This window comes from Scleropages formosus, chromosome 12 (genome assembly GCF_900964775.1).
Source record: "Scleropages formosus chromosome 12, fSclFor1.1, whole genome shotgun sequence".
Lineage (NCBI taxonomy): Eukaryota > Metazoa > Chordata > Actinopteri > Osteoglossiformes > Osteoglossidae > Scleropages > Scleropages formosus.
This window is the reverse complement of record NC_041817.1, coordinates 26,198,615-26,270,703: the sequence shown is the minus strand read 5'-3', so window position 1 is coordinate 26,270,703 and position 72,089 is coordinate 26,198,615. Positions and strand designations below refer to the sequence as shown.

At 46.2% G+C, this 72,089-nt stretch overlaps 2 long non-coding RNA genes across 2 annotated transcripts; one reads left to right on the top strand and one right to left on the bottom strand.

The window, feature by feature from the left end:
• Positions 1 to 42,297: 42,297 nt before the first annotated feature.
• On the bottom strand, positions 42,298 to 54,763 carry LOC108928013 (uncharacterized). Its single transcript, XR_001965643.2, has 3 exons — positions 54,627 to 54,763; positions 44,558 to 44,652; positions 42,298 to 43,060 (listed from the first exon to the last, which is right to left on the bottom strand). It is a non-coding gene; the product is annotated as an uncharacterized LOC108928013 (long non-coding RNA).
• Positions 54,764 to 63,336: 8,573 nt separating this feature from the next.
• LOC108929357 (uncharacterized) lies at positions 63,337 to 65,514 on the top strand. The gene is made up of 3 exons (XR_001965746.1): positions 63,337 to 63,404; positions 63,880 to 63,934; positions 65,094 to 65,514. It is a non-coding gene; the product is annotated as an uncharacterized LOC108929357 (long non-coding RNA).
• Positions 65,515 to 72,089: the final 6,575 nt, after the last annotated feature.

The window sequence follows — 72,089 nt, the reverse complement described above, 5'->3', positions numbered from 1 at the left end:
TGTGTTGCATTAAGTCACTGCAGCTCGTCGTATCCACAATATATATCATCACTCATGTCGTGGAGGAGGCCCGCGTGAGAAAACAGTTCACTTTTGTAAGCTGCTCTCCCCACTTCGTTGGTTATTTATATTCCTGTGTGACTCTGTTAGATGGGAATTGCTAAAGGTCAGCTTTTGAAGCCGGAGAGCGCGGCGCCTCCTATCTACACGCAGGCCGTGACACGAGTCCTCGCCCCTGTGCCAGTACATAACCTACAATCAGCAGGTAAGGCATGAAGGGAAATTAATGCTGCAGATAACTTATGGCAAGCCTTTAGAATGAGAATAAAGCAAAGCGACCACACTGCTCCTGTTATAATTAAGGAATAGGAAAAGTTTACGTGCATCTAACGAATTTTGGCTGAAAGAATGGCTACCGGTGAAAGGCATGATGGGAAATTAATATAATTCAATTTGTATAGGAATAATGCAAAATGTCTGAAATAATTGCTTTTGATATAATTGACTAATATAAAGTTGATACGTAATGAAATTTAGTAACCCACAACGAAATTGAGTACTATCGTTATTTAGTTATTCATCCGACACTTTTCACCAAAGCATGTTACAGTGGTTTACACATCAGGGTAATTTCAGCTGTATCAATTCCAGGTAAGTACACTGATCAAGGCTACAGCAGCAGGAGGTGGGATTTGAACCTCAGTATTTGAGTACAAGGGAGCAGAGCAACCAACCAGGGGGCCCTATTGCTTTTCTTGTTGTTATTGCTCCTTGTGTGCAGCAAAGGCTGTTGCTCTATTGTTTTATCACAAAACTGTGAAGATTCTCAGACTAACAGTTCACTCGTACCTACTCCTTCCTTTCAGGCCCAACATCTTCTCTCCTGCCGCCTGTAAATGAGTTTAACTTTTCTCTTTACTCGCCGCATTCAGACCAGTAGAGGCACAGCAGACTGTCGTGCCGCGAGACGCCGCGAGACGTAGCAGAGTCAACTCAGGCCATGTTTTGCAGTCCGTGGGCCACTTGCGGTACCGCGGGCACGGACAACCAAACAGTGTGGCGAAGGCTGGCTGGTGCCAAGCGAAGGAGACGCTGCTGCCAGCAACCTCGACGCAGAGAGAGAGGGATCCTTTTCATCCCCTGGTAAAGGATCACGTTTTGGGGAACTCTGAAAGAGAACTGCTTCTTGTGAACCACAGCTTTTCACTCTTCTTCAGTTTCATGTTCAGGCTGACATATAAATATACAAGAAGGACAGTTATCCTAAAGAATCCAGATATCTGTTTGGCAAGGTTGCTGCTGTCAGCCAAGAAAGTACCAGTGAAGAAATTGAATAGACGTGGCTCATCTCTATTATATTTACAAAATACGGTTTCCCTATTTCTTTGAGGTTCTCCTGTTATGGTTACTGTGTACGTGCGAGCACCCACCACGTCCAACTCCTAGTATCTGCAAGCACACTTGGCCACAAAATTGTGGCCTTGTTCACACACAAAGTGGGGATGAGTTTTGTGAGTTCTTGTTGTGAATTCCCATAAAATTAAAAATTTTCCATATTGTCCATTGTGAGAGGACAAGGTTGTAAGTGGTTATATATATTTACACATACATACATACACACATACATCGTAGCTCCCTGCTGGACTCATAACACAACTGCAATTTAGACCATTTGTCTCTCTTATGTACCATGCCATACAGCAGAAATTCAGGTACACCTGAATCAAGTTGCAAAAAATGTAAATACAGAGAGACGGTCACACACAAATTCTCAGTATTTTATTGTGAAGATCTCACATGCTGTTCTATACGTCACAGCTGCTTGTTTCCTCCTGTTGCCTCACTGTAAGTCACATGGCGCAGGTCACATGGCACTTTATCATGGCGAGCAAGCCAGTACTCAAGCAAACCTGACGTGAACCCTCGGCATTTGTGTTTAAATTCACAGAGTGCTCTTTGTAATATTTTGTTGGTCCCCCCAGTATGTGAGAAGTTGTTATACCGCTGTCTGTCCAGGAAGCGAAGCCATCATGTCCATGGTCTCCGACTTGGGGTCTGATCCAAGATCTGATCACACAGGGTTCTGTTTCCAAGTAAGAGGTCCAAGAACCACCATCACCTGTGTCAAGAATTGCTTTATTACCACCACAGTCATTTTATCATGTCTGGCAAACCCTGTCATAGCGAAGCTGCTCATATCATGTCCAAGCAAAAACTGGATAACTGCTCAGTGTTGCTCGGCAAGAACTTGAGCCTTGTGAGATATGCTGTCTATACTCTTTTGTTTTGTGGTTGTACAGACTCCAAAATATATGTCTTCCATCATGTCTTTTAATTGTGAGATAAGCGTGAGTTTTATAGCTCCTCATATCAAATTGTACTAAGGTTCCGGTTCGGTGGCGAGGGATGCATAAAGCTCTCATTTCTGACATGTAAACAGGCCGGAGATCTCGTTTCGTGAATGTGGAAAGGGCTGAACCCCTCCTGGGGAATTCAAATATGGCTTGGTGTCCCTAAGAAATGGAGCTGAATTTACAGTTACCCTTTGCCTTACATTTAGTGAACAAACACGGAGTTTCTGGCAAAGCGCTCTCTCTGCCACCTTTGCGGCGATGTCACTTTGGCAGTCGATAACAGGCCCCAGTGAGACCGACAAGACTCATGGTCGACAAAGGGCACAGCCAACCCCAGACAAACAACACGAAACCAGCAAAAACGGCGAGAATCCGCTATCAAGGCACCGTTCTAGGAAAGACCTCCTCCCTTTTGCTAAACATTGTCAGATGGCAAGGTTGTTTGGCTCCCAACGTAGGAGTACCCCAATCATCCTGGGCCGCTCATATGTTTTTGTTTCTTTTCTTCAAGCTGGTGGAGACATCATTCTTCGTGTCTCTGAAAAAAGAGGAAAAAAAAAAAACGTTCCAGTTTGCAGACGGTTGGCTGGAAGAAGGAGAAGTAGGCAGCAGGTCGTGGAGAGATTTGGGTTTGAGTTGGTCGAGAGAGAAAGAGAGAGAGAGCGGGGGAGACAGAGTGGCGAGTGGGGGCGGTGTAGGTGACGGGGGGCCGGGGGTGTCCGGGTGCCAGGTTCTTGACACAGCAAATCACAAGGGAACCATCTGAGGGCTCTGGCTCCGTGCTCCTGGAAAGCCGAGGCCCAGCGACGGTCAGCATTACCGCGCGCCTCCCACCTTCCTGCGCTCTGTTATAATAGATAATGTTGACACACATTCCCCGCTGCTTTGAAACATTATATGTCTGTGAAAGGTAACAATTTCTAGCTATGACAAAATGTGTTTGGCTTGGCCCGAGTTGCGCTTGCTGGATTTAGCGCGTAACGTGGGCCGTTGGGAAGGACTGAAATTCGTTCTCCCCTTCTCCATGGGAGAGAGTGGCAACCCAGGCTACTCAGCATTAAAGTAGTCATCCACACCACGAGTGTCACGGGACGCCTTGTTTAGTGTGAAAAGGACGCGGTCAGGGTCAGATTCATGACACCAATAGGGCGTCTTGTGAGCGGTCTTCCCTTGAGCCTCGGGGACGGGACCCCCTACGCCAAAGAGCAAGTTAAAACTGAGAGCAAAAAAAGGTACAAAAGAGGAAATCCTGAGGGTTGCCTCTTTAAAATCTTTTATTGCCAAACGGCAGGCAGTAAACCACAAGCTGCTGAATTGAGTAACAGTAGGACGCGGCGAACCTTTCTGCCGATTCGCTGGAGCAAATGAAACGAGCAAGCAATGTCCTCGGACGCTTTGGCGCTAGATGTGCTTTGTGAAGTCTAGGTGGAGCGCGGTGGAGGAGATGTAGGGCTCTCCTTCAGGAAAGGTAATAAGCACCGTTGAACTAAAACCAAGCATGGTTCCTGCAGAAATGATAAGAGGAATAGGTTTCCTCCACTCAAAACATTTATATCTCATGTAACCGTAGCCTAATGGCCGGGAGGACTGATGTTGAAGAAGGAATTTGAAAACCTGCCAGACCCTCTTTGTGCTGGGAACATCCACTTCAGACGGGGAGCCTGTAAATAGCTCTCGGAGTGGTAGGAAAAGGAAACTATTAGTGTTGTTTTCTTTCTAAAAGATTAAAGCAGCTGAACCAAGTGAGTTACGAATGATTCTGAGATACAAGGGCTTTTTTTTTGGGTCAGATTAAAGGACTCGTGTTAGCTGGCATACTGTAAAAATGCTTAAGAAGCTGAGCATTTCCGAAAGATCGAGTTCCTCTTTAGGATGGATCTGGGTGTGGCGAGGGATGAGTTAACGTGAGATAGAATAGCGACTTGTAAAGTTTCGGTCGGGGGGGAAGGAAAGAGAGTTTCTGCTGGATCTCTAGTCACTGTCAAAATGATGTTTGTGTCTCAGATTGAGATGTTATATAGAAAGAGTCCACATTCAGGTAGGTACAGTGTTCTTCATATGTTTTATAGGAAAAGAAGTCAAACCAAAGAAGAAACCCAGATTGTTGTTCAGTTTTGACTGAGAAAACAGACAATTCACTCAGCTTAGAGTAAGAGTCCAGTCAAGGGCGTAATTGCTCAGGACCCCCAAGCATATGAGGGCATGGTGGTACAGCAAGTAGCACTGCTATCTCACAGCACCTGGGTGGTGCAAGAGGACATGAGTTTGATCCCCACTCAGTCTGCATGGAGTTTGCATGTTCTCCCAGTGTCTGTGTGGGTTTCCTCCCACAGTGAGGACAGCTGGTAGTGTAATGGTTAAAGCTACTGTGTTCAGACCCAAAAGTTGCAGGTTTGAGCCTCACCTCTGGCTGTAGTACACTTGAGCAAGGTACTTACCCTAAATTGCTCTGGTAAAATTACCCAGCTCTATAAATGGGTGAATAATTATAACCTTGACCCTGTAAGTTGTTTTGGAGAAAAGTGTCAACTAAATGAATAAACATAAATGTAAGTCCAAAGATGTCCTCTTCAGGTTCACCAATAGTGTGTGAGTGACAGAGAAAGAGAGAGTGTGTTCCACTGAGGTGTGGAAGAGTGACCCATTGTAAGTAGTGTATCTAGCAGTGTAAGTCACCACAGTTAGTAAGGTGTGTGGGCTGATGGCACTACATAGAGTTCTTTGGAAGTTGTTTTGGAGAAAAGCATCTGCTAAGTAAATAAATGTAAATCTATGTATTAAAACAAATGCTGACAAAGACATCCTGCCTAACGCATCAGTCAAGTTACAAGAAATATAAGTGTTTTGTTCAGCCCCTGTGTGCTCTCCCATCTTTGCTTGTGCGTACAGTTTGGATTGAATCTTTTTCTCTAAAGGCCAAATGACAGACTTCCTGGTCGGCTGACTTCATCACAAGCGAATTCATCCCGAGCAGTTGGGCCGAACAAGCGCATATGGGCAACGCTCGATTACAGAACTGCACACTCTCTTCCTCTCAAGCATTTCAAATCTGGAGACATGAGAACAGCAGGTGTTGCTTCCACTCGTAGTGCCTCCAGTCGACTGGTGTCGCACTCATCCAGCGCCCACGCTCCTTGGCCGGGTTTTCCGCCGTGGGCACAGCGGGACAGCTAGGAATGATCACACCGGTCGTGGACATTCCTCAAAACGTTCTTCCCAGCTATTGCGAAAGTGCCATAACTAGCGATGTCACTATCGACTTATTGTTTCGTTATCGGACTCTTTTCTCCAATCAGGTTTGTTTATTAAGCTGCTTATAAAAATTTACCCATTTGTATTGCTGGGTAATTGCAACCGACATCCTTTGATTGCAGAGTTATCCACTGCCAAAGATCAATCCATTCGTATGCGGATGAAAACTTGTGCTTTGTACGTGCGTGGAAATAAGTAAATCATTGTAAGTTACAGCACAGAGGCCTTATACAGCATGCATGTTTCAATAGAGGACACGGGTTTTTGGACTCATCCATAGCAAATGCAAAAATTTCCCTCGAACAGAATGACCGAAATTATGGGCGAACAAAACTTACGGCAGATGAATAAAAGTGCAGACGTTCAGCACGTCTACGGTTCTTTACCGGGGTAGTAAATTCAACGCAACGTGTCTGTCATTCAGAGGATCACAGAGGAGTTACAGCAGATCCCTAAACGATGGCAGAGCTGAACAGAGCTGGGAGCAAGGAGCTCGCGGCCCAGGGCATTGCAAATATCCACGCTTTCATCAGCCAGAGCTCTCAAAGAGAGCAGAAGCCGATCGGCTGACGTTGCGGGGAGCGAAGAGCCTTTGAAATGCAGATTATAAGTGTATCGAGCGTCACCTGTTCCCTGCACTCCAGCGCAGCTCCGGAAACAATTATTTTTAGGCAGTGCTTCTGATCGGTATCGGCCCGCAAAGACCCCACAACGGTGCTGCTGTTTTTTTCCATCCTGGACAAGATCTGAAAATCGGAACAAATGCAATTTTATCCACGATTCCCGTCCCAATATCACGAGAATGGAAATACGCCGCGTATCCTTCCACATTCCGGCTCGCTTTTGCGAAACGCTCAGAATGTGTCGACTTGCACGGTGTGATGCTGATTATTTGCCGTTTGAATTCTCCAAATTGAGAATTAGGAGACTATAATGATTGCCAAATGTGAGTTTAGCGCTGCTCATTAAGGCAGCACAAACAATCATGGTTTCTCTGTTGTAACACATGGCACCTGGGCGCCGAGGAGTGTCTGCTCGCTGATTTGCAGAGCGCTGCTTCGGTGTTCTCAACATATTGAAAAAACAAAGCTGCCATCTGACTAATTTCCCCTTCCTGACGTTATCCGTCACACAAAGAAAGGTACAGAGATTTGCCGATACAAGCATAATAGGAAGTGCTCAGGGGGAATTTACTATTTGGGTAAGAGTCCCTTTTGCCCTGAAATCCTGGGAGCGGTGAGTCACGCGGGCAGGCGTTCAAGGGCACCGAAATTACACCATTCCTGAAATTGATGTAATGGGTGTTTTCGCGATTCTTTAACTGACGTGCGCTGCATTTTGGCAGGCTTTTAAAATGGCTCTCGATGTCTAACTACACCACTGACAACTGCCCCCGAGCAGTTTTTTGGAAAGGACGCGAGAATTCCGGCCAAACGGAGAACGGACTTCTGCCTTGTTGTGTGCAGGAGAAAAGGGCTGTCAGCCCAGATTAGCCGTTTAATTTTTTTTCTCTTTAAACTTCAGTTCTTAAAATTACAGTGGATCCTCACTGTCAAAGGAAATGTCATGTTTTCCTGTAGGGTGTTACAGCTCTTTTTGGGGCATTAACTGGACTCACACGGACACTGAAAACCACTCAGCCAATGACAGAGCGGCGTGAGTGGTCACATGACCACGGAATATAACTCGACCAATGATGTGGCCTCATGCGTGGTCAAAAGTCCACTGAAAATCACTGGGCCAATAATAAAAATACATAAGAGGTCACACGACCAGAAAAGACTACTCAGCCAATGACAGGCCTGTATGAGTGACCACATGGCCACTGAACACTATCCATCCAATGGCGAAGCTTCATGCGCCGTCACATGACCACTTAGTATAGCAGTCAGTGACAACAGGTAAATGTGTAAAAGCACAAAGGTTCTTGATTCTGACTCCGTTACGGTGGAACGATCCCCCCCCCCCCCCCCCCCACCGTCACTCAGAACTGCTGAGTCTCTGTCCACATTTAAAAAGGGTCTGAAAACTCACCTCTTCCAGACTCACTTCTCCCATCATCTCTTAAAGTCATGTAAGGTGTAAATGTTCATGCTCTATAACTTTAAGATCATGTCCGGATAAACCGTTACATGGCTACTCCTGTAATGTAACGCAAATGTTTATATGTATTTCCAAAAAAAAAAATTATTACTAGGAAGGTGATTGGGAATCGTCAACTTGAGCAAGGTGCTTAACCTTAATTGCTCCAGTAAAATTACTCTGCTGTATAAATGGGCAAATAATTGTAACCTTAACATTGTACGTCACTTTGGAGAAAAGCATCAGCTAAATGTAAATAAAAAAAATAGAAGTATTGCCCTGACAGGTAAGTGATGGAGATGGTCTTACATGTTACAATACAGAACAGGACACTTTTAGTTCTACGCTTTATTACATATTAAACCACGTGCATTAATGATCATATGGCTCTTAAGAAAGTTACAGGCCACTGAGAGTGTGACCGAAGATTTCAGTAACACAACAACAGGGTGCGGTCACATAGCAACTGCTTTCTTGGTTGTCAAGAAGCCCAGCCCCCCCAAACACACACACACACACACACACACACACACACACACACACACACACACACACACGCTCACTCACGCATGCACACTCGTACCGGCACACACTAAGAATAGTACTAGTTATCGCTTGAAAATTTCAACAGAATTTTTTTGCTTCTTTGTATCTGCAGCAGAAATGAATACCATTCGCCAAAGTTAAAGCTTCTTGATACAAAGGGGAAAAAACAAATAATTTTACTGTCTTCTGGTAGAAAAACAGGTTTAGAATGGATTTTTTTTTAGATACTGCAGTCATTATATTAAATAGTATAGCACACATATAACATTTATATAACAGTGATAAGGCATAATCCATGGTAAAAAAATATTCCTCAAATTTTGATTTTTCACGAATCGATTTAAGTCCATGCTAAGAGCCCCCCCCGATTTCTTTCCACTTTAAACTGAAATACTTTCTCTGATTTAGTGCTGCTTCACCTCAGCTTCCCTGTTTATGAAATCAAAATTTGGAAATTCTGGATATGATCACAGAATTCTGATGACTGTTTGCTGACATACAATGAGGGTGAAGGGAAACACATCTGCTGTGTGAGGGGGCTCTTGTTTCAGACAGCTCCACCTCCGGCCCATTAGGAATGCGCGGCCAGTGACATGTTTTATCATTCATAAAGGGCAAGCGGGGGTCAGATCGTCAGATCGCTGACCGAGACCGTGTTTCCTCGCTTGCCCTTTAATTTGGTGCCACAGTTCTTCCCTGAACACAAATTACACACATTTGAATACATGCATTTTTTGGTTTCCGCAGTCACTGCCAGATTTTTCACTTGACGCCGGTGCCAAAATTCCTCACGCTTTGTTTTCAGAGGTTGCACTTTGAACTTGTGCGCCTTTTCCAGCGCAAAGTGTCTCCAGAGCACAAGCTGTTATGTTCTGGGTCGAGGAGACGAGATGGTCAGCTGGGTTCGGTCAGAGGTAGCCACACTGCAGAGTACACAGCGAAAAATGGCTGAATGCACAAGAAAATCTGTGCATTTACATTTATTTGACACTTTCTGCTAAATTGACTCACTCTGATTTACCCATTTGTACAGCTGGTCATTTTTTACTGTGTCAGTTCAGGGTAAATACCTTGATCAAGGGTATAACAGCAGGAGGTGGGATACCAACCAAAGGCCTTCCAGTGCAAATTGGCAGCTCTAACCACGATGCCACCTGCTGGCCAAAGTACCAAAACAGCAACGTATCAGATGGACGCTTTGAGACAAACCGACAGCACCTTGTATGGCTCTCGGACAGAATCGGTTGGTATTTTTTTAAACCCTAGAGGGAAATTCACACACTAGCTTAAGACAGCCTGTAACAACAGGTTTATACAAAACGAAGTAATAACTAGCAAATAATAATGGAAACAAATCAAAAACAGGATTGACAAAGGAGCACCGCACTATACAATAAAACAACTGAACTCGCACAACGACTAAGGCACTCAGGTCTAAACTGTTCATTCAGAGGGAACTTTGGCTTTCCCATCAGCCCCCTCTCTACACTCACTCGTTGCTCAGCCCAGCTGGTGATATTGCCAATTTCCTAGCCTTGCAAGAGCAAACCAGCTGGGCAACGTTAAACCAGTCCACTTGCCTGGGCCTGGATGTTAATCGCCATAGCGATGAAAGGCCGACAAAATCCGCCCTTGGCCCTCCTTCCACCGCCCACTGGCTCGTAGCTCAAGCCAATGTGCCTATGAATAGTCTGCTGAACAGTGGGTAGTTTCTCCAGGGATATCCGTACCCTTAGATTACAACCCCCCCCTGCACACACATACACACACACACACACACACACACGCACGCACACACATGCACACACATAGAGTATGTGGTTCCCAGGTCCTGGCAGATCCCTCCATATTTCACCCGAAGAATCCCAAGGTGAGTTTGCTGGGTGCCAGACTCTTTGATTTAGCACGAGCCCCACACACGCTGTCTTACCTGGGTGTCCGGGACAGCGGCCATCTCTCTTTCCCAGCATCCCTCTCCCAGGCACAGCCTGTAACGCTCTCAGCAAACATACAGGCCTGGCGGGTCCCCTCCGCCAAGCACATTAGTTCAGCTTAAGGAATCTGAGCTAATGGGGGACATTTAGAAATAAAGAGTAGATTGTGGAGGGCATGGGGGCCACATCGGGCCCCTTCTCCAGGATCATGTTAATGCTCCCATCTTACATGTCAACAGGTGGCATAGTGGCTTTGGAACTGTATCTGTCACTGCAAGGTTGCCAGATCAAGTCTCACGACTCTCCTTTGGGTAATTAAATGACAAAAATACACTTCTTGTCATCTGCGTGGGTATGGACTATTTAAGTTGCTTTGAGTAGAAACAGCTGTTAAGCAGGTAATATTAATAACACTGTCTTTCTGTCAACATTGAGACATATTAATATACTCCTTGTAATAATTAATAATTCGGACAAGTTTGAAGGGATAGAAAGACAAGGGAAAGCGATGTGACTGGGAGGAGGGAGTGATGCATCCTGGGTAATATCTGAGCCAGAGGCTCCGGATTGAAAAGGCATTTGCAGGACCCTGTTTTCTCTGAATGCTCTGATAGTGCATGAAATGCAGACCTGAGGGATGTTTTCTGAAAATTAACTGAGGAGGTGAGAAAAAAAAAAGTTAAAGAAATTGGTTCGGACCAAAATTTGAGAGATTTCCTTCTCTTGACAGTGGAGCTCTTTGGCAAAACGGCTTCGCACAGGGGCCCGAAATGCTCATAATCACATTAATGGCAGGCTTTTACTAGAGTAATTAATCAATAACAACCTAATGTTTCATTTGCTGATTATGGACGAAGAAGTATGGATCGGACCCGTTGCCTCTAAGGAAGCTCAACTCAAAACAGCCATAAATGATCCAATTTAAAATTTGAGTCAGAGTACGGCCAGGAATCTGATTAGCCGAGACAATTTGTGAAGCTTAAAGCATTGGGGTGATTAGCGTATTGTCATACTACCTATATCAGGATAATCTGCTTTGCGGTTGAGGGCATGCCTTCTGACAGCCCCCGGAACGATCCCGCGTGTCAGCTGAATTATGATACATTGTTTTAATAATAGTGCACACCAAACTGTAGAGAAAGGTCACACATTAACAGCGACACGTCATCTTCTCATTGGCTAAAGATATTCTGAAGGTGAAGGGAACGATTTTTCCGATGAATCCTTCCAGTGCCGCGGAGTGACGAGGTTCGGACCTTTTAAAATCATTAACACGTCAAGCATTTGCACTCGGACTGAAGGCCGGAAAGGAGTGTGCTGGTCCAGGCCATGGTGGTATCTGAGCTGGGCCACTCGTATTACCCTCCTGTATGGTCTTCTGGCCTCCAACACCAGGCCTTTCTCTGTGGTCCAGAATACAACGATATGAGTAGTGTTTGACCTTCCAATCCCCTGAGAATCCTCCCTCCTCTTCTCTCTCCATCAGCTTTCTGTTGCTGACACATCCAGCTCAATGCTCTAGTTCTGGTCTTCAGGACGGTCAGAATTTCTCCTCCCTGATGCTTAAAGAACCTGATCACTCCTTTTACCCCAGTACCCAAGGTCTCAAACCCATCTTTTTGAGAGGCGCTTCTCTCCTCATCTCCTAACAGCTCCATAAATGAGTCCAACACCACTTGCTATGATTATATATGTATTTGCTATTAGAATGTCACTCCTATAGAAGCTACTGGAGGGATGTGAACCAACAGCACTGTGGTGTCAGAAGCTGTGCTTTGATTGCCCCATGTCAGTGTCTAAAGCTCCTCACCTGTTGTCACTGCACTTTTATCTGCTCAGAGTTGTACCTTTTTTTCATGTCATAAATGAAATCAAAAGTCAAAGAAATCCAGTGTAGCACAACACTTAGACCTGTTGACCTGGGTTTGAATCTCTACTCCTGCCACCGAATTCAGTCACAGTTCCAACCTTGAACTGATCCAGGATAAACTACCCAGCTGTACATATGGTTAAATCACTGTAAGTTGCTTAGTGCAAAAGTGTCGTGTTGTAAGTATGGTTATAATAAAGGGCATATTGAATACAGTAACTATGTCTGAGGGGGAGATGGTGGGTTTGGGCAGTGCCCGTTGTGTGGCCGGTTTGAGGTTCGAGCCCTGTTTGGGGTGCCTTGCGATGGACTGGCATCCCGTCCAAGGTGTGTCCTCTCCCATTCCGGCCTTGTGCCCTGTGTTGCCGGGTTAGACTTCGGCTCACCGTTACCCCACTCGGGACAAGCGGCTGTAGACACTGCAAAAAACCATGTGTGACGCTTTACTGCAGACCCATGAACCTTCTTCACCTTTTGATTCTAAGGTCAAACACTTCCTTGTAAAAGCTGGGTCTGATACGAGAGAAAGACCTGCGTCCGCCGAGAGACTCCCAACTTACATACGCTCTGCAGGTGAAGAGACTGATTTCGTCCTTCTCAGTCCTCATGTGTCCTATTAAATCTCATTTGATTAATTTCACTTTACGAGCGTCCAGTGGCGCTGCTCGAACCCCTGTCTCGGCGATCGTGACATAATGCAATGGGATATCCCTGTAGGGAGAGCTACAAAATCTTGAGCAAACACGTTCACTGGCGACAGATACATCACCAGAAGTGTGGATGTCATGGGTTTCTGATGGAAAGGAAACATCTCTGGGACCAAAGACAGAGGGAGAAGGAACCTCGTTGGATTATCTGCTCACTTCTCTGGCAGGGTTTTTATTGTTTCTAAGGCTTCATGATTTACTTTGGGTTTCAGTTTCATGACCTTCAAGAGTCTGAAGGACCGAACTCCAAGAGCTGGCAGGAGGCCTGCGATTTCGGTGAGAAGGTGTATGAAGGGAAACCGAGTCGCCGTGCATGATCTCGTAGCTCTGAAGGCAGGTCATCACTTTTACATCATTTACATTGTCCAAAACCATATTGCTTTTCATGGAACAACGAGTCCCGAATGCACTGACGCAACTCAGCCACCTTTGATTTCTGCCGAGGTTTTTCGTAATATTAGCCGACCAATTCTGGTGTTTGTTAAAGGTCCTCAGGTTATTATAATCGCTGGTTTCTCAAAAGACTCGGTTCTCAAACTCCAGATGTTAAAGGCCAATGAAGCTGGATTAGATGTAAATATATGAGTCAAAACCCAATTTTAATTCTGTTAAAACTCTTACATATTCCCTTATTACGAGAACCCTACCCACAACAATGAGACACAAATAATAATAATAATAATAATAATAATAATAATAATAATAATAATAATAATAATAAATAACCCCTTTATTCTTGGTGTGTTCTTATTGTTTAGTGATGTTTAAAAGCAGTTCTAATATGTTCTCCTAATTTTTATAGTCTCGATTCTTTTTCCAGTGTGTTACTGGAGTGAGCTGTTCAGCGCAGCTGGAAGTGATGTTTTGTTTTGTACAGTGAATGTTGCAAATCACTTTGTGGACAGAATGTTTATAGTCTGAGGATTTTTCCTTTGGCCAAAAAAAGTTAATTTGTTTCTCTTACACACTGTGCCCCATCACTGCCCAGCTGGACACACCCCGGCGTGCCACATCGAGTGCTCCTGGACCAAAGCAGAGGTCCCGGCTTGGTCTCCGGGAGTGTTTGTAGGCCCTGGGTGGCGTCCACAGCAATTGCTCTGACCCCAAGTCTGTTTACCATCAATCTGTAATGTAAAATACCGCATTGCATTCCGCAAGAATGCTGCATAATATGGCTATAATTTAAATGAAATATTAAAATGAAGCAGGGCTATAACGTCTCACCTCCCTATTCCAGAAGACATTAGAAATCCACATTTTTGAGGGAATTCCAGCCAAACATTTATACCTTGTGGGAATCCCTGGGAGACATTGCAATCGCTGGAGTCATGATTGATTTCGTTTAACTTGTCATCGCTTAATCTCAAGATTATATCATCATCACAAAGTGAACAAAACTATTCCTGCAATGGCAAATGGAGTTGCCAGCAAATTAAAGGTAAACCATTTCAACCATGATATACTTTTTTTTTCTTTTAAATTAAAAATGTTGCCAGCTACACTCATAATTTCTGCTGTCGTTATTTGTTGCCTGCAAAATGATAACAGGCGTAAAAAGAATGTCGCTGGAGTCTGCAGTTAAATTCATCGTTTCCAGTTTCTCAGTTCCCTTTGTTACTTCTGTGATATCAGGTTTTGTTGATCCAAAACATCAGGAAATGTTGGTCCAAAATGTTGATGTGTCTTCAATCGTCCGGTGACCAATCAGGTGTGTCAGTCTATGAGTTTTTTGTGCGATGGTTTTCCTTGTGACATGAATTCTGTGTGGAGTTTGCATGTTCTCCCCATGTCTGCTCTGGTTTCCTCCCACAGTTCGAAGACATGCTGTTCAGGTTCTTCCATAGTGTGTGAGTGACAGAGAGAGTGTGCGTGTTCCACTGATCTATGGATGAGTGGCTCATTGTAAGTCGTGTATCTAGCAGTGTAAGTCACCGTGGTGAATGAGGTGTGATTGCTGATAACACTACATAGAGTTCATTGGAAGTCGCTTTGGAAAAAAGTGTCTGCTAAATAAATACATGTAAATTATGAGTCACCAGACATTTCGTGTTCCTCATTTATTTACATGTTTATTAATGTCGCCACATGCTGCTGAAGGCCTGCAACCGAAACGCACTTGTGGTTAAATTTCACATTTAAATTTCATATTGTAATAAACACTTCCATCCCTGTGAATGCTGTCCTACATATAGTTCGCTTCCCGATTGAATCCCAGGAGTTCTAGTGGCAGCAGTTGGACAATGGTTAGAGTCACTGAGCTGCAGCTGGAATCTCCTGGGAATCCTTGGCTAACGTGTTTACTTTCAACTGATGCAGCAAAAATACCTGGTTGTGCAAATGAGTAAAACAGGGTAAAATTAATTATGGAGCTTGTATTCGACAAAGGTAAAAGGACATTAGCGGAAATTTAGCTGGAAAGTCAAACGCAGTCCAGCTGTTTAAGAACAACCATATTAATCAGTCCAGCCTCACATGACCCAGTCAGTGGGGTTTATGAAAAACTACATGTGACCACATTACTGATGGGAAATGAATATTTTCTTGATAATATGACACCTTTGTCCAAGTAGACTCACAATCTTAGACTGGTAAACTGAGCAACTAACTCTGATTAACCCATTTACGGAGCAGGGTAATTTGCACTGTTCATCTGAGGGTAAGTACCTCGATCAAGAGCACTACTGCAGGTGGAAGATTCAACCCCAAGACCTCTCCCTGCAAAGCAATGCTAATCACTGCCCTAACAATAAACATCCTATTAGCGTTGATGCTTTTCCCTCCTTTTCATGCTCTGTAACCGAGTGTCCAGCTCCATCTCTCATATCGGCGGATGACGGCACAAGACAATTGACCAGTAATTTGATGAAAACTGGTTTCTGACCATTGTTCCCGTGATGCGGCGTGTTGCTTTATTTCAGTAAAAGGCCCTTAAGGAGTCTTTAGGCTGCAGACGCCATGACCAAGTATTATATTAACGGAGTGATTATTCGGATGGAAGTGAATCACTAATCTGCGTAATTAGCACTGTGTTTTGCCCCGTTCAGACATTACAGTGTCATTAATTTTTGTCTTTTTTTTATTTTTCCGGTACCTTTTGGCTATTTACACCACCTCAGTAAAATAGGAGAAAAAAAAATACATATTTTTTTTGTTAAAGCACAAGCATTGTGGCCATTGCAGGTTGGAGATTAAATAGGCCGTACACACGTGAAATAACACACACCGTACGATACACATCTCATTTGGAGTGTGTGCACAAGCATAACCTCCCCAGCATGGTAACAGCATTAAAAACGGGTCGCCATGTTCCTCTATAATCAAAGGTAAATGGATTCCTCACACACTTATGCATAATTCATAAAGGCAGATTAACTACAATTCAAACGACAGCACAATAATGTAATGAATCACCGGTAATCGTGTACGGTGAGGGAAATGTATGAATTTTTTGCAACGTTTGAGCGGTACTTGTACTTCTCTTCAAGGATGCTCCCAAAATCAGAACGTACGCTTAAATAGTGAGCCAAAGAAGAAGTGAATTTTAGAAGCAGTGTGTCAAGAGTAGGGAATCAGGAGCTGAAATAGATTGAGCCACTGTGTTGAAATGAAGGGATCTGGGTTCAAATCACTGCTCCTACTATAACAAGGTACTTGCTCTACTTACAGTTACCTGACACTTTCCTCCAAAGCAACTTACAATTTAGAGGTTACAGTTATCACAGGCTTCCAGTTATTCGCCCATCTATACAGCTGGGTAATTTTTACTAGAGCAGTTCAGGGTAAGCACCTTGCTCGAGGGTACTATAGCCAGAGGTGGGGATTGAAGCTGCAACTCCTGGAACCAAAGGCAGCAGCTCTAACCACTACACTACCAGCTGTCCCGTACGGTGGTTAGTGGTACTTTAACACAGTAAAAAGTACGTAAGTAGACTAGTATAAAGCATGCATGGTAAATTGCTTTGGACAAAAGTTTCAAAAGCTAAAATAAATAAGTCGTTGTGGGGATCTGGAGCGTTTGAGGCCATCGGCTGCTGTGTAAAGAATTAATCATAAATAATGACAGCGAGTTGCTTTGATCAGATACTATAAGACAGGGTTGAATGGACCATCCTTAATACCATTAATGTGGACACAGCGCAGAGCAGTGCTAATTGGAAACATCAGAAATTGTTTATTCTGCCCGTGTGAACCTAGGAGCACCGCGGTAAATAACAAGTCGTCTTCCTCTTAACAATTACACATTCCTCGGCGTGGCCCAAGGACCTTGTGCTGGCATCAGCAACTTAATTTGTTTGCATCAGCAAGCAGAGGGATATTTTATTTACCAGCACAATTTGGTTTAGATAATGGGATTTGTTCTTTTTTAAATAATACAGTTTTTTTTTTTGTTCCTTTGATACCCCCAACGCTCTGTTAAAAGTGCAAAAAGGACAAAATTTGAAAGCAAATGGATTATGTATCTGTTCAGTTTAAATAATTCAGGGCATAAATAATTCCTTCTTTGTCTCTCTTTCTCTCTCACACGCACACACACGCACACACACACATACACACACACGCACACACGCACCAGCCTCTGTGCAGTCACATACATTTGATTAATATCTAAAAACATATTTACCCATATTCAGTATATGACTGGCACAGTGCGCTAAAGGATTAACTTATCAACAGAGTATAATTGAGTTAATTTTCTGCGAAAAACTTCCAGGGTCCCAGTGATTTACACCATGACGGAAGCAGACATATTGTATCGTTTACCCTGGTGAGGAGGAAGACAGGTCTTGAGTTACGCGAGATGGTATGAAGGTCAAATATTGCCGCGCAGTGTGAAAATGTGTTTTTGAGGAGAACACACAGGATACCTGGGCCCAGGAGAGGATCACTGGTCACTCAATTAAATCCCACCGAAGAGCAATACGATAAACACAGGAAGAGTGTGTAACATAATGTAAATGTATGCATGTAAATGTGAAACGTATGTAACGTAAATGTTTATATATATTTGAAAAAATATATTTCACTTGGAAGGTGGTCAGGAATCATGGATATTTGGATAAAGTTTTATGCAGTTACTTGTGTGATGAACGTTGGTTCATAAGGTGGAAAGAAAAAAAAAATCTGCATCTAAGCGTCTCTTTCTACTCATATAATGAACACGTTGCATTTTCTATGAGATGTACGTCACTTTGGAGAAAAGTGTCTGATAAATCAATACATGTAAATGTAAAAGTGTCTTTAGAAACCAAGAACAGGAGCTTATCCTCGGTCAGGGTTTTTGAGACTGAAATCAAATTAAAAGACGAAATAACTCAGATATATTCCATATATTCCATACTGGGTGTATTTTCCTTTCCTTAGTTTATTTTCTGTCGTTATTAATTAATAACCTTCTTTAATAGAAAACCTGTCTATTTTCTATAATCCCAAAGTACTTACAGTGTTCGGTTTGTACCTTAAGTGACTTAAAGTGATTTAACAGATTTTAAAGCAGGGTCTTTTATTGTACTGATTAAGTGTACCACAGCAGAAGCAGGGATTTGAACCCAAGTCTTTCTGATTGTTATGTTCTATCAGCCATTTTATATGTATGAACATGAACACACACACACACACACACACACACACAGTGAAACTGATTGTCCTGAGCAGAGTCGTGGCAAACCAGAGCCTAACCCGGCAACACAGAGCGAAGGGCTGGAGGAGAAGGAGGGGACACACCTCGGACAGGACGCTAGTCTAGCACAAGGAACCCCAAGCAGGACTCGAACCCCAGACCCACCAGAGAGCAGGACCCGGCCAAACCTGCCGCGCCACCGCACCCCCCCATAAATATAAATAATATGCTTAAATTTGATGCATGCTGAGGGGCACTTGCTAAGGATAGATAGATAGATAGATAGATAGATAGATAGATAGATAGATAGATAGATAGATAGATAGATAGATAATGCGGGGGGGGTCTGGTCAGGGGTTTTCACTTTTCACTGGACACGTTAGGCAGGAGCAGGGAGATGGGGCGTCCCCCCCCCCACACACACACACACACACACACACACACACACACACACACACACACACACCACAAGACTTGCAGTCTGACAGGGAGATTATAGAAAACAGATGACTTACGCTTCTAATTTGTGGGCTTAAATTGCAAACAGAATTTCAGGAGTTGAGCAGAGTAATAAATGGCAATAGAGGAAGCCACACGCAGCCAAATGGGTCCGCGGCGCTCCTGGGCTCAGCTAAATGGGCAGAGGCAGGTTATGATGCTTCAGTGTATTACATCGCAGAGAGCCTTAAATTAGCGGCGCCCTGCAAGTTATGGTGCGGTTTCGTCGTGGACACAGGTTTTGGGGACAACCCCCGTCTGCTGCCAGTAACGTACAGCAGATCATACGGATGCGACAGGGTGAGTTGCTTTGGACAAAAGTGTCGCATAAATTAATATGTAATAATAAAACTCGTCCACTCTATGGGAAGTTCCAGCCCCAGTTCGCAATTCGAACCCTGATCCAAGCCACTGGAAAGTGTGTGTGCGTGTGTGTAGAGCATTCGAAGGCAGGTGGAGATTGTGCAGAAAAAACAGTAATGTCAGATCAACAGATCCATAATTATAATAATCATAGGTCCATAATAATTATTACATTATTATTCGTACTGTCGAGGGGGCGCAGTAGTGCAGTGGGTGCGGTGGGTGTGACCGGGTCCTGCTCTCTGGCAGGTCTGGAGTTCAAGTCCCGCTTGGGGTACCTTGTGACGGACTGGCATCCCATCCTGGGTGTGTCCCCTCCCTCTCCAGCTTACACCTTGGGTTGCCAGGTTAGGCTCCGGTTCGCTGCAACCCCGCTCGGAACAAGCGGTTTCAGTCAATGTGTGTGTGTGTGTGTGTGTGTGTGTTCTTGTGTGTGTGTGTGTACAAACCCGCCGCTTTGTTTGATCCAATTGTTGTTTCCTTGGAAGAACTTATTAATAAGAGAGGGTCTTCCGATGCCCCGTACACCGGGACCGCAGAGCATCGGAGTGGCCTGCGATCAACACCTCTCTGTGTACCGCGGTACAGTCGAGCCGTGAATAACAACAGGGCGCTGGCCTTGCTTTCACAGCCATAATTGGCTGACCATAAATAAAAGATCGGCGAGAAGCCGACGCGACGGTGCCCCTGGTTTAAGAGCATTTCCTGTTTTTTTTCCATATTTAACGTGCGACTGTTACTGCGCAGTAAAAGTGGAGTCTCCGAAGTGGAAGGCCGCGCAACACGACGTGACGCCACTAACAGCTTTCCAGTTTCACTTTTATTCTTTGATGAGTTTCTTCTTAAAACGGCACGCTAAGAAATGAGCCCCACCTGTTGGCAGTTACCCTCGTCGTGCCCTCGGATGTCTGGATCACGAAGCCGTTTGCACCGTGGGACAATGAAATCTGCATCAGCCGCTAACTGTGGGGTCAGAGGTCACTTGGCGAGGGGGAGGAAACACGTGCGCCAGTTGAACAGCTGGGCCGCTATGGACACCTGGCACCTGTCTGAGTCCTGCTGGGAAGCCCAAAATGTTTAATGGGGAAGGGCTCCCATGATGCACTGCAGGGCTGGCGAGCGATCGCTGGTTTCACTCACTCCCACGTCCCCGTGCGAGCGGCGGGTGGTCACTCCTGGAAGGGGAGCGGAACTCGGCGGGCCGGGAGTCGCGGCCCGCCTTCGACAGATGTCAGTGCCTCCTCCCTGCGCTCGATCCCTCTGTCAGGGGGGCCTTGATGGAGATGGGTGACCGGTGACACGGCGTTGTCAGAGTGGCTCTTCACCGCAGATGTGACACTTTGCTGTCAAGGCTTTGTGTCCATCGCCGCGGCGACACTTCACCCCACTGAGCGTCACTTTCGTGGACCGTATTCCAACCCGCCACGAATTACAAATGCGGTCGTGGAAGATCAGAAAGAGCTCTGGAGAAGCCGTAGAACAATTTTTGGATCCGGCAATCTAAAAGGTGTGGAGAACCCAGCCGCTGTGCCACTTCTTGTACCGCAGGACTTGCCGAGACCCAGCAAAACAGGTTTTTGGATTTTGGACCTCAGACGTCCAGAATTTACATGAATTTGTCCAAGCCCTGCCCATGAACATGTGGTATCATTTAATAGCATAGAATGTCCTTCGCAAAGTTCACTAGATCTCAGCACTGTAGCAGATAGAGTTTGGGAGAAACACCCAAAAAACATATGTCCTCTGCAGTGGACAAAATGAATTGCTGCGTCTCAGGAAGATATTAGAAGGCTTCGGTTCAGAAATAAGTTTAAAATGTTTCTGTTGGTGGTGGTCAACGGTTTCCCTTCTTGTTTACGTCTACAAGCTGTATTTATTTATCCTATTAAAAAAAGAGAAACGCAACATTCACAAATCCTGCACTCTAGATATTATTATCACTTCTACAGAAATATCTAGCTTTTGTTTCATAACATATGTTTTTTTTTTTTTTTGCTTTTCCCTTGAGAAGCAAAATCATGTATAGGCACTGACACGCGCGTCCTCACACACCCAGCCACACACACACACACACACACACACACACACTTCCATTAGGGCTCTGCATTACATAGGGGCAATGCAATTTCCTAGAGTGCTATACTTTATAAATTCAATGTTAAGGAGCCCGTTTCTTCACAATGTCGCTGGAGAATCCTTGACTGAAATCCAGCGGGTGAAAAGACACGAGGCCCCCATTCAGCAGCGCGTATCCCGGAGTAAGCGTCTATTTAATAGAACGCAGCTCTCGTTGCGCCGTGGGGGGAGGAAAAAAAGGCGATTTCTGAATGATCCTTGTGCCGATAAGTACGGAACGGCTTGTGTCTCGGAACAGAGGACAAATCACTTGACGCAGCTCGAGCGACGTTCCTAAATGAATAAAAAGAACCGGGAACGGCGTCTTTCCAAAACAGAGAGCTTTCCCGTGCGTATGTCTGTTTTATCCCCAAAATATCTTAAAGGTCGTCATTCAGACATGTTTACTTTCCTTTCGGGTGTTGATTTTCGCAGCTATAGATGAGTTTTGCCGCGGAGAGACCCGGCGTGAATGTGTGTTGGCGGAGAGCAGAGAAGTTTCCGGAATGTTCTTTATGTAAATAAGGGAAAGTGAATGAAAGGCTGATAGTCTTAGCGGTGAACACCAAGGATTGTGTCCGCCAGCACGGGACACAGCTCCCCAGGCCCTTCGCTGCCACCCCGCCCCTCACCGTGCCGCCCGTCTCCGTGCCTAATTGAGGAGAAGCTGGTGGAGGAGAGTGACGGTGGTCCAGGCTGCCGTTGACCCCGGAGCCTGGGGGGAGGGGGGTGGTTGGGCCAGCGGTCAGCCAGGAGCCAAGAGGAAGTGTTTACAGTATGTGGTGTCTGTGAGAGCCGTTGTCCCCTAATGAGGACACAGAGTCACCTGGTGAGGACGCCGTGGTCCAAGTGCCAGAGACCAGCCCAGCGGCCTTCCCAGTGGCCCCGGTCATTATCCCGCTGCCGGGGGGGAACACGGGAGGCCCTTAACAGGACCCGAACCTTTTCAAATAGGAGCGCGTCTTTTGTCTTCGCGCCGCCGTCAAAAACCACCACCTAATTAAACCTGATATCTCCGGCCAGGAGAGAAAAAAGGAGAGCCGATTCGTTAATGGCTCTCTGGGAATTTACTTAATGAGTTTGGATGCCCATTGTGGGGCTGCGGCTCCTGTAAGACAGCGTTTCGGTGACCAAAAAAGAAGAAGAATTCAAAAAAATGAGGACGAGGACTGAGCGACGGCAGAAACGGGGTGACGTGAGAGGGAAGGTGTGGGACGGAACGGGAGGACGGCACAAACGAGCGGACGGAAAGAGATTGAAAACGGAAGTGGCCGTGACCCTGCGTGACCCCTGTGACCTCAGTCCTTTGTGTTCTGTGTATGTATGCGTCTATCTATCTATCCACACCTGACTACAGGTCCCGGCACCACACCCCCACAGACCCACAGACCAGGCCTGCTCCTGCTGGGGGTCCCGCTCCCATCACCCTTCCCCATCTTCTTCCCCTTTGTTCGACTCGCCTTTCCCCCGCGGCCCGCGGAGAGCGAAGGAGCTTGTTAACTGGCAGGGATGTTCTGACTGGAGATTCGCTGGCCACTTGCCTATGAAAAACACGTCAAAGCAGAACCTGGTCTAATTGTCACATTCACAGTCCTGGGAGAGATCTCCGGTTTGACAAATATCAATTGATCCTCTCATCTCTACCCCACCCCCCCCCCCCAACCCCCGTCTTTTCTTATCCATGTTTTTTTGGAAAGGGTTCCTCGTAAATTAATCTCAGAGTCAAAACAAGATGGTTTGCTTTGGAATCTCTTGTTATTTTTCAGTTTGTGTCCCAGTAGTTTTCATCAAAGGGCGACTGGTGACAGAAACACACTGTAAGACCATCCCAGCAATTTATAGATCTGATGTTTGTTGAGGTTTACAGGGCCCCGTTTATTTAACGAGAAACAATGCCCGGGACCGTGGACGAGCAGGAATAATGTTTTCGGCCCGGCTGCAGGGAGGCAAAAACAACACAAACGTGGAATGTTAATTTGAGATAATTCTTACATACATACAGAACTGGGGTTAAAAGTTAGTGTAAACATGCTGAGTATAAATCCATGAAGCAGAACATCGAAGGTGACGTACGGAGCAGCGGCCCTCCGCAATGGCGACCTCGAATTAATCTTCTTCTCCAGGCTATAGAGACACACGGCGGCTTGCAGTTTGATATGAACGTCTCCACGCCGATCGCGCTGATACGGCTCGTGCGACGGCGCGGGGGGGAGGGACTAGACACAAGTGGATAGAAGTCTGGTTCCAGTTAACTAAGTCTCACTGGTATTACTGTACCAGCAGAACTATGTTTGACATAACTTTTCCTTGTTTTGTTCTTCATCTCATCAGGCAGATCTTGGCGTTTCAGCGCTGAAACGTGTCATCCTTGTGTCGACAGACGCGCACAGTGATTCTCAGCAGAGCCCGTGAGAGACCCTGCTACACACTCTCAGTGCCGTCGAGTAGCGGCATCTTAGCGAAAACAAAGTGCAAGAAATTCAGACGGGTTCGTAAAGGGTCAAAACTGCAGGGTCTGAGACTAAAACTGCCAAGTTATTTGGCACAAGTCCTTAACTGATACACCACCTGGTGCCAAATGATACCTATATAGGTAGGATAGGGAAAAGAGTTCTGGACGTGTGTCATCTGTTGCACCTCCTCATCTCGCTCCTTTGACTTCTTGCCGCATCAAGTTGAACACTCTGCTTATGGTGTTCGAATAAGAATTTTTCTGATGGTCGAAAAATCTACACCCTGATACCTACAAGACCTGATCACTATCTACCCCTCAGCAAGAGTATCGTATTCTTCCACGTCTAGTTTTTTGTCCCACTCACAAGTAGCCCAAATATCAAAAGTCTGTTTTCTCAGTTTTTTCTCCAATATGATGGAATGAGCATCCTCTGTCCCTCACCGCTACTGAATCCCTTCCACATGCAAGAAGGGTCCAAAATCGATCTCTTTCAGAGCCACTTCTCTCCTAATATCCAGACAGTGACATAGGTGAGTCCAAAACATTCTGCTATTATTTATGTATTTATTATTTGAATGTGGGGGGGGGGGGGGTGCGGTAGCGCAGTGGGTTGGACCACAGTCCTCCTCTCCGGTGGGTCTGGGGTTCAAGTCCCGCTTGGGGTGCCTTGTGACGGACTGGCGTCCCGTCCTGGGTGTGTCCCCTCCCCCTCCGGCCTTACGCCCTGTGTTGCCGGGTAGGCTCCGGTTCCCCGCGACCCTGTATGGGACAAGCGGTTCCGAAAATGTGTGTGTGTGTATTTGAATGTGCTATGACTTCAAGGCTGTCCAGGGATGTGGTGCTGAGTAACATAAAGCTGTACCAATTTATTTGTTAGAAAATGACAGGACCACAAGTGGAACAAAGAGAAGGCTGTGTTTCAATGTTCACGTACCAATGAAAGAAAACCAAAAAGGAGAAACTCAACTCGTCTCACCCTCCAATCAGTTGAGCTGACAAAAAGGGTCTCAACACCAAAACAAAATGTTCCACCACCCTAGTAACTACATATACTGCAATTCTACTGTCTAAAGGAAACAAACAAACAAGCAGGCAGTATATCGGTGACCCCAACAAGAGCAAAGACAGAAAGTCAAAGTATCACAGCATTTACTACAAGCAGGGCCAACAAGGTCAGTGTCCTCAGGAAGTTCTCCCGCCTGTCTGTTGCTCCAGCCAATCCCATTCTCCTTCTTGGGGTCAACAACGATGGATAGACACCCCACCCATTCCCAGACAGGGGCAGGAAGAAAAGAGAAAAAGAAAGCGAGAAGCACAACACACACCCGAGTGGACCTAAGGGAATGTCACTTCTCACGGGATGTGAACCAGTAACATGGTGGTATCCGCCAATCGAGTGAGTTTGTAATCCTCTGTCTGTGTGTAAAGCTCTTCGTCTGCTGCTGATGCCCTGTTGTTTACTGAGTTGTACGTCACTTTGGACAAATGTATCTGCTAAATGTGTAAATGTAAGTGGTAGCTTTGGTGGGCCTGACCTTTCCTGCAGCGGTGAGATCGGTCAACCCGGACCAGTGAAACATTCTGTGCTCCTCAATGGTTAACAACTTGCAGTCAACTCTCTACCCAGGAGCTCAGTAATACGGTGCAGTGGGAGGTGTAAACACAGCTGAGAGTGAAACAGACGAGCCGTATGAGTGCCAGCGGTTTCAGCTGACTGCTGTCAGTCTAAGCTTATAATACCTGTTCAATTTATTTGTTCACATATGCACGTGAATAGTAGGTATTGCAATGGATCAAAAGTCAAGAAGTCAGTTCTAAAGTTAGTCGTGGAAATCTCACAGAGTATTTACATATTTTCTAGAAGTGAAAATGAGAAAAGGCAAATTATTGTCTACATAAAGGTGTCCAGAAATGCAACTGATCATGGCAGCATAACTGATCAGACCATTAGTGTTGTACTATATTAGTTGTAGAAACTCTCAATGCATATTGCCTCATGTGTGAGAAACAGCAGGTAATGTTGTGTTTAGAGCCGCTGCCTTTGGACCCGCAGGTTGCAAATTGGAATTCCACCTCCAGCTGCAGTATCTTTGAGCAAGGTACTTTCCCTGAACTGCTCCAGTTAAATTACCCAGCTATATAAATGGATAAATGGATCACGCCCTGTTAATGCAATTTTTACATTATTAATTTTAATGTAATAGCCAGTGTCAACTTTCCACACCTCTGTAGGCCATCAACCTGATGATGATGATGATGATGCTGATCATAGTGTTACCCTCAAAGAGTTTCAAAAGCTGACGTCTGAGGCTCTTACATGTATAGGTTTACATGTTGGGAACCAAAAAACAGAGCAGAACTTAATCCTGGTGATGATCACCTTTCTATGGCCAACATGGAATCAATGGCCCTTTCATTGTCTATGCAGCATCTAAATATACATTTTGAAAAGATAGAATGGGTCAGATTCTCCATCCGTCCATCCATCCATCTGTCCATCCATCCATCCATGTCAATGAGATATCATGGTCTCGACTCTTAACAAACCTACTATTATAACGATACTTGATGTGACATTCATTCATTCATTCTAGGGTGACCAGTGGCCCAAGAGGAAGACTTTGAAAGGAATAGAATTATAAAACATGACAGATAGGCAGCAATCGAGGGAAAGAGAGGACGTTAAACCATTGAGACCAGACACGTCAGCTGCTGGGATTCCTCAGGTAATTTTCATAGGCCATTGGGGGAAACTGGGAAAGACGTAAATTCTACATATTCATTTCAAACTAATGCAGCCACATGGGTGTTTCGAAGGAGAACAAGCAATATTGTGGCCAGGACAGATGCCTCTCTGAAGGATATGTGTACAAGAACATCACAGTGATGCTGCTGGATGTCAACCTGTACGTCCTGGGCGCCATCTGATTTATGAAGATACTGGAAATGTGTGGGGGATTGAGCATTTAGTCATATCCCACCATGAAGCCTAGACCTACTGCCTGGTGTTCCATTTCTTCCAGAATTTTTTGGATCTCTCTCTTTGTCTTTTTGCTATAGATGACAGAGAAGGTGCACAGAGCTCTCCTCTCCCTCCCTCTCTGTTGCAGCCCTAGGATCTCATGGTCTTGACTCTTAACAGACCTACTCATCCATGGACTCTGATTCAGTACGTGTGAATAACATAAGAAAAGTTAGCTGCTGGCCTTTAAATTTAACTTTTCCATTTCAAAGAAACTGCCATTCCATCTTCAAAAGGACCTGGAAGAAGTTCACCCTGCAGGGAGATCTCCACGCCCCATGGTTTCACCATCCTAACACAGAACAGCCAACGCTCTGGACAGAACCTCCTACCAGACTGGGCTTCCACAGCTCCACCTCCAAGCAATACTGAGCAGAAAGAAAAGCTACCAGCATGTTCTGGTAGGGCAGAGGCAGCGGTGCAGTCAATCCCTTGGCCCGGCCGTCCTCGGAACGCAATTTCTGCTCTGCAGGTCAGTCGCCACTGATCCAATACCGGCAAAAGGAAGGCAAAGGCCATGCCCCTCAAGGTCAAGCATCTATATTGGCAGGAGGTCACTGTAGGGCCTTATTTATAAGACCTCAATGGCCTCCACCTTAAGCAAAAAGAGAAGTAACGAGAAATAAACGTTTGTTTTAAATGAACTGTTACTGCATATGAAACAGTCGTGTGGCTGGAAACTGCGTGCAAACATGACCGCGGTAGCTATTAGTCCTAATCGGATTTAAACTCCGAGATTACATTGCTGTGCCCTTTCGGATATCCTGATGGCTCTAATTTTAGATCGCCTAATGATTTTGTGCCTTTCTGTGATTTTATTTCGCTGAGGCATTCAGGGCTCTCCTACGGATGGTCAATTTATGCGCGAGGCCCTGAGATCATTACGATGCGTCTGCTCGTCTCATAGTCGTCATCGCAGATTTGAACGGACAGAAGCACTCTGTCGATCGGTCCGTCAGGGTTTTTGTACCGTCGGATGGCAGAAGTCCAGGAGATCTGAAGACGTCGTCGAGGTTAAACTGCAGGGATGTTCTAATCGACCGCCCCGGAGCGATTCCGGATGGTATCAGAAGTGTGCCGACGGAGAACTTACCCCGTTTTACACAACCAACCGGTATCGCAGGCCTGAGCCTTCCTGTGTTGCGAACCACCTGGCGCAGCGCAACCTGCCATCTAACGGCTGCACCTTGTGCTCCTCAATGGTGCAACATCCTGTAGCATCAACGCTCCCCCCGTGGAGCTCAGTAATATGTCACTGTAGGAGGTGATGTAAACAGGGCTGAGAGTGAAGCGGACGAGCTGTACGAGTGCTGGCGGTTTTGGCCACTCGCCCTTTCAAAGTGTTACCTACCTATCGGCGGAGGTATAACGTACCGTCGGGTTCCTCCGGCGTCACAGGAAAGGTTTCATAGTAGGCTAAACAAAGAGGAAAAGGTAGGGGAAAAAACGTTATTTTGATGTCAGGTTTATATTTGACTCACTTATTCATGGGCAGTGAGATGCTTCTGAATATGCAATATGCAGAATAACGCTTTACTGAAAGAAACATATATGTAAATTATGCAAACAGAGTCATTGTTCCGCTGAACTCTTTCATCGCCTTGATGCTGGCAATGCTCAGAAGCAATGTTTTTATTTATCAACACTTGCACTCTCCCACCTGCTAAGAGGTGCCCCGCTTTGACGAAGCTGTCATCAAGGTGTGTTGTTGCTAAGGAACGGCGACACTCTTCCAGCGGAGTCGCTGACTGTGTCCCCCACCGCCTTGCAGGAAACTGTAAGAGTTCCTCGCGTCATCAAACGGTGGGTACTAGCATGGCCAATGGGGGGGGGGGCGGGGCCAGGCTGTGGTCATTTAAAGAGATTAGGAGCTGTGTTGCAACCATTACAATGGGGCAGTGAATGAAACGGTCATGTGATGCCATCTTCCTTCTCAAAACATCTTCACTTTTACAACTTCTCCTACATCCCCTGTACTCTATATAGCTAACAAACATTTTCAGGGAATAAGCTATATGGCTCTTAAAAAAATATAAATTATATATGATGTATTACATTTATTTATTTAGCAGATGCTTTTCTCTAAAGCGATTTCAAATGAACTCTGTGTAGTGTTACCAGCCCACACACCTCATTCACTGTGGTGACTTACACTGCTAGATACACTACTTACACTGTGTCACTCATCTATACATCAGTGGAACACACACACTCTCTCTGTCACTCACACACTATGGGGGAACCTAAACAGCATGTGTTTGGACTGTGGGAGGAAACCAGAGCACCTGGAGGAAACCCACACAAACACGGGGAGAACATGCAAACACCACAATGACTGACCAGGGCTCAAACGCATGTCCTCTTGCATCACTCTGGTGCCGTGAGACAGCAGCGCTACTCGCTGTGCTACTGTGCCACCCACAAACAGTATGTACATGTATAGACAGTATTTATAAATAATGAATAATAAAATTTCTATAGAAAATTCCTTATTGCGCCGTAGGAATACAAGCACCCCTTATTAATAAAACATTCTCAGCAAATCTTGAGTGCGCTGAGAGAGCAGTTGCATGGTGTTGGGTGGTGTATTATCGACTTCTTATTGAGGGACCTGCAGCAGATACACTCAATTTTGAGAGTCCACACTTACATCCCTCTTACCACTGATGGCTGACATGATGACTCCCATCATACTGTTCTGTTTTCCTCCATGTCACGTACACCTCTGACCGTCGGGATGGGTGGTGGTCATAATGCTGGGTGGAGGGGGTTGATCATCACCGTCTGTCCTGCGCATAGCACTGTCTTCCACAGGGCTCCCCAGGTTGGGATTCCACCCCATATTTTGAGACCAGGGCCTCCATAGATCCAAAGTCTCCACCCCAGTTGGTGCTCCCCCCACCAGCCCCATCATTCCCTCAGTCATTTCTGTGGATGAGCCATCGCTGGCGCTCAAATCACGCAATTCGCCAGCGTCTGGGATCAATCGTCCCCCTTTAATGGATAATAATTGAAGCGGCGATATCGTATGGAAGAGACAAATGTGTTTAATTCCCACGGAGCCGAATGCAGCGAGGAATCCAAAGTGACGTCTGTGTTCACTTCCTGCAAAGACCTCCGCTTACACAGACCCCCGAGCGCATTCAGGGACACAGCGGTGAAAAATACGGATCGGTTGGCATCGACTGTGGGACCTTGGGTGAACCTGAAAGGGACCTCAAGTGTCGCACAACAGCCCTGAATGACAAGGGTTATAAATGACACTTGTTGAGGGTTGTTTATAATGCAAGAAGTGCAGCTCATGCGTCACCAAATCTCATTCGCGTCTTCCGCTGAACTGGTGTCTCCATTGGAAACCGTAACACACCGATGCAAAGCAACAGTGTTTGTTTGAGGACGGCCTGGCAACGTCCAAGGACCCCCCCCTGCCCCAGCCCCATCTTCTTTAGCCAAAAAGAGAGAAAAAAATAAACTTTGAGAAGTCATGAGACTCGAGATTGTGAGGACTCATCGCAGCGATGGCGATGATTCACGGGGCACGGACACCAGGAAGGCGCGGTTGCGTAACCCCCGCGCAGATGGGTGTCGTGCTGCGGCGGTGGTATCGGGGATGCGGATTATGCACACACCTGTTTGCCGTGGAGGTTTTGCAACCCAGGGGAGGTGAATCGCAAAGGAAACTATGACCGCTCTCCGCTGCAAACCGCAGGGAAACCTCAACCGCACTTGCAGTTGAACAGGCGGCAGTTGTGCTGCCTGGTTACATAACACCAGTATGTGTGTGTGTGTCCCAGTGTGCCGAGTGTGTGCAATAGACAGATGCGGAGATAATAACAGCTGTAATCGGCCGTTTTCGAATACCTGATGAAACGGTAACTTTCGCCACGGCAAACCGGGAATCGACTCCTGCTGTTCCTGCTGTTCTCACTTTCTTTGTCACTCATCCACCGAAAGCAGAGTCTGACCCATTGCTGAGATGTTCCGGTCTCAGCGGAAGGCATATTATCATCATTTATTAATTTTTCTGACACTTCTCTCCAACAGCTCAGAGTGAAGCTTAGAAACAAGCACGATTTTCATGGTGCACACATTCCAGTAGCTACCTGTCGATGGGGACCAGCATGATGTACAGGTAGATTAAAAGTAACTGGACTAAATTATGTAAATTTCAGGTGGTCAGGAGGAAAATGTATTGAAAAGACCTGAGTTTTGAGAGCCTTCTCGAAAGCTGGGAGGGATTCAGCAGCTGTGAGGGAGAAAGGAGGTTTGTTCCAACACATCGAGAATGAGAAAACGCAGACTTGAGAATACGGGCTTCTTATGAGCGGGACCACCAGGCAGCCAGACGTGGAAGAGCACAGCGCATGGAAACGATCAGGTCCCGTTCGTATCAGGGTTCAGACCCTTTCGCTGTTTTGCAGACCGTACTTGAACTTGACGAACGTGACTTGGCTGAACGAGGTCCAGAGCTTCACTTCTCACTGCTAGGGCACAGATGAGAACAGCTGGACGGTGACTAGGGAACAGCAACCTGCTGGAGCCTCAGAGATCGCGTGCAGTAATGACTCCAGCGCAGGATAATGACTCCGATGAAGAAAGATGACTCCATGCAGTGGAAAAGATGACTCCAACAGAGGACATGGTGGTGTATCACACAGAAGCGCCTCCCATTGCACCACCCACATTGGCCACGCTGTCAATAAAAGCGCTTTATACACTCAAATAGGAGCTCTCCTGCTGTACCCTTGAACCGGTACTTAAAATGCCAAAAAACAAGTTTGTAAACAAGTAAAAAGACATAGTTTCCTGGGGCGAAATGCATCTGCTGGATGCTTTAAATGAAAGTTTCACCATGCTGGCAGGCCTGGCGGGGTAATGTCGGGGTGGTGGTGGCGTGACAAGGGGGGCAGGTGAGACGGGCACACCTAAAGGCATGTCTTGGGGTGTGGTAAGGGGGCGGGGTCACCCTGTCAAAGGGCAGTAATTAATGGTCTGACATTAATGGAGACGGCGCGCCCGGCGGCCCTGCTGATGCCATTAATCCGGCCCGATGGAGCCGCGCTGAGTCCGGACCTGCCGCAGCTGTCGCTGTGCTCCCCTAATTATCCCCCCGCCCCCAGAAGCATGGCGGTACGCCGGTGGTCGGGAGGGAGAGGGAAGGACACGCGAGTTCCCGGGCAGCCCCAGACAGAAAGGGCAAAGCAGGGGGCAGAGTGGGTAATGAGCCCCCGGGTGGCCCCCACCGGCGCCGTACCTGACATGTCCAGCCTCTTCCAGCCTTTTCCTCCACGAACCAAATCATTCTGGTGGAAAGTGCACTTAACATGTCTTTCAAAAGTCTCCCTGATGACTGTCGGCTCATGAAATCTACAAAGCAAGTTCAGAATTCGGTGAATGGTAGCACAGCGAATAGTGCTGCTATTTCGAATAGTGCTGCTATTTCGCAGTGCCCGGGTGTTGTGAGAGGATATGGGTTCAATCCCTGCTCAGTCTGTGTGGAGTTTGCATGTTCTCCCTGTGTTTGAGGGGGTTTCCTCCCACAGTTTGAAGACATGCTGTTCAGGTTCCCCCATAGCGTGAGTGAGTGACAGAGAGAGTGTGTGTGTTCCACTGATCTATGGATGAGTGGCTCATCGTAAGTCGTGTATCTAGCAGTGTAAGTCACCGCGGTGAATAAGGTGTGTGAGCTGATAACACTACATAGAGTTCATTGGAAGTCGCTTTAGAGAAAAGTGTCTGCTAAGTGAATAAATGTAAAAGAATTATTATTTAAACATGTGACACATTTCTGCAGAGCAATTGACAGAATGAGCTTTGTACATTAATCAAATTACAGTGATTTACCCATTTGTACAGCTGAGTAATTTTTACTGAATAAATTCAGGGTACATACCTTGATCATGTGTACGATGGCAGGAGTGGGTTTCAAGCCAACAACCTTTCATAACAATGTGAAGCCACTTGCTGCTCCTTTAACTGTTAAGGGCTGATGTGTAACTAGTGTCACTTTCAGGGTTGCAGTGTAGTCAGTTAATAATAATAATAATAATAATAATAATAATAATAATAATAATAATAATATCTTCTGATTCAAGGTAAATACGCTGATGAAGGATATTACAGCCCGAATGGGGATTCCTGGCACCTTCACAGCGGAAATGCGAACCACTCCAATGCCACGTATAAATAAGAGGTGTTTAAAAAACATTAGAATGAAGGAAACTATTGAAATTTCAATTGTTAGTTTTCTCGGATCAAGACAATCCGACATCACTGGTATCGTACACAACGTAGTTCTGCTATTTCAACAAACTGTGCGAAGGCCTTATTTTATTTTATTTTATTTGGTTTTATTTTATTTGGTTTTATTTTATTTTTGTCTGATGCACAGATTCAAACGCCTAAGATCTGTCCCCCAGCAGGAGAATCCAAAAAAAAAAGTAGAACTTTTAAGAAGAAGCTGAACACATCTCATGTCGTGTCCCACTCGGTCTACTTCCTCGGTCCCAGAGACAGAGCACCGGTCGAGGGAAGGACTGCTCTCACCATAACCAGCAACGTTTAATATTTTATCTGACTCAGGTGATATGTTCAGAGAGTCTCCTGGTGTTGTTGTTGATGTTGTTGTTCGGGGGGGGGGAGTGATACCTCACGCACTTTCTCCCCTCCTGCAGGCATTATTTCTGTACCTGTTCAAACGCTCTCACGTCAATTATTCAGGCGGCTGAGCCCTGCCCCGGCGCGCATGCATGCTTTTACCGGGGGGCCGCCAAAGTGCACCCGGCTCCACGTACAAAGAGAGACGGGTCGTAAAAGAGCCGGCGGCTCAGAGGGTCGCTGCGATCCGGTTAAAGCTGCACTGATCTCCATGGCAGCGACCGGCTCCACCCATCAGGCGGCATCAATAAAAGATTCATACGTGAAACCCGTACGGAGTGGCGCCAGCAAAGTGCTGTCCGTGTGCTCCGGCTTTCCTTGACAGGGCAGGTCGGCGCTCGCCGTGTTTTAGCGATGCTGTCGCCCTCATCATACCGCCGTGGTGCTGATGCTGCGCCAGGAAGGAGGCCTCCATCACGCCTTTTCTTTTCCTACTCTTTCTGTGTTTCATTTATGTTACATTACAGAAGTAGCCGTGTAAAGGTTTATCCGGGCATGATGTTAAAGTTATGGCGCATGAACATTTACACCTTACATGAGCTTAAGAGATGATGGGCGAAGTGAGTCTGGAAGAGGTGAGTTTTAATTCCCTTTTTAAATGTAGACAGAGATTCAGCAGTTCTGAGTGAGAGGGGGAGCTCATCCCACCAAAGCGGAGCCAGAACCGAGAACCTTCGTGCTTTACCTTTCGTATGTGGGACCACCAAGCAGGCAGATGTGGAGGAGTGTAGCAGTCTGGTTGGGGTGCAGCAGATGATCAAGTCTTCTAGATATTGGGGAACAGTTCTATCGATGCTTTTGTAGGCCATAACCAGGGCCTTAAATTTGATCCTGGCAGCTGTACAAATGGGTAAAACACTATACGGTGTAAAATAACTGAAAATTGTTATTACATCTGCATCTCCGTCCTACTCTAAAGCGCAATAGCAGGACTCACCCTTCGGTATTCTGGCTGAATTAGTTGGCTAGTCCAAAGCCGACTCGCCCCAAGGCACTCCTCGAGGATGCTGGAGACCGACTGGAGCGCCGACAACTTTCGGCCTCAAGTGACGCACGATGTCAAAAGATTTTCTGCACACTTGTGTGACGGACAGAAACTTTTCCTACTTACATTCCACATGAAGCCCTTTATAGTTCTTTGTGAGCAGTGATGAAAGTTTCCCACATGTAAATGAGAGCTGATTCTTTAATTAATACACTAGAGCCTCTTCAATTTGAGATAATCAAGGACGAACTCCTTGAGATGAGAGATTATCAAAGAGGCTTTGTAAGATGACTGGTACATTAAAACTATCAAATGTTCTTAGTCTTCACTTATCTGAAAGGTTGCATAATTATTAAGTAGAAAAATAACCAAACTTCTATGCACGGTTACATTATTGTCATGACCGGTTTGTCGAAGTGCACGTCAGTGTATTTATTACCCCTGTTAACTCCTTACTGAAATATTTCCACATGAAATTAAAAAAAACCTTCAGCTTCATATACTGGGATGTCTGTGTTTTATGAAAAGTTCAGATCAAGTCACAACTGTTATTGTTAATTAATTTATCACAAGTGTTGGGTTTGTACATTAAAGGGCAGTACAGCAGGAGATGGGATTCAAACCCTCCTTCCAAGGCACCATGACGGTTCTAACCACTACAGCAGATCCTTCTCCAGCTATGATAAATAATAAATCTGTGTCAAACCTTCAGAAGGGGTGCAGGTAAAAGACCCTCCATCATGAGGTCACCATTCCCAATCCCCCTACTTTTATTATTTATCACGTTTTACCTCGATTTCACTGCATGGCGGCCTCATTGACTCTGGCGGTCCGATGCTCTCCAACAATGGAAAGCCCCCCATTCTTTGCAGGTTTCCCGCCCACCCCCCTCACGAAGCATCCCCAACCCCCGACACGTTAGAGGCCGCGTTCTGCTCCAGAAGAATTCTTGGCAAATTAATGCGTTACCTCTTGGGCTAATTAAATTAGCGTGGAGGAAAACAGAGCAGCTTTTGTCCTGGACACAATGTTGCGCTTCATGCGCCTTTGCTCAGGGTCGAACCTCTGCCATTTAGCCCCACTCGGCCCGCAGCGGCGTTCTGGACTTCCTACCGCAGTCGAGTTCCCTAATTCGCCTCAACGAGGGGGAATTATTCACTGATAATGAGAGCGGGGGCCCCGGGGGCCCGCGGCGGGAAGGGCCCGAGACGAGACGAGCCGGGGAGAGGGCGAGGGTGAGGGCGAGCGCAGCGTCACCTGGAGCGAACGCAATTTTCATCCGCCGCCGCCTAAAACGACGCATTCGGGAGTAAAATTGCTGTGCAAATGACAAAAACAATTACAGGCCCCATTGTTTGTCCTGTGGAAAGGCATGTGGTCGCATCCCGCCCCTCGTGGGGGAGGCAAATTACTGACGAGGAATCCGTTACTTCACATATTTACTTACTTATTTACTTACTTATTTACAAGAAATCCGTTAGTTCATTTATTTACTGCATTTCTTCTCTCCGCTAAACAGCTGCGTGTGCATTTTGCTGGTTACAGACTTGTAATGCAAATATTATTTTGTAATCCAAAGATTTTTTTCCCAGTAAAAAAACTGAAAAATTAAACATATATAATCCATAAATTTGTGAAAAAAATTATAAAGCATTTTTTTTACATAAAATCAAGCCACCTGATGATTTGAATTATGAAAGACTTTTATAATAATATAATGTTACATATGACCTGATGAGGCACAAATGGAATTGTAGTAATTAACTGGCCCAGCTTTTTTTTTTTTTTTTTTTTTTTTTACATTTATTTATTTGGCAGACACTTTTCTCCAAAGCGACTTCCAACAAACTCTATGTAGTGTTATGAGCCCACACACCTTATTCACCAGGGTAACTTACACTGCTAGATACGCTGCTTACACTGGGTCACTCATCCATACATCAGTGGAACACACACACTCTCTCTGTCACTCACATACTATAGGGGAACCTGAACAGCATGTGTTTGGAGTGTGGGAGGAAACCAGAGCACCCGGAGGAAACCCACACAGACACAGGGAGTACATGCAAAACCCACACAGATTGAGCGAGGATTGAACCAACACCCTCTCGCGTCACCCGGGCACTGGGAGACAAGAGCACTGCTCGCTGTGCCAGCATGCCCTATTGTTTACATGCACTTTATTTATAAATGTCTCCTTGTATTTATTTTCTTATTTGATATTATTTGTCAGTGTTATTTATTTACTTCTGTTTGAGTGTCACTGTGCACCTTGCTGTTACACGTCCTGTGTTCAACTGCAGTGTGTGAGTGAGTGAATTTTCTTGCCAGGATTAATGAAGTATCATCTTATCCCATCCTGTCCGCTATAGGACTCTTTGCCCCTTTTTGTCCTCCTTGGAAACGGTGGAACTTTTTTCTGCCCCAGACTGTTTGACCTCGAGCACTTGGCCCCAGTGCGCAGCCCGACCAAACTAATTCAAGGGGGCGACACCAGCGACACATCTGAGCGCCTCCTTTCTTTTCCCTTTATTTCCCATCACTTTGTTCTACTTCTGTCTGCTATTTACTCTCCTTGTGTTAGTTGGCTTTGTAGTTGTGTCAGTGTTTTGTTATTTTTAAACTGGTTCATAAAAAATGCATTTTCATTCTTTAATTATGACTGCAATTACTGGACTGGCAGCAAATCCAGAGTGCCCGCCCCCCCACAAACAAAAGTGAGCGTAAATGTCATCTTATTATTATTACATCCTATTCATCGTTCTTATTTATTGTGAAGCACTTTGAGAAGCTACTTTTAAATGCGCTCTAAATAGAAGGAAAATTACAAACTGAATTTCAGAAAGAAAAACATTGATCCCAATATGTGCTAATTAGCAAAAGCAAAGCCGGAATTAAGGCGGTCAAACATTTCACCTTATACTTTTATTCTGTTTTAAATGCTATTTAAATTATTGCATCGATAGATATAGAAACAGGTTGATTTTCATGATTGGTTGCTTGCAATATTAGATTGAAAACACTGGATTTCATAAGTGTAAAAACATAACCTTCCCTGCACTTTTGTGGAATCATGCACTGGCCTCTCTCCAAAGTAGCTTATCAGGGGGACTATTATGGGGTTCTTCCCTTCAGGGTTACCACGGTAACCACAATGATACTCTGTTTTACCTGAACAACGGCAAAAAACAACCTGGTTTATCATCACCGAGTCATAGCAGAAGATTTTTGTGAGCAATTGCATTGCTTTACACAAGTACTGTAGCAGTAAAACATTGGCATAAATGTAAAATGGACAAGTGGTTCAAAATGTATTAAAATTATGATAATTACATTTATTTATACATTGATAAATGATATAAATAATTTATTAAATTCAGTTTATAATAATTACATAATTATTGGCATTTTCTTACACATTTTCAAGTGTGCGTTTGTGCATACAAGCAGAAATTTGAGTCACGTTTAAAAGAAAACTGAACACTGAAAAACATATATATTTAAGTTTATCTTGTAATATTTATGAAAACTGTAACTTAATTTATTCACGGAGCTCCAACACCCCTTTTTGAGCCCTAGAATATGCATTTAGATTGTTTGTAGTACAGTAGTTAGTGCTGCAGCCATTGGACCTGATGGTTGCAGGTTTGAATCTCCCCTTTGTCTGTAGTTGCCTTGAGCAAGGTAGTTGCACTAAACTGCTCCAGTAAAAATTACCCAGCTGTGCCAAATTGTAAGTTGCTTTGGAGAAAAGCATCAGCTAAATTAATAAATGTAAATTTTAAACTCCGGGGCAAATTAATGTCTATGGAGCCAGGGGTCCGACGAGCCGAATGCGCAGAAGTTGAGCGAGAGCCGAGCTCTGATTTCGCGGGGGTTCGGAGCCCAGGTGTGAAAGGTCACTCCGAGTGTCCCCCCGCACTCTGCGCTGCGCACCCCGAGGCCACGAGAAGAGCCTCTCGCACTCGAGGCGGGGCCCCTGTTAATGCGTAACATCCCCGGAGGAGAGCCGCACCTCGACAAATGGAGGAGCGACCGCTCGCCCCCCTAATAGCCTCTTCAGACAATTAAAGCAGGAGCGGGAGAGGAGGGGGGAGCCGAAGCCTCGGCCCGCGTACCGACGGCGGCCGATCGATACTCACTCCAGGTTGAGGAGATCATGTTTACACGACTAAGACAACCATTAGGCCTCACTTGAGCACTTCAGTCCCCTGTTTCAACTTAAACCTTGACATGTTGTCCTAACAATGACTGTCATGTATATATTTTTAAATTCATTATCCTTGCATCTGCTTTCAGCTTGTGAAAGTATCCCTACATGAGAAAAAAATGCCTGAGGGTGAAAAGATCTGCGAGTTTGACTGGACAGGTCACACCGCTCAGCGCTGCTGATCTCGGGTCGTTCTTGAGGAAATCCATATGCAAACAGAACTTTCTTTCTTTTCAATGAGATATGGGATGCAGATGGGTGTAATTATTCAGTTATTGTATGCCGCTTTGGAGGAGAAAAGCGTCTGCTAAATGAATAAATGTAAATTATTAAATGTAAATTGTTGTAATTATTATTAGAATTGCTGTTGCTGATGTGTTTCCCAAAAATGTGTTTCCGTGTGTACATATGTATAATTAACAGTTAGGATGTCAAAAAAAAACTACATGTAAAATACAGTGGCATGGAAGCAGTGTTATGAGTGATTGTCCCCTATGACTCATCCCGGGGGCAGCAAACCCCCAAGCCCACCCCCACCACCACCCCCCGAGTGGACAGCTGTGAAGGTTGTCTCTTGATTCTGGGAGAGCTCAGGCCTTCCTGTGCTGCAGCGCACCCCCCCCCCCCAACCCCCATGCCCTCCCCACCCCCACTCAACACCCCTGACCTGCTCAGACGGCAGAGAGAGATAAACCACACTGGGCTGCATGGCTGCAGTGTGTTTTTCTCTTTTTTTTTTTTTTTTTTTGGGGGGGGGGGTCTCTTTTTACTTCTTCTCAGTTGGAAGGTAATGTGAGGGCTCTCATATTTTTCCAGCACTCTTGTCAACACTTTACACAACCATCTCACTTGGTTCATGGACACATTTCTGGTGGGATTTCTGAACCTCAGGTTGTCTGCGGTCTACAGACTCAGTGCTGTTCGGGTCACTGGACCTCCGAGTCCTCTTGCTTTACAGACACGGCTCCGTTTGGATCCGGCCGGTCGCGTTTTGCCCTGATTTGTTGCCATCAAAGGGCGACGGGTATCCGAGGTACCGCGGCTAAAAAAACGACGTCTACTGATGATTTAGCGGATGAGAGCTGACACAACGGCGAAGAGCTGCTCGGCTGGAGGACACGAAATAATGATCCCGGTTAGAATGAATTAGGGAAGCTTTCGCAAAACTTCCGGCGCCTCGCACACCTCACACGCGAAATTGCCATTTAAACTGATTACCAGATCATTATGCAGCGTGGAAGCTAATGGCAGCCATCTAAACTTGTCTATCACTTTTGGCGCAAATACTGCTTCCTCCCCCCAAAAAGAAAAAAAAAATTAAATTGAAAATTACATATCTCTCACATCAAAGCCACATCGGCGCTGGTAGTCTATAAAAGCCTCGACGTTTATTTTGATGTCATCATTTTCACTTTGAGGGGAGAAAAAGTGCAAGTCCTTCCCGTGAAAGCGAGTTATATTTGTCAAGTCCCTCACAGACTCATTTTCCAATATTGCGATATGAATAACCAAATGAGAAAGGGAGGGGAGGGGGGCGGAGGGTTTAAAACGCTCTAATTTTTAATAAGGCCTGTTCATCTTGAAGACAAAGGCGAAAAAAAGAGCAACGAGGTCGTGCCTGTCTCCTCTCGCAGGTGATGGAATAGGCGCGGGGACGAGCGCACATAATGGCCACCCTGTCCTTTGAACAGATGGTGATGGGCCTGTTGCTAGGATAAGGCCCGAAGAATTCAGTTTTTAATTCCAGATTATTTGCCGCGGTGCCATGAATATCCCCCGGTTTCCTGAGGCCAAAAAAAAAAAAAACAAAGAAACTGAAAGAGGCTAGAGCCAGGTCAACAGGGGCTTCTGGGAAAATGTCTGTTCAGCTGCTGAAGATCACCTGGGCTTGGGAAGCACGCGGGAGGGAAGATTGGTTTGGCATGAGAAACCAGGCCTTTGATGCCTCCGAAGCCGCGGAAGAAGACGGGCCGCGGCCTTCCTACAAGAAGCCCGTTGGCTTTCCTAATTAAGATAAACACGTTGTTGAAGGAACTTCGGCTCGGCGTGTCTTCCATTTGTAAAAACACGGGGACGGGCGGAAACACGCGCTGCCTGCCAAGGGACCCTCGCCGAGCAGGGCGTGTCGGTGGCCACCGCACCTTTCTGAGGGAGAGCTCTGCCTCACGAGCCAGAAGTTATCTGGGCTTCGTTTTACTGGATTTAGCTTTAAACTGTACAGCACTGTGCTGTAAAAATAAAATAGATAGAATAAAATAAAATAAAATAAAATAAAATATACAGCACAAGACCAAAACTTGGAAAAAACGTTCCCTCTGAGATTTTGGAAAAGTGACACCAGGTGCTGAACGGTGACAATTCTGACACGTCATTTCCGCTGAAGTTCCAACCAATACCTGCGTTATAGTAATTATTAAAAATGCCCACTGCAATAACACTATAATAAACATTTCGGTGTATTACTAACTGAACGTCTGTTCTGCTTCAAAGACGCCGCGCATGAGCATTTATTCCGAAAAAAAGAACATGCCGAGAAAATGTCATCTATTGTCTGAAGAGGAAAAAACACTTTAATAATTCAGTGCCGCTGAACAGAGCGGGAAGGGGAGCGAGACAGAGGAATATTTCTTTAAGCGAAAGGATTAGCAATAACACAGCTGATCGTGGACACAGGTTTTGTATGTGCTTACAGGGCATATGAAAATCCACACACAGGAGATTTAATAAATGTCAGCCGGGGGATTTTTCTCTCGGCTCTCATCTCTATGGTTATTATAGTGATTACATGAGAAAACAAACAGAAGTAAGGCGATTTAGCTGGAAACAGGTGGATAGTGAAGCTACATGAACTGCCCCTGAAATAACATCACAATTGCATGTCTTGCTTACAGTGTAAATGTTTACGATCATAAAGACACAGAGTGCGAACATTGTTATTAATAATCATTCATACGACATCTTTCGCAACTTATAATGACAGGAATGAACACAGCTATTTACACTGATTTACCAATTTATACAGGAGGGTAATGTTTACTGTTTCGCCTTAGGGAAAGCACCATGATAAAGGGTACCAAGGATGGTTGAGGATTCAAACTGAGCACCCTCAGGTTTCAAGGTGACATCTGTAAGAAAAAGTGTGACACCTGTTACCTTATACTGAAATGAACTTTAGGGGGAGTGAAGGTAGCCAATCAGAGGTCAGAGTTCACCACAGGAGCCAATAACATTGAACCGCTCAGAATTTTTACACCACGGAATTTCAAATTACCACTAGAGGCAAGTGAAGCAAGTTAGTTGGGAAATAGTAGCTCCTTCAGAAGAACAGGAGGAGCTGTGGAATGCCAGTTGTTCCTCCTGAGACCATTTGAACCCTGGTACACAGACACAGGGCTCAGTGTTGGGTATTCTTTGACAGCTGCATGATAAAAACCATTAATTCAGTAGTGAAGCGTGTTCTGGGAAAAGGGGCGGGGGTGGGGAGATGTAAAAAAAGATTTAAAAAGAGTGTATTATTCCTTCAATTGCACAGGACCTCAGAAAATCCCTTTCTGGTCAGTCAGAAGCAGCATGCGATTCCCCCCCGGGTCTATCACCCGCTCCTGCAGGATCAGGGGACCAATGGGGGGGACGGCGGGCCTGGGGCGCCTGGCATTGCTCCGGGTGGGGCGGGGCGCTGCGTGAGGAGTGCAGTTGTGAACCCGGGTGGTAAGGTCTGAGCTATTCTTACTGGGCAACTAAGTATATTTTACTGTATTCCTAGTGTATTTCTGTTACACTGTTGTACTCCTGGGGATCGACATGAATCTAATATGTGGGTCAGCAAAGTGTTCAGTTTCGCTGGAAAAAATTGACATTTGTTCCTCACGATAACTCAGGCCAGTTTCGGAATGGATCGACACCTTTTCGGTTCCTTTTAGACAGCTGTCTGTCATCTTACCCTGGAAATGCGGTAACCCCTTGCCCTTGTTTCGTGCATGTGGACAAATTTGCATGATCTGCGCCCCGTTTCTCTTTTTATGCTGTTGTGACCCGGTGCTGCACAGTTAATCTATTAAATTTAAAAATAAAAATGAAAAATCATAGGAAATCTGTCTGTCCTCGCCTGGTACCGCTGACATCGAAGGGGTCACTTGGGCAACGATATTTCGGGCCGAAATGCACGGGAAGCCAAGGGACGCGACGAGGCCGTTTGACAACAACATTCCCTAATAAAGGTTTCCCTGCCATCACAGCGCAGCCGCGTCTTCTTCTCCGCCTCCCCTCCGCCGTCTTCCTCATGCAGTGGGGTCGAGCCCCGTGTCGAGATCCCGGCCGTCCCGCTCCCTCCATTGTTCGCTGCGCCGAAATCACTGCGCCGACCCACAGCTGTGTGGGTGTGCTGCTCTGGCCGCTGCGCAAGGCAGACAAAAAAAGAAAAGAGCTACATGGGAACAGAGTTAAGGTTGAATATTTATTAGAAGAAGCCATCTGGCGTCAGCCTGTCTGTATGGAGGGGGGGGTGGGGTGTCGGGGGGGGGGGCTCTTCCTATAATAGTTCCTCTTCTTCAGTGTTTCTTCCCCTTCTAACCATCCCCCTTGGTCGCACTCCCCAAATCCCAGCGCACGGGGCTGGCCTCTTCCGCATGCTTTCATAGCTCTTATTATTATAATGTCATTATGTCATTAAAACCCGCAATTCATTTGCGTAGAGAGAGAGCGGGAGAGAGGGAGAGAGAGAGAGGGATGAGATTTATCATCTTTTCCTAAATAGCTGTGGGAGTGTTCCCCAGCACCTCTGGGTACAGCAGAGGCTTCCTCTCACAGTGCGTCTTGGAGATGTTCGCGTGGTGCCGGTGTGCGTGAGTGTGTGTGCCAGGATGTGTGTCAGACAGAGCTCGCGCAGGGAAATGTCCCGCGTATACATCCATACCGGACACACACATCAGAGATGCGCTCCGTACGAGTCCACGACGGGCACGTGATCTTAAGGCTCTCTCTTTTTCGTGACTTTCGCGAAGGAAATCTGATTAGAGCGAAGTCCTGAAAAGTTCTTCAAGGCTCCCAAGAGGAAATTGTGTGAAAACAAATATCTGCTGTGCGGCGTTATTTGATTTCCGCTACAGTGCCCACTGTATGTGGGCTCCACGCTCGCTGCGCGGAGCAGGACGGGAGGAGCTCACGCATGCAGACTTATGAGCTGCTGGGGTGCGACAGAGTCTCCTGTGTAAATTAAACCGGTACAACAGGTAAACAATGATTTACCCTGTTGCTGTCAACAAAGAGAGCGAGCACAATGAGGTAAGGCGGCATATTAAAATGATATGCCGAAATTAGTAACTTGAGAAACTCTCACTGTGATGTTCATAATGACTGAGCTCAACACTGGCAGCTGTTGCAGATCACTGCATGTGGGTTACCATGGAGACAACGAGACTCTTTCCGTCATTATCCATTGGACAATTTGCAATGGACGTTGTCCGTCCGTCTATCCATCTGTCCACGCATAATCAATAAACGCTTGTCCCATGCAGGGCCGCGGGGGTCCAGAGTCTGTCCGGAGTCTATCTGACGGGACACGGCAATCGCACTTTATTATGATCTATTTGTTTATTGATAAGGCTCTTCTGCCCAGAGTGACCAACAGTTGCTTCATAATCAGATTTAACTTGATTCCCTTATTTATACAGCAGGGCAATTTTTACTGTATCAATTCAGGGTAAATAGCTTAATGAAGGGAACTACAGCATGGGTGCTGATTCAAACGCGAGACCTGATGCTGTGTATGACGCTTATGAATTCTGCTGTTTACCTTACTGGATATTTAACTGGGCTTCCGGTGAGGGAAGTGCTGAACCTGACAGCTTCCTTCACGTTGCACACACACACACACACACACACACCTCGGTACCTGATTTCTTCTTCAGGCCTCACATGCTTCCCCTGGGAGCTGCCTTTGACTTCGGCTGTCAGGCACCCCAATAACAGCACATGAAGGGTTCGGCTCTGAAATAAAGAGCTTAGTTGAGTTAGTGCTCCTCCTCCTCGCCGCCCCCACCCCCCCGGACATGTGTGTGCGTTTCCTGAGGAGTCTCAAGCTGAGCGCTGTCTTGTTAACAAACCCTGCGCTACTTCAGCCGTGTCCTGGCTGGCGGAGCCCTGCGGGGGCACCGGGCCTTCTCCCACCTCGGTCCGGCCCCGATCCGCACCAGGGGCTCCGCGCCGCTCCTGCGGTTCTTGCATACAGCCGCAAAAACGCCCCGGCCCCCCGTGGAGTCACTCGCATCGCCACGGAGGAGCGGCCCGACGTGGGAGAGGAGGACGTCCGGGCGGGTTGGAGAAGGAGGAGGAGTAGGAGGAGGATGAGGCGGCCTTCCCTTCGCTGCTTCGGTATTTGTGCGCGTGAAGTTTCTCGAACCGAGGGTTTACCGTGTCCGTCGTGCTTTTTCCAACTTAGGAAAGGAGTGACAGAGCAAAGCAATCAAGAGGACCGGGGTTCGAATCCCAACTCCTGATGTAGTGCCATTGATCAAGGTGTTTACCCTGAGCTGAATAAATGGGTAAATCGGTGTAAGTAGCTCAGTGCGCAAACCTCGCACTGCTTTGGACAAAATGGACAGAGAAATAAAGGTTATTAATAACAATAAAAAAAATCACACACACACACACACACACACATTTTCAGAACCGCTTGTCCCATATGGGGTCACGGAGCCTAACCCGGTAACACAGGGCGTAAGGCCAGAGGGGGAAGGGACACACCCAGGACAGGACACCAGTCCATCGCAAGGCACCCCAAGCGAGACTTGAACCTCAGACCCACCGGAGAGCAGGACTGTGGTCCAACCCACTACGCCACCGCGCCCCCCTAAAAAAAAAAAAAAATCAAAGAAAGGAAAAGAGAAAAATTCACATTTTCTCAGTCTGCGTACATTTCCCCTTCTGCATTTGCATGTGGCAACAATGTCGGCATCTTCGGACCAAAAACGGACAAATGGCTCTTCCTCAAATGGCTGAGGCTAATGTTTAAAAAAGCGCAAAACGAATAATTTCGTTATTAATCACAAATGGAACATAATCGGACAGGCGGCCGCGTCCCATTAAAGAGGCCGGAGATCCGGGCCGTTTCCACCGACATCTGTGTGCGAAACAGCGGCAACATTTTCACCGGATGAACTCCCTACTTTCGTGAAAGCGAAAGCGCTGAAGCGACACACGTGCGACTCGATAAAATAAGGTGTCGGGAGCTGGAGACGCAGCCGCCGCGGTCCAATCCGCCGCGGTCGCTGGAAATAGAGCTCTTAACACCACAGAGACCGATGCCTTTTATCGAGTCGAAAAATCGCAATTTTTCCTCCACCCTCCCATTACCGGATGAATAGTTTGATGATTCGGCTCTTTGAATGTGCAAAAATATGACCTCAGAGCTAAATATATTAACAGAGACGCTCAAGTGTCATTCAAATGTGTCTTTAATAAACAGTCACATCTTAGGAAAGAGGATCAAATTAAGTGAGAGGGGGGAAAAAAAATTAAAGGGGCCTTAAATGCCAAATGATTTGAGACAGTCAGAGGAGTTTGGGAAGTTGCGCGGGTGTAATGGGGAGCAATAATTTGCTGTTTACTGAAAACAGCGAGAGGGAAAGCGAAGCTGTCGTGTGAGACGGGCCTCGTTTGCCGCCTTTCGCCTGCACCTCTGTTTGCAGCGCCGGGCTCCGGCGTTGTGGCTCGCTTCAGAGGAGTTCGCTCGTCTTTCATCCGTCGGCAAACGAAGGAGCCCTTTGTGGGGGTGCGGTGCGGTGCGGTGCGGTGCGGGGCCACCGCTGTCGGGGTGGAGGAATAAGTAAACAACAACGAAAAATTCGTACTGATCTTTCTTCCGACAGGCAGCGCAGGGAGAAAATGAAAAGAGTCCGAAAAATAAAATAATGCTGGGAAACAAACATTCATTCATTTATGTTTTTTGTCTGTGGGGTGGGGTGGCACAGTGAGTAGCGCTGCTGTCTCACAGCACCTGGGTGGTGTGAGAGGATTTGGGTTTGATTCCCGCTCGGTTTGTGTGGAGTTTGCATGTTCTTTGCGTGGGTTTCCTGTGGGTGCTCTGGTTTCCTCATGCTGTTTAGGTTCCCCCATAGAGTGTGAGGCGCTGATTCACCATGCTGAGTAAGGTGTGGGCTGATAACGCTATATAGAGTTCGTTGGAAGTCGCTTTGGAGAAAAGCGCCTGCTAAACACACACACACACACACAGTCTGAACTGCTCATCCCATACAGGTCGCAGGGAGCCAGAGCCTAACCTGGCAACACAGGGCGTAAGGCTGGAGGGGGAGAGGACACACCTAGGGCGGGACGCCAGTCCATCACAAGGCACCCCAAGCAGGACTTGAACCCCAGACCCACCGGAGAGCAGGACCTGGTCCAACCCACTGCGCCAGCGCACCCCCCTGTCTGCTACATAAATATATGAAATATATAAAATAAATGCAAATGTAAGTGATTATCTGTCACTTGATGTGCAACGACATCAAACACTGAAATATAAAGGGTGGGGTTTGATAGTACTGGGTAAAGGTAAAAATGTCTCAAGAGCAGCCTGTTGTTTCTCAGGTATCAGCAGCAGGGGGCGTAGTGCTTAAAGTCATTGGCTGGTGCTTGAAGGTTCCAGTCCCTTGTTACTGCTGCAGACCCTGAACCGACACAGTAAAAATTACCCAGCTTTGTAAACAAGTAAATCGGTGTACAAACCTGTAAACTGTCTCCGACAAGAAATGTTAGATAACTTCATTTTTATTATTTCATGACTATTTATATATGCCAAAAAAAAAAAAAAAAAACCTCCACGAGCAAGTGCTGCTGGACAAAGGGTCTCTATGATTTATTAGGATTATGCAGGAAAATGTAGAGAAAATGAATCTTAAAGAGACACATGTTGCAGATACATTCCTCCTCTTTACAATTAATGACCTTCGTACACGTTTCTTAATAAAAAGCAGATTACAGTATCACTAAAGATTGCTGCGGAGTTTTACCTCACATAAAGAATGATGGTGAAACCGGGCCCGGAAAATACCACATTTCTCATGTTAACGTAACAGTTTTTCTGATGATGAATTAGATCAGCTCAATTAAATTACATATATGATCATACAGCATATTAATCTCTACATTCACTGCATTTCCTTCAGGAGAACGGATAAGAATACTGGACGTGTAATCCCATTAAAGTGTCTTTGCTGAATACAGTGCGAAAAGTAAAAGAATAACGACAGCTATTAACAATTGTCATAATAAATGTCACAATGTTTATTAAAGTACATGCTTTTGGGAAATAAAGCACAAAAGTATGTAAACGATTATTATAAGTTTTGTTCACAAGTATATAAACCAAAGTAGAAATAAATTATGTGTCCCTGTAAATATATATCTACATCGACAGAGAGAGAGAAGCAAGGCAGAAAGCAATGAATGCATTTTAATAGCATTTTCGCACAAAGTCAGAACAAAGAATAAAGGAAAGAAAAGGGAAAAAAGAAACAAGTGTGTTTTCCAGATGAAAAATGTGCAGAGATTCACACATTTGATTAAACGCCAGGAAGATGTATGCTGCTTTTCACCAGATTACACAGTTTATACATTAGGCAACTAGTGCTTTGCTGGGATATTTTCTGTACGTGGAGCAAACATCTCTCTGATTAATCCAGCAACTGTTTTTTTCCCTTTTTTTACAGTGTACATTATTTCTGCCCCCCCAAATCGATGTTAGAGAGAAACAAGCAAACGACAAAATCTATGAGCAGGTCATATAGAGCCACCAGTACTACCTCATTTCATGTGCAGCAATAATAAAAATAATAACAATAATAAGAATAATTGTTTTAATTATTTATTTCTTCATATTGAAATAAATACACAAAGAAATTATTATTATTATTATTATTATTATTATTATTATCCATTGGTTTCTTCAGTCTCTCCTTGCCACCAGCACTGAGCCCTCTATTACATTCCAGTAAGTTTTACACTGGAAGACAGTTTCTGTTTTGTTGCTTTTAAAGGTTTCCTGTGTCGTATTCAAAGTTATTGCCATGATATCACACACGGTGCCCCTGATTTAGCCGAACTGGGTCATTGTGACCCGAACCAGCAGAAATATCTGGAACCCAAATATTTTTTCGAAGAGGAAGTAGTCAGAGCCATGCCTTTGAAATATGAAGATCACGAGTTTGAGCCCTTCCCCACCCACAGTACCCTTAATCAAGGTACTTACTCTGAAAATTAATCTGCTTTATAAATGGTTAAATACTCATAAAGCTCTAGTACTGATAAGACCTCCTTGGGTCTGACTGGACTATGAAAGGAGAAAAATTAAGTAATAATAATAATAATAAAAAGAAGAAACCATGAACAGTAAAGAAAAGCCACTGATTTGTTCATGTAATGCAAAAAAAGAGGCAGTTTAATTTCCATTCATCACACCTTGTTTGTACAGTACTTGTTTACGGTGTCAGCGTGGACCAGGCGAAGGCGTCAGCGTGAATTTATTGCTGTTTTCCGAAATGAGCGGGGAGCAGTCAATCAGGAATTTCCGAGGGGATCTGATTATAAGGGGGTGGGCGAGGGGAGCCAGTCTTCCAAGACAGCGTTTGTCCTTAAATCTTCCCACACGGACACCATCGGCAACGAGCGCGGAACAAAAGGAATAAACAAGAACAAGCAGCTGTCAAAACTGCCGTTTCACTGAGTTCTACTAAAAGCACAGGATTCCAGTGGTCCAGTGGAACGAGTGGGAGCGCCCCTCGCCGCAGGGGCTCGCACCCAGTGCCGCTCGTCTTCTCCCTTCGCACAGGTGCGCTTTCTCATGTGCTGTTAGTTCGAATGCAGGTTCATCACTCTTTCTTTGTTTATTTGTCTGTATATTTAAAAAAAGGCCTAGAGGTTAAGTCCAAGCAAGCCTGTCCCCTCACTTTGTTCATCCTTTTGTTCTGTGGATAGATGAGCTCATAGGATTTTAAATTCATTCCGTTTTATTGCTATTTTTTTTTTTTTCTAGTATGAAGAGCTGAATAAAAGTATGGTTCACCCCTAGTGTGTGAGTGACAGAGAGAGAGTGTGTGTTCCACTGGTGTATGGATGAGCGACCCAGTGTAAGTAGTGTATCTAGCAGTGTAAGTCACCGCGGTGAATAAGGTGTGTGGGCTCATAGTAACACTACACAGAGTTCATTGGAAGTTGCTTTAGAAGAAAGTGTCTGCTAAATAAATACATGTAAATGTAAAGGTAACAAGTATGGATCTGATATTATGGTTAGAGCTATTGCTTTCAATTGGGATGGTATTGGGTTTGAATCCCACCTCCTGCTGTGGTACCCCTGATCAAGATACTAACCCTGAAACGGTACAGCTAAAATTACCCAGCTGTTTAAGTGGATAAAACAGTGTATACAAAACTGACGTGGGAAGCTATCTGGGACAAAAGTATTCGATAACAACATAGAAGAAACATGATGATGTGAAACAAAGGGAAAACGGCATCAGCGAAAGCTTTCCGTTACAAATGAGGTTCCACTTTGCAAATGATATCCGATAGCAGCATTTGAATGCCCATATTTTGACTATCAGTTGTGCGGATACATTTCCACGGAACCGAAGCGCTGTGACAAAGTAATGACACCTCCACAGTTCACACGCGGGACAGTTTTGGCCACGGCGAGTCCAAAGATGACCCAGGAGGAGGGGCGCGAGTTGCCCGAGCGCATTCGCAGGCGGTGACGACAGCTCGGCGAATCGCGTCACTCGTTCTGCGCATTTTAATTACCTCTCTCACCGCAATGACAGCTCTCGGGTTTGTTGTTGTCTGTTTCTAACTAGCGGGCCTACAGATCCGGGCAGCGCGGGGGCCTCTTCCTGCCGTAAATTGTTCGCATGATTACCATCGTGGCTCTTCCCTTGACACGGCCATTTTTGATCCTCGGCAGGGCTACACGGATCTTGGCGTTGTCCTCCAGGAGATCCACCCACCCTAATTGCGAGCTGCGTCGCGCGGCTCCCCCACCCCGGGAAAGGAGCCCGTCTCGCGCCGCATCTCTGCGGCCAGAAATTAATGCCATGTGCTTGGAGAACGCTGAACCGCAGCGGAGTTTCTGAGACGGCGCCACGACGCCTCGGCCCCGGGGCCGCCCCTCGGGCTGCCGGAGGAATATTACTTAACCGTCACGTTTAGGGAAACGTGTGCCCCGTCAATTCCCAGGTGGACCGCTCGCGCATGACGAACACGGGCTGCCGCCACCTATCGGCGCGGGTTCGGGTGGGCGCTGCGGTGTTCGCTCTCCGGGGAACACGAGGCGACTCCGCAGCAACCGCGGGCAGGAAGGCCGCCGCCGTTCCCCTTTTCATGGGAGCGTGACCACAGCTGGAAGGGTGTCTGTAACTCTTGTTTTCGTGAAGTGTGCTCATCTGGAACGCCATAATCAGCAGCGTCGACGTTCCCTGGCGTCCGCGACACGCCGTGACGCAGGAAAGCGCAGTCGTTTCCTTGATGTGTGTTTCGCGTTATGGTGTGCGCGCGCACTAACGGCACTCCTGGAGACTTCTAGAAACAACTCGTTTATTATCGTTATTATCATTGACTATTTCCCATCCAACACTTTTGTCCAAAGCGACTCACGGTGTTCAGCTACTTACACTGAAGGGTAACGTTTATAGCTGGAACAGGGTAATTTTCACGAAATACCTTGTGTCATCTTTGGCTGGGTTTTGAGCTCTGTCTCAAGGCCTGGAACCACTTGTATGCCGCAAAGGTTCACTGGGGGGGGGGCTCCGGCACACAAACCGCGTGTGTGTCACTGAGCCCATTAGGCACGGAGCACCGTGTCTGAGGCTGCGAGACTTTCGGGAATTTCTCAGGAGCGGCTGGGAACTCCACGCTTGAGTTCTTCATTTACATTTGTTCCTTTAACAGGCGCTTTTCTCCGAAGAATGATTATTAACTGGGATTTAGAGGAAAACCTTTTCAAGGTGACTTACAGTGTCGGATACACTGGGCTAAACTTCAGTCATTCACACGCCACAGGAACATAACACACACATTTACGGTCCACCTGAAATGTTGCCTTTGGCAGGAAACCGGAGCCATGTTGCCACACGTACGGAGCCACGTTCGAACCCTCGTTCAAAGCCCCTGCGCAGGAGTTGCGATGAAGCAGCGCTTCCCGCTGATCCACCGTGCTCACACTACTTTGAAGGTTATGTTCAGTTAGCGCTGTGCGTTTGGGGGCGAAGACTCGGGGCGGGGGGCTACGTGCCGCCTTCGGTGCCGAGATGCATCACGGATAGAAGTGCGAAGACGGGCCGCTGAGGTCACACCCCAACCCGAACCCCGGCCTGCCTGCACCGCTGATTCAGCAGGCAACTGTCTCACGTGCCCCCCATCCCGCACACCCACCCTCGTTCACCCCGAGCGGGCCGCACCACCCCAGAGTGTCGCACCACCGTCTTCCTGTAAGCCTGAGGATGCTTTGCGCAGATAGAGAGCGAAGCAGCGAGAGGGTGAAGGACGCCCATAATTCACTGGGAGCATAAGAGCGACGCTAAAAATACCCAAAATCAAGGATATTCCACTGGCGCTTAATGAGGAAAGGATGTTCTCCCAAGGCGAGCGCAAAACTCGCTCGTACACCAGTGAACTTGGGCGCCTCGGCCGCTTTCTCACGTGAAAGTTTTAGAAACGCAAAGCAGGCGCATGTTCGCTGCGCTGAACCGAAACGCCACGACATTCGATTCTCTTCCCAAAGGTCCTTCAGCGAGAAGCCCACGCTGGCAGCTCTTTTTTTGTTGCTGGGAGCAACAAAAAGCTTGCGTTTGTTAAAGTTAAACCACACCCCAAGTTATTTTATTTTTTATTTTCCTTTCTGACGGAGAGAAGGAACACAGGCTTATTGCTCTTTTTTATGTGACAAAGAAGTGTATGTCGCTGTGGTCCATACCTGAAGGTCCCTCGGTAAAAACCGAAGATGGACGACCCCAAGAGATAAATTTTCTTCTCCCGGAATAAATTAACGTGTGATCTGGATGAGGAATCATACAAATTCTGGACTCCTTCTGGATAGTGGACCTCTTGGACAATGGTACTTGATCACACCTTTGGGAGCTGCAATCTTTTGCTGTAGTTTCATGTGTGTGGATGTATTTTCTGCGTGCACGTGTGTGTGTGTGTGTGTGTGTGTGTGTGTGTGTGTGTGTGAGGGTGTGCTGTTTCTTTTTCTGGGTTGTTGTGACCCAATGCAGCTGCTGAGGTTTTCAGGTTCCACTAACATGATGTCGAGGCTTCCTGCCGCACAGGACAGTCACAGAGGGTGTTCGAAAGACCATCCTTTCATTTAAAGCCATGTCACTTGGTCGCGGGGATTTGCATCTCACGTGTCCACGTGTCTGGGGCTGAATCCCAGTCCGATTTACACAAGACGAGAAGCTCCTTTTCAGGCTGAAAAACTGTAATTCCCACTCGAAGGTTAAAAGGGCCAGCTGGGTTGAAGGGACGCAAAGAACGGCGCGGTGTTTCCTCGAGGGAGTCTTCGGCACGCGAGCAGCCAGATACGCGAACGGCAAAACACGGTAAAGCGCGGCCAGGTTTAAATCACGGATGCCTTGCCGGTTTTACCTCAATGCTCGGCGCTCGACATCGACGCGTCACTTACGTTCGAGACGAGAGTGAATAACCTTTACGGGGCACGGCGACTCCGGTAATCGACTCTGCTTTCCTAACAGGCTGTCGAGTCTGTCACCGGATTTAACAATCAGCTCCACGCAGAAAAAGTGCCCTTCATAGCAGAGGTGTAAGGTGGAATCTCTTAACACGTTTTGCCGGATTAATTTAATTTGGAAATATTCAACCAGAAAATTAAATTATTAGCAGGTTGGTACATTCGGGGGGAAAGGCGGCGTTGCGGAATAGCGCCTGCCGGGACGACGTGTGACATCGCGAGCCATAAATCCATCTGATTGAAGCGGTGCGACGATAGAGCTCGCGGTCCAAGGCGGCCTGCGAACCGGGGGACTCGGAGAGGTCATGTGGAGGAAAGGCCTCTGCATTGCTTTTACTGCGGTCCATTACCGTTTCCATCACTTACATTTATTTGTTTAGCTCATGCTTTTCTCCAAAGTGACTTACAGTATTAAGGTTATGATTATTTGCTCAGTTGGGTAATTTTACTGGAGCAATTTTAGGGTGAGTACCTTGCTCAAGGGTACTACAGCCAGAGCTGAGATCGAACCCACAACCTTTGGACCCCAAGGCAGTAGCTCTAAGCACTACGCAACCAGCTAAGGGTCATCCCCACCTCGCTGACCATCCTGCTGAGAAGTCCAGATGGGGACAACCCTGAAGGCGGAGGCCCTATGGCTGGAGGACGTGTGACACCGCGGCGAGTGACGCTCAGGCCTGAGGAACCCACCTTCCTCATCTCCACCATCACGTTTGTTACGCAGCTCGTGAAGCGAAGAGCCACAATGCGGAGAGGAGATGAAGTCGGCATTATCTTGTTCCGTTGCTCTGCAGGCAGCGCAGGTCGGGTTTGAGCTCTTTGTTAACATCCTCAAAATGAAATATGTAAATCTGATTCTGTACACGCCTCTCTTTTAATAGGAGGATGAAGCATTCTCATCTTTAGGTAATCAGCACAGATTTATTCAACGTGTCATTTGTGTGCCGCTCGCCGCGGCGCCTGGGAGGTGTATGGAAATACGTGTAAAACATTTTTTTAAGTTGTCGCATTAAATAAATTCTGAAGCTGCTCGGAACGCGGCGGCGTGACTTATTGTCGAGCGAATCAAAGCCGTTCCCACGTGTTTGCAACGGTTTCTATCCAGGAACCCACCTGCCTGTTTAAATGAGCCTTTTTTACAAGCCCACCTGTCAGCTGGCTCAGATTTTTACAGCTTAATTCCAGGGTTGCCTTCCCTGCTCTCCTCGGATTGGACGCCTACCTGGGAAGGTGGACCCATGGCTGGCGACCGCTCTGTCCGTTCCATCTCTGATTGGCTCATCTCCAGGGAGGCGGAGGCCCATCTTTAGCGCCGAAACCAGCCGTGACGAGGAAGGAGACAAATCCTGTCGGATTATGGCGCAGTTGTATTATCCACAGAAATTCTGCATATCCTCGGCTGCTGAAACACATTCCTACCTTTTCGGGTGGGGGAGGGTTGTTTCGGGAAACATCTGTACTTCTTTCTTGAGAAACTGGATGAAAGGTCCGTGGTTTCGCAATTATTCCTGCCAGCGGATTCTACAAATTAAAATTGCACAAGAGTCGCCTCTATTTTAAACTCATGTAAGACAAATATGATCATTGAATCATGTGAAGCCGTTTCACCTTGAAGCCAGTTCACTTTTACTCCTTTTTCGTCACAACCAGTCACCCGGTTGTTAGGTCTCACCCAGGATGCACAAAAGCCACTCTGGGGGGTGGGGCGGTGAAAGGTTATTAAATACGTATATCTAAGAAAAGTTATTCAGTGTATCTCAGTGTCTATAAACCCCAGTGGTCTCACCAACGCTGGTGAACATGGACTGGCTCCCGTTCCTTACTATTCCACATCGCATTGGAATATGACAGGGATTCGAACCCGGGAGGCGGGTAAAGTCTTAAAGAAGATGTCTGTTCTGTCCCTGTACTGCCCCTGAAACAGTACATCTGTTCGAGATGTGACCCAGCTCCTACCGGAGCCACAAAGCTGTGTAAAAAGAGTTTCTTCCACAGGTGCTGTCAGGCATCACCTGAACCAAACTTCATGTTCCACACACCAGTTGAGCACCCAGAGATTTAGACGTTTCTCCCACCTTTACACCACGTCAGTGAAGAAGAGCTTGAGCAACGTTGCATATTCTTCTGATGTCAGAATTATGAGGGTTTTTTTAACATGTATTTTTTTCACAGAGGCTTTTCTCCAAAGTGACTTCCGATGAACTCTATGTAGTGTTATGAGACCACACACCTTATTCATCGCGGAAAATGACTCTAACTACAACGTCATCGGCTGCCCCCGCACATGGAGCATTTTAAATGTCTTTACCGGAGTATGAAGTGTAAACAGAAGTTGTATGCGCTCATCCCTGTGTTGGTTCATTTTTGCCCCAGAAAGGGTTAAAAACATGAGGCGAAAGGACACTGCAGCCGCAGCAAATATTCTTCAGCTCTCCGGTCTAATAATGATTAATGAGCCATTGAGTCCAGGAACTGTGACAGAAGTATTTACACATCCTGTCTGAAATACACTCACGGCTCTTTAACTGGAGACGCAGCGCACTGTATGTCCATCAAAGCCCATTGGAGCAAATTGCTACCGAAGGACCTCGGTCACACAAATGACCATTTATCAAACTGCTGACAAGGACGGATATTCCATCTAAATCTCTCTTCGGGGTGGGGGGTGACCTGGCCTCGTCATCTTGTTTTGCCATAATTGTTTGTGTGTGGACTGCGCCTTTCTAACAGCGTTTCTCATTGCGGAAACGGCTCAGGTGAACATTAACGGACCATTCTGGCACACAGGTCCCACTTCTTCCAAAAACATTCCACCAAAGTAGAACTCCGGGACCTTCCTCCCACCAGGAGTCAACAATTCACACAGAGACAGCAGTATCGTGGTAAGTAAAAGTAAGATGTCTCACCGGAGTCAACAAAGTGAAGTGTCTTGTTGTACCGGGGAAGAACCGGGGATTCCAAGGAACCAGCATCCCCAGTGGGACCCTTGAGTGATGAGTGCGAAGAGAACAGATCATGAGTGCTTCTTCGGCCTTCCTTCACCAGCCTTTTGTCAGAGGATCATGGGGATTATGAAATGGAACCTCTAAGTATGGATTTTGCAGAAGGTCACGTAGAAGGTCTTGGAAACCCAACATCTTGGACCCTTAAGGCATCTCAACTAGAGGGCTTCCAAAAAACTAGAGGGAGGACAAGAATAGACAAGCAGTGCTTAGAGCATAGAACTGTGGAAACCCCCTCCCCCAACGAGGAAGATGGCTGCAGAGGTTCGAGAACAATTACAGCTCACAAGCTGAGTCTAGTTCCATGGATCTGCTTCTTCAAGCCCATGAATGGCAATTACAAACAGACCATGATGAGGTCAAGTAAGGATTTGAAGAAATAACATCTCACACATTCGGCTGTAAAGAGTCCGCAAGGGATCTTGGTTGAAAGAATATGTTGGCTCAAAAGTAGTGGAAAAAGTCACTTTATAAACAAGGCAAAGGTCCACAGAAGGTCCACGAGGGAAGCTAAAGCGAGAAGCTGCTGACCACCCAGTACGAAGAGACACACCGTGTTTAATTCACGACGCCGGCATTGCTGCTGGTGTTTGTGGGTTGAGTGGACAAGTGGACAAGTGGACACGAATTCCCACAGTGCCACGTTCCCCCAGCCCATCTTGTGAGCACGAGAAGACAAGAGTTCTTCTCGCGTCGCTTTAATGTCGGTTGCGCTGACCGTGAGAACTATTTTTAGACAGACTTCTGAAGCATCCATGTATTTTTAATGTGGGAAAAGTCTGTCCTTTTCCCTCCCGGAGCGTTTGATGTGTCCCAGCCGTGCTGCGAGCCTGGCGTGTGTGTGTGTGTGTGTGTGTGTGAGTGTGTGTGTGTGTGTGTGTTGGGTCAGCTTGGACCAGAGACAGGACGAGAACTTCCTTTCTGGACTCTCTCTATTTTCTTTCGAGAGGATGACATTCCTGAGCTGTTTCACTTTCTGGCAGGAAGTCGGCCGGAGCCAGAAGCGATACGAGCAGGAGGGAGCGGCGTGAACCCAAAGCCGGTGCTGCCACGGTTCTCCGGGAGCCCGGATTTTGACGCCACGTCAAACACTTGTGAAATGTTGTTTAATCCGTTTGACTAAGATGCCAGGAAGAGAGGGAAAGAGATCTTGGATTCGGCACCTGGACTTCAGTCTGGGTCGTGTCAGAGGAACCGCGTCCACGATTAGCAGGAGTGTGTGAATGTGCGGAACTGTCAAGTGAACATGAAAAAGTGAGGTGAAGCGTCAGAGTATCATCTGAAGTCCTTGTCATTTTCAGGATCATACATTTAAGCCATAGCTCCTCTTTTCCCTGTGTGTGTGTGTGTGTGTGTGTGTGTGTGTGTCTGCCATATTATTATTGAATTCATTTTCCAATTGAATTCATTCAATTCAAATACACACATTATTATTTTTTATGTAACAAAATTCTAAAGTTATACAATTTATTATAAATTTATTATCTAAATTATATTAGATAAATATTTGTATGTTACATTTATAAAGAAAACACATATATGTATACAAAATTTATGTACATTTAATTTATAATTTAAAAGTGCTCTTTTATATATGCAGTAACAATATCGAAGAAGCAACATTTTGTACTGTAGCGATACAGCTAAAATAAACTCCCCGGGGAGCGCAGCTTGAATAAGGCTATTTTTAACCCTGCTTCCAGATGCAACATGGGTACTGAAGTGCTCTGCTGCCTGGGGTACATCATCTGGAAAGTTTAGTGGGCAACAATAATGAGTTGAAAGGTATAATTTTAGTACAGATACCTTCTCCCCAAGTGTTCTCGGGTTAAAAATGCATGTGCCGATGCATACATACTTCATGATGCTCCATACCCCTCTGACAAAGGTTCACACGTAGCACAGCGAGGCTGTGGCTTCGTAACTTGGGTCGAGACGGGCGGAATACACTTTGACATCAATATTTAAAACCCTGACATGTTGTTCAGGTGGCCTTGTGATATTAGACGGTTTAAGCGCGGCACAGAGCCTCAGCAGGGAACACACAAGGTGGGGCAGGTAGGTTGCGGTTACAGGTCCGAAGTATGGAATTAAAGGGAACTTCTGTGAGTGTCGCCCTGGTCTGAATTCTGAGAGGTTTACTTTTTAACCAATTATCATTTAAATGTTTGTCACCTTAGGGACTGTACGGGGGCACGGTGGCGGAGCGGGTTTGGTCGAGGTGTTGCTTGGGGTGCCTTGCGGCGGACTGGCGCCCCGTCCGGAGTGTGTCCCCTCCCCCTTTAGCCTGGCGCCCCGTGTTGCCAGGTTAGGCTCCGGTTCGCCGCGACCCCGATCAGGACAAAGGATTGTAGACATTGTGCGTGTGTGACTGTACAACAGTCTTTTGTCCATGGGGGGAACCTCACGATATGTTTGTATTCACACTGTATTACTTTTCTTCAAGCTATTTAGCCTGATCTCACCGTAAAAAGTACCCTTTTGTATGAATGGGTAAATCAGTGTAAGTAGCAAGTATGTAGGTAGCAAGAAAGTTCCCTGTAGTGCAAGGTGAGCAAGTAGTGTATCTAGCAGTGTAAGTCACTGTGGTGAATAATGTGTGGGCTGGTAACACTACGTAGAGTTCATTGGAAGTCCCTTTGGAGAAAACACACGTAGTCTGAAACCACTTCTCCGGAGCTGGGGGTCTCGGTGAACCGGAGCCTAACCCAGCAACACAGGACACAAGGATGGAGGGGAAGGAACGCACACAGGATGAGATGCCAGTCTCTTGTAAGGCACCCCAAGAAGAACTCGAACCCCAGACCCACCAGAGAGCAGGAACCAGCCAAACTCGCTACACCACCACACCTCGCTTTGGGGGAAAGTGTCTGCTCAACAAATCAATGTAAATGTAAGATGTGGCACAGCGATCAGCCCCGTTGCCTTTGGCCCTGAAGGGTGCAGGTTTGAATCCCATCTCCTGCTGCATCACCCTTGATGAAGTAGTGAAATTACTCCGCTGTGAATGATGGCAAGCAGCTTTGGAGAAAATGACGAGCTAAACGAACGAACGTGGATCAGAGTGCGAATGAAACATTGTGAGTGACGTAGCAGAAAAGGGTGAGATGAATAGACAGCTGCGAGTGCGTTGATGGAGGACGTTCATCGCCGGGTTCGTGGAAAATGACATAATGTAACGCTGCACCCTTTCTTCATTTCGGTCTCGATGAGTGCGAGAAAGAAATAGAGGGGAGAACAGCACTAGTCGCAGTGGGTCTGTGACAAGGGGGAAGTCGGAGCCGTCATGACGCACCGTCAGTCAAAGCTGACGCGGGACCCGGAGCCGCCTGGCAGACGAGGCGGATTGATTAGACAAGTCAGTCGATATCAGGGGAAACGGCTCCCTCGCCAGAGACGCGGGGCCCGTTCCGGGGCCGCTTAGGCGCGCCCGCCGCCGTCAGATAAATCCCGTCAGGCATCCGGACGAGACGGCGCTCCCTTCATCAGTAATTGGTACCGCGGTACCCCGGCGCTCCGGCGCAATCCCCCCGCTCCTCCGCCAATCGACGCTGACAAGGAGAAAAGCTGCGACTGTCAAAGCTGTTACGCGGAATGATGTGTAAGAGGTGTGCGCGCTAATAGATATCTATCACGATATTACCGCCGCTGACACATTCCCGGTATCCCTGGAAGGGCGTTTAACTTAATAAAGACGTCTCCGTGGAAGTGCCGCCGTCGCCCTCCTTTGTGAATCGGAGTTCCGGAGGTGGGGGAGTGACAGGTACGGAGCAGGAGGGGCCCGGCGCACACAACATGAATTAGTCAGCGGGGATATGAAATATTTATCGCTCGGGTGTCTCCCTTTGTCACATTCCTCTTTAAACGATGGGAGCAGATCTGAGACTTCAGGATGCCGCGCAGGTACGAACGCCGGAGTTCCTGGGGCTCTCGGTGCGTCGCCGTCGGGGGGCGAGAGGTCAGGGAATTGCAGTGCGATCAGAGTCACGTGGCCATATTTGATCGCAACGAATGGATGAATGGATACGTGCTTTGATTGATGCAGGCAGCTGTTCCCGAAGAGCGTTGGACGGACGGATGGGTTCGACATCGCAGGAAGTCCTATAGGTCACACCGGGACACTGACGACTCGATGCAAAATCTTCAGGCACATCAAGAGAGTAACACACTCATGCTGGGCACAGTGTGACAGCCGTGCCGGCGATGCCCCGCACCCGGCTCACACCGGTGCTACGCCCCCAACTCGGGTGGCCCTGTGGACCTTCTCTCCATTAAAGCACAAGGCGGGAAATGCAGCAAACACAATGGCTGAGAGTTCGACACACATGCTTATACCGACAGTAAGGGTATGATCGACAATGACAGGCAGCAAACTGCAGTTCGAACGATTCTTTCATTTCTTACATTCCAGTACACACACACACACACGCACACACAGATAGACACTTATGTGTGCCATCTAACTACAATAAATAACAATATGGAGGCACACAAAATAATCCATTATCTTATATTATTATTGAAGGAACAGTTTATCAAATACATAACAACGCTTGTAAAGCGTTCACAGGGGTTTTAATGGATGGAAAAGCTCCCCCTCGGGAGCAACTGACGTAGAAGCGCAGATGATGCATCTTTACGTCCGCGTGTCACCTGGCCATAGCGCTGAAAAATGGGAGTTATCAGAGGACCGGAAGCGCCTGGACGCTCAGTCCAAAGAACCCGAAGCGAGCACAGCAACCCTGGGAATGGACACCCGTCCTAAGGGCATTTCCACTGACACGCACGTGTGCCTGAAAGGTCAGCAACAAAACTTATTTTCTCACAAGCAACTAGCGATGCTAGGCTTGCACACTGATTTACCAATCATTCAGCAAGGAAATGTTCACTCTATCGACCCCCGGGAAATACCTCGACTAGGCGCACCCACAGCAGCAGTGGGATTTGAACTTGAGTCCTGCAATTGCAAAGCGACAGCTCTACCATCTAAGCTACCTGTTGCATTTCGATGGGAGTGATGTACCATGGTACACAGTTAGTATCGGAGTCCCCAGCTAGAGGAAAGCAGCAGAACTTCTGGAAGAGTCACTTGACTGACATGTTTGAGAATAAAGCAGGGCAGCAATAGCATGTTTGGTCGAGGAGCAATGGCCACAGCTCCCTGGCTGAGATTACGACGCTGCTCTTTCGTCCAACGTGACATCCGAGGACACGTGGACCCCCGTTCTGGCCTTAACCAACGCGGCATCACGTCGACGAGTCTGGAAGGGATGCCGAAGGCAACCTTCGCTGTAACACAATATCCCGGACAAGGTCTATGGTTCACTGTGCTTTTGTAATATGCTGTATTTATCAGTTTGCATTGGGAGCCAGTTGACTGGCCTAATTTTTATTACTTTTATTTATTTATGCACTTATTTCCTTCTTACAGGCTACTCTTTCACCGAGCCAAAGCCACAAGGTGTGGAACTGCAAAGCAGTGAGCAAAGACTGCAATTTCACAGGATGGTTGGAAGTGAAGCAATAATTATGCAAATTTGAAACTGAACAATCACAATCATATTCATTATTTATAAGGTTTATTTTCCTTTTTGCCATTATAAACTGGCTATGAGGTAAAAAATTGCATGTTTTGCAACTTTAATTATGCATATGGCTTTCTATCCATTATTACAAAAATAGCTGCAGAATTTCAATATGGCTATAGGGTAGAAGCGCAGTGATTGCTGTGATTACTGTTTTATCTTCCACGAAAAACGTGCAAAGTTTGAAACATGTCTGCATATATTGTAGACTTGTTTTTCCAGTGACGAAAAAGGACAATATTCATCATTTTGCAAAAATACACAATTTGAAAAAGCATCCACCTCAATATGAAAACAAGAGCAGGCAAAATTTTTGTGAGTTTGTTTCAGTCTTTTGGCTCCTTTCCATTGAAGGGAATCATTTCTGGTTTTATCCTCCAGTACGAGTGAGGACGGTTCCCCTACATGCAAGTACTACTTACATTTACGTTTACGTGTATTTATTTAACAGACACTTTCCTCCAAAGCGACTTCCAATGAACTCTATGTAGTGTTATCAGCCCACACACCTCATTCACTGTGGTGACTTACACTGCTGGATACACTACTTACAATGGGTCACTCATCTATACATCAGTGGAACACACTCTGTCTCTCTATCGCTCACACATCACTCTACCTGAACAGCATGTTTTTGGAGTGTGGGAGGAAACCAGAGCACACAGACGATACTTACCTAGTGTATGGCACATGTTAAATATAATTTGGGGGATCCAGACTCTGTGAAACAGTATTTCACATCAGTAGCTCTGGAAAAGCCACTAATTACAATCTGCTGCACGTAACGTAAGCAAGTGAAGCGTAGTTCATAACATTCTCCGTTGTGTGTGTGTGTGTGTGTGTGTGTGTGTGTGTGTGTGTGTGTGTGTGTGTGAGCGTGTGTACGGTTGGCTGAAACTCGCCAGGGTTATTAATACGCCGCCATGCGTAGGAAAACAAACACAAACACACTGTACTACAGCGTTGCCACGGTCCGCCGGCCTGCGGGTCACAGGTCATGCGGGAGCAGTCATGTGACTCTGACCAGGGGGATGCGAGGAATGTCTTTCTGGTCGCACGACGGCCACCGACGAGCCCAGAGCCTTGAGATTATGGACGTTGGTACACTTCCGTTAGAATGAGAGACTTGGGTTTTTTTCTTTTTGTTCGAGGAAGAGGCAGCGTGGCAGAGCGCACCGTGTCTCAGCGCGGTACAATATGAGCAGGAGACCACGCCCACCGCGATGAGCTTCGCTCGCCAGTTTCATAAGTTTCCTCAATAAAGCGTTTGTGTTTTTGGTGGCACAAGGGAACGCTGGCCTTTTATCCAAGGTTTCGACGTGACACGGCCCAGAGGGGTCCGACACGCCGCTCAACGAGGGCCAGAAAGAGCGGGAGAGAAAAACCCTTCTTGCGCTCTGCAAATATGTGTTTGTGAGTAGAATAAACAATTAAGAAATTCCTTGCGGTGGGTCATTTGTGGTATTAATGATATATTACTCGAGACATGGCTGTCAAATTCAAGTTATGATTTAAATAGTCTGGTTTGAGGAATGCGAAACCAGGTTATTGGTTCCAGGACCAGCGCTCTGGCTTTGCCGCATTTCCTTCATTTGCTGCATTATATTAATAAATTATGCTGAATTTTAAGTCTAATAAAGTTGACTCTATACAACTATATATAAATATGCATACATATATAGAGACGTACATACACGTGTAAGTTTGGTTATTGATGTTGTTTTATGACATTTGCAAACTTTCCATAAATATTTGTTGGCTGCATTTGGAAGCATCAGACTAATGAGTAAAACAGAAGGGTTTGCAGAAAAACCCGAGCGCTGTGATAAGGGAAGCGTGTGTGTGTGTGCGCACAGTTATACGTCGTGCGATTGTCTTGTCTTGGCAGGAGTTCAACTCGTCGCTGGAAACGACTTTCCGAGCATGGGAACGAACCGTGGAAGGTAAGCAACGCTGTTTTTATTCCTGCCCCTGTTTGTTTTTCCTCAAGACGGCCGTTCACTAAATTATCCCCTGTGCCGCACACTTGGCACTCGGTGCGGCGACGCTGTCATAATAATGTCCTCTCCAGTCCATCATCCATGCCAGTTTTTCGAGGCTAATTTAAACACAGGAAGAGAGATGGCAGATCTGATTGGTCACGGCGAATGGGAGCCCCACCAATCGGACTGTCTGGCTCCCGACTTCGCACAGCTTATTGGCGGTTCGGCTCCATGTACCGAGATTCTGATTGGACGCTTAACTCTCGTCTCTCCACAAAAGTACAGCTACAGATTTACCGTGGTAAAGCGGCAAAAACACGGGGCGAGTTTATTGCTCTACACTGCAGCTGATACTATTACGTATTGAGTTACCTCACCTTCGAGGGCCTGTTATAATGTTCCATTTACTTATTCAGCAAACTCTTTTCTCTAAACAACTTGCAATGAACTCTATGTAGTGTTATCAGCCCACACATCTCATTCACCGCGGTGACTTGCACTGCTAGGTACACTCATCCATACATCAGTGGAACACACAAACACTGTCGGTCACTCACACACTGTGCCTGAACCTGAACAGCATGTCTTTGAAGTGTGGGAGGAAACCAGAGCACCTGGAGGAAACCCACACAGACACAGGGAGAACACGTAAACTCCACACAGACTGAGCAGGGACCGAACGCACATCCTCTTGCACCACTCTGGCGCTGTGAGACAGCAGCACTACTTGCTGTGCCACTCATAAAATCAATACTTGCTTATCTGAGACTTTTCTCTAAAGTGACTTACAATGTTCATCTACTTATGATTATTTACCCATTTATACAACTGGGCAATTTTACTGGAGGAGTTCAGGGTAATTACCTGACTCAAGGGTACTACAGACAGAAGCAGGGATTGAACCTACAACCTCCCTATCCAAAGCAGCAGCTCTAATCACTGCACTTCCAGCTGCTCCCAGTAAGGGTTTGGTTTGTACAGGAAGCTACTTACACTGATTTGCTCATTGACACAGCAGCAAAATTTTTACTCTTTCAAGTGAGGGTAAATACTTTGATTAAGGGCACCAGAACGGGAGTTGGGATTTGACCCTGGGTCTTCTGACCTTCATCTCGACCAGGACCACCATCACCATCAGGACATGGAACATCAGGACCATGTTCGATATTGGCAAGACCTTACAAGTAGCTGCTGAGGGGAGGAATTACAACCTCGCCATTCTAGGAATCAGCGAGTCAAGAGTCTTCTGAGTGGCAGGAAGAGACTCTAACCACTACGCCACCTACCGCCGCACGCGTGTAATCTGTATATTCAACTGGCTGCTGGCCTCGGTGGCTCAGGTTTATCCCTTGATTCTTCAGCGTTTTTAAGTGCCAGCAGTCTTGAGAATTCTCTTGGTTTTAATATTTTTATTGAATTTTTGGGACATTCATCTGCGGCCTCTCCTTTCCCACTGCTGGTCTGGAGCGCTCCGAGTATCAGCTTTTTATATAACATTTCCTCAAGTTCCCCTTCACAATGTGCTTTTTTGTTTACTTAAATCAGCCCTCTATTAAAATATGAAGTTTAACCACTTGTACGGTTCAGACACAGTAAAAATAAAGTGTTTGTCTGGCAGAAACAGCTGAAAAAAAGGATAATTACAAATACTAGGAGAAAATAGGGAGGCAGCAATACACAGGGACAAAACCACGGTAATTTAATACTCATACCAAGATATGAACATGTAACTTTAAATTACATTTTCCATTTCTTCTCAGTGATTAAATGCAACGTCTTAAAAATAACAAACATGGTGTTAGTGTAATATAGTATATTCTGGTTAGAGGTACAGCAACGAAGGCTTGAGCTGTTTTTGCCCTTAACTGGAATGACCGAATTTGTAATCGCAAAATCAAAGAATAATGAGCAGGCAGTAAAAGCCACATAAAAACTACCTGAATGGGGGCCAGTAATTTGTAATGCATCTCAACACAGACAAAAATCCTCCTTTAAACCCCTCCTCTTCTTCGGCCGCAATGCTTTGGGGAGTATTTTTTTTTCCATCATCCTTATAAAAATGACATTTGCTGCTGATTAAATCACTGCGAACTTCCCACAGTGCTTTGCATGGGACCACAGGAATAAAACAAATAGAAACAAAAGCTGGCAGAGCTGCTGTGACCAAACCAGGTTCTTCGCCACATCAAAAGCATGGCAGCCATCAGCCATTAACTGTTTTCATATTTTGGCTCTCGCCAAAATGAAAAGTGCTTCACGTCCATAAATCGAACGTCTCATCAAAGTTAACCATGGATTAGGAGATTATGAATATAAATGCGTGCATTTTCCGTTGAACTTCGTCCCGTTCTTTTATTTCACACGTCTTTTGCTAGTGCCAAAGGAGTGATAAATTTGTTTGTCTGTCCTTTCTTTCTTTCTTTGTGTTTAAAATGTACACTTTGAAAAGAGGGACTACGTAGGAAACACAAGGAAGACGGATGGATGATGTCAGGAGCTCTGCTGTCACACAGCTCCATATTCACGCTTCAGTGTTCTTATTCAGCACAAGGTCCGCTTTATCACTGCAGCAACTCAGGCCTCACATTCACTTTACTCACCTTCCATGTTATATCATTTAATACCATCATTTTAGATATTTTGACATTTACAAGATGTAACCTTATTCATTTACAAGGCACTCTTCTCCAAAGCAACTTCCAGTGAACTCTGTGTAGTGTTATCAGCCCACACCTTATTCACCGTGGTGACTTACATTCCTAGATACACTACTTACAATGGGTCACTCATTCACACACACACACACACACACACAGTGGGTGAATTTGACCAGCAAATCTTCAGAGGGTGAGAGGAAACCAGAGCACCTGAAGGAAACCACACAGTCACAAGGGGAACATGCAAGTGCCACACAGGCTGAGCAAGGAATCAAACCCATGTCCTCCCGCACCACCCAGGGCTGTGAGACAGGAACACCACTTGCTGTGCCACCATGCTGTTGTGTTTTTTTTTTTGCAGACATCTGAGATGCTGAAGAGTAGATATGGTGTATGACTGGTAGATCTTAATATATATTTAATAAAGCATAGTGATGAAACTTAGGCATTGCAGCAAGTTTTATACACCCTCAAAGACACTGGAAAAATCAAGTTTGTAATGAACACGTAAAGATCCGAATCAAAATCACACCCATGACCCACCAGGACGTTGTGTTGCAAAGTACACTGTAGATGTCTGTCTTTAAGAAACACAGTCATTATTAGTTACCTCTGTTTAACCGACATACATTGTATTGTTGCATCATCAACTTTACCCTGATTTACCCATTTACACAGCTGGGGATTCTGTATCAGATCGGAGGAAGTACCTTGGTCAGGATACTACAGGTAGAGGAGGATTCGATCCAAGGGCCTTCAGACATCGAAAGTGACACCCTAACCACCGCACCACCTGCAATTGGCTCTGACAAGGCTATTTTTCCTGCTGAATTGTCTGTTTCCCAGACACACTGAGGTTTGGATGAGGAGTGTCGCGGACTGGATGATGGGAATTCAGTGGGAATTGAGTGCAAGCGGGACAGCGGAGGGAAACAAATGTGTCCTCCGAGGTCAAGCAGACCAAATTGAATGTCCCAGGTAGAGGCTGTCCACTTAATAGAAGGGAGCGGATTTCCATTTTCTCCCAGGAGCCTTAATGTATTGTTCTTGTAGTGAGATTGCAGAAGTGAGTCAGGAGCCAAGGAACCCACTTTATAGACACAAATAATCGTAAATTGGGAATGTCACCTTTAAGCCAGGGCATTTTTTATTATTGTTAGCGGAGCTGCTGAGTGGGTTTGATGCTTCTCTCTCACGGGGATTCTGGCATCCTCAGGAGTGGAGCCGAGGCCGCGTCGGGCATGTCGAGGGCACAGACGGGACAGCCTGTGGGACCGATAGTTTAGGGTACGTTTTGAAAGAAGTCCACCTGGTAAGCCGAGAGGACCGCCATGGAGATGAGCGCGTTCATGGGAGGACACTTTATTTAGCAGTACTGCACTAAGTTTAATGACCCTCATGCTCTATGCTGGAAATCCAGATGGAGTTTTCAGGGTCTCGGGGTCCTACCACTGGTGGACTCACGCACTTGTCTATCCGGTGTCCCCCCTCTCTCGACGAGAGACGGCCTGTCGAGATGAGTAGACCCGTCCTTTTCTGTCCGGTGAGCCACAGTATCTCTGTGATACTTCCAATTTGTTCCCATGTAGCTGCATCTGCCGAGCCAAATGGACAAAGCAAACATTCATATATTCAAATTAGATGTGCAATACTTGACTGCGTTCGCCGCGTACGGAAGCGAGCCTGTTTACGCTCACTGTTTTGCATTATATGTGAATGACTGTGCAAATTGACTTAGGGTTGTGTTTTCTACTTTACTTCTGCATTAATTACCAGAAATAATATTAAGAATTTATGCTCCCGATTCCTGTGCGGATTTTGTATTTTTACAAGCGCTGGGGGAAAAGTGAATCTCATCAATAGAGGCAACAGTGTCGCACTGACCGTAGCGAATCTCGAGGTAGGGCTAGCGCAAGCCCCGCCCCCTAGTGCAATTCTCAAGACGGATGTATTGCAACACTCCAATGGGCCGCTGGGAAGTTTTAAGGCTCACTTAAGCCCCGCCCTCCAGGGGAGTTCTCAAAATGGATGTATTGTAACACTCCAATGGACCTCTGGGAAGTTACAAAGGTAGCTGAAGCCCTGCCCCTAGCACAATGCTCAGCATCACTACGTTGTAACACTCCAGGGGGTCCTGGGAATATGTGGAGACCGGGGTTAGAGCCATATCGCCTCTGCTTAGGGCATAAACCGCGGAGTTTACACAAGCAAAATATATATTTGCCGCATATTAATTAGACTATGATGATGCTTCCAACGGTTTAATGTCCAAAAAAACATCGTTTTCGGACCTCTATCGACGTTTTATCGACTCCGCGCTGCAGAGAGCACCCGGTGAAAACAATGCGCAGATCTTTCAGAGCCCTCCATTGTTCTCCGTTTACCTCTTCGATTTCAGGATCCTCAAGTGGTTTCGACAGGGTACATAGATGTAAAAATAAACAGGGGGGGTTTGGATGTGAAACGAGACACGTGTATATAAAGAAAGCCGTAACCAATCCAGCCTCGACGAGTAGTGATCTACGGAGAAACAGGTTTGGTCTCGGTCCCAACAGACCGTGGGATTCCCTTAGTCTCTAATGACGGTTATTTTCAGACACTGAGAAGAAAGGACTGGCAGTAACAGGGGTACAGTATGTAGAGTATGTGGACCCCGCTCCCGTTACCCTGTTTCCCTGTAAACACGAGACCAGGCCGTACCGCAGTAATGCGCGGACACTGAAAGGCCTCTTTAGAAGAGTATCCCTTTGCACACAAGTGGAACTGGAGAGCCCTGGTACTCGGGCTGCGTTTGATTAAGGTGAACCTCAAACTAGCGCTGTCAACTCTACACAGGTTTGCTTAATGTCAGCCAAGCCACGGCGGCGCATTCAAAGAGACCGCAGCTCGAACTGCACGACCGAGCAGAGCGCTTTGAAAACAAAAAGAAAAAAGCAGGGAAAACAGGATCGGTTGTTTTTGGAAAGTGCCGCTCTTTTATTTTTCTGTCGATGGGCACACCGGTCGCGACTTCTGCGAGAAGCGCGACGTAAGACCACGTATGGAGCTAGATCCAAAGGGCGGAACAGTGGCGGAAAGTGCGCTAATGCTCATGCGAACGCTTGCGTTAATACGTATTAACGTGAGTTTAAATACAAATCCTTATGTAATTAATACCAGGGCGCATATTAAGGTAGAAACGTTTCTTGGTACATATGGTCATGACAGCTTTTTCCTCTACGCTTCTTAACTTGAAAAGAGTCAATAAGTCAGTATGCATCCACATTCAAGTCAACACGGAAGAAAAGGGACACTTTAATGTAACGTAAAATCGTTAAATCGGTGAAATCGGTAAATCGTTTTTATTAAGTCAGTATACAAACCTGACGTTGTTGGACGGTTAGTAAAAAAGTGGCATCTAAGTGAATCAACAAAGAAAAAAGGTAAAGATAGATAGCACTGATAGAGTTAAATTAACCCAGATAGATAGATAGATAGATTGTGCTACAATGGTCCATAATTCGCCTGAACAATGGTCATAACTTTCTTATGGACGATGTACGAAGGCCACAGACAGGCTCAAACTGGAACCCAGTTTATAATTTTAGACAATTTATAAGTTCCATTAAAAAAAAAACTCCCAAAAATTTTTGAGCAAAACTTTTTTCTTTTTCTCCGCAGCTCCATCCGGTGTCCATCGAGGCCGCGCCCGTCTTACTGGGCTTCTGAGAAATTTCCGCGAGCAGCCGGCAGAGAAGGCGATGGAAGGAGGAGGCGGTCCGCTGTAATTGTGCGTTTGCGGAGGAGAACAGCTTTTCCCCCCACTGCATCAAGGCAGTGATGAAAGGCTTATCGTTTTTAAGAGGATAGATTAACTTCCTGAATGCTATTTCACAGTGATTTCCACAAAACAGTTTGTTTCCATCCTGAATTTTATGCCCTATTTAATAGTGTTTTGTGTTCATTTCCAGTGTTCCAGAAAACAAAACAAGTGCCCTGTAACCCCTTAACATACAATTAATTATCTCCATTTGATCATTAATCTGCTGGTACTGTGGAAAAGGGATTTTTTCAGTTTTACACGCAGTGCAAACGGTGCTCGTCTCAGCTGCGCCGACAGCCGTAATGAACTTGATCTGAAGTAATGAACACGGAAAATGTGAAACAAGCAAGAAATCAATCTGCCGTTTTCCCGATGTGGCACAAATATGAATGTGAACCGCGACGGAGCACGAGTGCGTCGCAAGAGCCGGGCGGCCGTACGTCCCCCATACAGCAGGCGGCGTAGCGGTTAGAGCTCTCGCTTTACGGTTTCTTTTTCTGACACCAACAGGTGATCGATCATACCTGCGTCGGGACGGTGGCGGGCGAACGCATCGGCGCGCAAACCGGACGAGCCTTTGGATGTCGTGCTTTTCGTTAAACGCTCATGACAAAGACTCAAAAATGTGTTTCTCCCCAGCGGTTAGTCAGCGAAGCTCGGCGGGGGGCGGCTCAGGGTGCGACAGTGACAGTCAGTGTTTACTAACCGGGGCTCCGCTCGCATCACCGGCTGCGTCGCCACAGCAATGGACCCAACACCCTTTGGTGTTCTCAGATGAAACCACAAGACAGGGGAGTGGATTCCCCACGCCGGAATCATTTCCGATAACGTAAACATCCAAAGAGGCCCAGCCGTATACATTCCCGTGCCGCAAAAATAATAGCCGTCTTCTCTTCTGCATTTCGGGTTTTCCCTTCGCTCCTCGGAGATCAGATACAGAGCGTCATTTTTGGAAGCAGCGGTTTGAGCGACGGTTAAAGAGCAAGGTAAATGAGGCCGGCAGCGTAAATAAACAGAGCTTCTTTGCAGTAACGCGGGGAAAGGGTTTCGGCCCAGCCGGGCTGCGGGTCCGCGCGCACGGGCGTGACCGAGACCCCGCCTGAGACTCATCGGTCCCTGGGGGAGAAGCTGCGGTCTGGACGGGGAACATGCATTTAATTTTACTCCTACAGCTTTATTGCCCTTGGCCATCGTCGAAAGAATTTAAAGTATCGTTTTTGTCACTTTTGATTAATGTCCCCGTACCGCAGGAGTTAGTTATTTTGGAAGAGCGAACACATTCTGAGCTCGTGATCAGGTACGCGCAGTAGGACACGGCGGCTCGAGATCGACACTTGGGACGCCATTTAAGAAGCGTACCAGTCCTAAACACACATAAGACATGTTTTCGAATGAACGAATGAATGAATGAATGAAAACTTTATTGATCCCAAAGTAAAATTTAGTTTGGTTGCAACACCATACAATGTACAATGGCATCCATACACACATATGACATATATCTACATATTTCCACACATAAACTAGCAAAAAAATAAGATGAAAAATGTCAGCAAGTGAAACAGGTAGAAAAATGAATAAATAACTAGAAAAATGAGTTAATGAACTTGAACATTACAGTCAGCAAAGTCTTGACAGTATCTACTTCTCCATCCAC